General features: G+C 47.5%; 1 protein-coding gene across 2 annotated transcripts; it reads right to left on the bottom strand.

Annotated features, from left to right (window-relative positions):
- Window positions 1-5,797: 5,797 nt before the first annotated feature.
- On the bottom strand, window positions 5,798-56,263 carry LOC116628880 (urea transporter 2). Of its 2 annotated transcripts, XM_032399217.1 has the most exons (20): window positions 56,096-56,263; window positions 50,213-50,393; window positions 49,070-49,259; window positions 44,554-44,682; window positions 40,970-41,162; window positions 36,793-36,940; window positions 35,587-35,721; window positions 33,833-33,882; window positions 33,153-33,327; window positions 21,563-21,592; window positions 19,038-19,160; window positions 16,816-16,898; window positions 15,972-16,131; window positions 15,057-15,246; window positions 14,568-14,696; window positions 13,514-13,706; window positions 10,845-10,992; window positions 10,055-10,189; window positions 8,913-8,962; window positions 5,798-5,998 (listed from the first exon to the last, which is right to left on the bottom strand). In XM_032399217.1, the coding sequence occupies exons 1-20, from the start codon at window positions 56,243-56,245 to the stop codon at window positions 5,798-5,800; spliced, it is 2,793 nt and encodes a 930-aa protein (XP_032255108.1). In that variant the 5' UTR covers window positions 56,246-56,263. The 2 variants fall into 2 exon arrangements, with proteins under 2 accessions (XP_032255108.1, XP_032255109.1); XM_032399218.1 differs by lacking the exon at window positions 21,563-21,592.
- Between the last annotated feature and the right edge of the window lie 15,344 nt (window positions 56,264-71,607).

Consider the following 71,607-nt stretch of genomic DNA (forward strand, 5'->3'; position numbering starts at 1 on the left):
GGCCTGAACACCCACATTTTAAAGGAAACCTACAAGTTGATGTCCAGGCTTTCCTGGGCATTTCTGGTGACTGGGATTGCCTGGGAACTGGGGGTAAGAGTGTGAGACCCTCCCTCCCCCCAGCACCACACATGGATGGCTCCTGGTGTGGACCCGTTACATATCAGGGGTTCTTAGCGCTACATCAACACCGCGCTTAGGCGGGCATCATCCTCATTTATAGATGATGCGCTGCAGGCGAGAGATTAACCCCCAGCCAGTAAGGAACAGAGAAGGGCTGCGTTCAAAACCGGCTCTGCTTGACTTCAGAGCTGAGACCTTTCCACACCCAACCTGTGGACTCGTCAGCTAGGTTTGATGACTGTGGGAGGTGAATTTATTATCTCTGAGCTCCCCACTCTTTGTGAACCCAGCTGATAATCTCAACTCCACTGCTTTCATTCTCTACAACAACAAAATTTCCCTTTCTTTCCACATTTTATCTGAGATTCTAAAACATTTGAAAAGCGGAAATACATAACAACCTCATTACTGTTGTTACTCTCGGGATTACAATGTTCATCTAATTTGGAGGCAAAGCACAGAATTATTTTAATATATAAAATTATATTTAATATATAAAATACATATTTTAAATGTTATAGCCTGGCCAGAATGTTTCCAAATGTCGGTGCAGCAGCGTGGAGCACTAGGGGGCTTTGCGGATTGACCGTGCCCCAAGTCTGGGGCCACTGGGACACTGCCAGCCAGAGGCTCTGATGGGCTGAGGAGAGCACACTCTAAGCCCCACCCAGTTAAGATTTTTCTTTTTTTGTTGGCAGAGCTCAGTTACCCGTGTGCTTACTCTTTGCTTGTGATCTTCATCGGCCCAGGAAAGGCGCCTCTCTTGAATATCAAAGTGTGCATGTCTTTTCCTTTTTATACTCCACTACCTTTTCTCTATTTTGTTTGTAGGAGTAATTGCAAACCGTGCATTGTTGTTTGACGTGCATGCATTTTTAATTAATGCAAATGATATTGATCATAAATGTCACGTTCTGATTTTTAGTCCAGCACTAGGTTAAGATCTATCCACATTGCTCTGTGGTCCTGGGCAGCTACCGGCTGCGGGGGTTGCACGGCACGCCCCACTCCGCTTTGCCTCCGCCTTCTCCAGATCTCCCACTACGGTGAACGCTGGGACAAACAGCCTTCCTGGCGGCCCACCGTGGAAGCAGGGCATACTTTCCCTGAGCACCGGGCACACTTGGGAGGGGAATTTCTAGGTCACAGAGGGTGTGTCTACTTAACATGACTGAATACTGAGGACCTGCTCCCCAAGTGGCTGCTCCCCCCAACGTCCCACCAGCATTTTGTGATTTATGCTTTTTGTGCTTTATGGTGTGATGAAACATGGTCTATGTTGTTGATATTCTAGGGATGCTTGAGAAAAATGTGTGTTCCCTGCTTGGTTTTTTAGGACGGGGGATGTTGAGTGGGAGGGTTTAGAATCTTGTGTGTAAATAATAGCTCACACTTACTAATTCTATTGTTTGTATTTCCGATATCTCTGTTCACTTTTTGTTCTTTTGATATATCAGTTTCTGAGGTTTTGGTAAAAGCTACAATTATTGATTTGTTTATTTCTCCCTGAAGTTCAGCCAACTGTTGCCTGATGCATTCGAGGTTGTTTATGTGGTACATGTGTTTGTGATAATTAAGTACTCTTGTCCTATGTTCCTTTTACATCATTCTTTGTTCTTTTTTAAAAATTTATTTAAACTAAACAAAAACAAAAACAGTTCACTCATTTCTCCCACCCTCCACCTCTCACCTCTGGCAAACACCAGTTTGTTCTCTGTCTCTATGGACTTGCTTTTTTTTAAAATCATTTATTTATTTTTGGATTCCACATATAAGTAAGAACATATGGTATTTGTCTTTCTCAGTCTGACTTATTTCACTTAGCAGAATGTCCTTGAGGTCCATCCATGTTGTCACAAATGACCCTGTTGTATATTTATTCCACATTTTCATTATTCATTCATCTATCAATAGACACTTAGGTTGTTTCTATGTCTCAGCTTTGTATATAATGCTGAAATGAACACAGGGGCGCAGGTATCTTTTTGAATTAGTGCTTTTGTATTCTTTGGATAAATACCCAGAAGTGGGATTGCTGGGTCATAAGGTAGTTCTAGTTTTCATTTTTTGAGGAACCTCCACACTGTTTTCCACAGTGGCTGCACCAGTTTGCACTCCCACCAGTAGGGCACGAGGGTACCCTTTTCCCCACGTCCTTGCCAACACTTGTTGTTTCTTGGCTTTGATACTAGCCATTCTGACAGGCGAAATGATATCTCATTGTGGTTTTGATTTGCATTTTCCTGATGATTAATGACATAGATCATTCTTTGTTTTTTAACTTTTTTTTGCCTTAAATTTCACTTTTCTTCTTTTTAAAATTTTTAAGAAGATTTTATTTATTTATTTTGAGAGAGAGAGAGCACAAGCGAGCATGAGCAGAGGGGAGGGGCAGAGGGAGAGCGAGAAGCAGACTCCTCGCTGAGCGGGGATCTCCATGTGGGACTCGATCTCAGGACCCTGGGATCATGACCTGAGCCAAAGGCAGACGCTTCACTGACTGAGCCACCCAGATGCCCATTAAATTTCACTTTTCAAGGCCTTAAACTTTCTTTTGGTCCGTATTTATTTATTTATCTTATCGCATTTTTTTTGTATTTAAACATTTATGTCTTTCTGTTTTAAATGCTTTTCTTGTGAACAGCAAATTGTGTAGTCTTTTTTCAAAAGTGCAACCTGAGGGTCTCTGTCTTCCAGTGGCAAACTTAATAGTTAACATTTTTTTTCAGTCAATTAGTTATATTATGACCAGTTTCTACCTTCTGTTTATTTTTTTGTACTTACTATCTTTTTTTGGGGGGGAGGATGTTTCCCCCCCTCCTTTGCTGTTTTTAATTGGAAAGATGGAATTTTCTTCTCGTTTCAAAATTCTAATTCTAATTTTGTTCTCATGGTGATTGCTCTTATCACCCTTTTCTTCCTCCTTGTGGACTTTTTAAACTTACCAGTTTTTCTACAAGCCAAGTACTCTAACAGGCTCTTCCTGCCTCTTTTGTATTCCTCTCCCCACCCCCCCCATCATGTAATATTCCACTTTAGGTTGTTACAGGTACTTTCCTTCTATTTCTCCCCTCTTTGGTCCTAATGAACAACAAACATTACCAGTGTTCAATCTCCCTGCACTCCTTGTGTCCCTTGCAACATTTCCTGGATTTATTCTATTTGGATGCTTCCATCTGGTGTGTTTTCAGTGTCGGACTCGGTGGGTAAATCTTCTGAGTTTTTTTAATGCCTGAGAACATGTTTGCTGTCCTTGAAGATGCCTCCTGTGCGTGGAATGGCATCTACATGGCATTGCTGGATCAAGTACTTGGAGTACCTAGTTTCTGAGCCTCCGGTCTGGAGCCCTACAACAGTTCTCTTCTTCCCACCACACTGGCTTGGCAGTGGTGTGCTGGTAAGCCGGCTGTCTGGGGGGAAAAGCCCAGATTTGTAGTTTGTTGATTTCTGTGGTGGAAACACCACCCCTGCAGCTGATTTCAAGCTGTAGGTGTGACGGGAGAGAGGCACTCACTCGCACAGCCGACTCTTGGGAACTGGTGGGAGCTGGCTTCCTCTCTCCTCTGTTGGCGCCTAATTGAGGTGCTGACATAGACTTGAAATCCTGCGGCCTTCATACATTTTCTTGGGTTGAATTCTTTTATCCCATCTATTCCCACCTTGCTTGATATCCTGGGCCAACTCAATTTGCTTTATAGATGAGGATATTGAAATCCTTAGAACAGCTGAAGGGATTTGTTAGTGGTCACTAAGCAGAATGGTATGCATATGGAGGGTTTCCTGCTCTTCATAAACCCAGATTATACCACTTTGGTGGAAAACACACAGAAAAGTGCTATTTTAATGGTTCGATGTCATCACTTAAGAGTTCTGGGGCAGCTGAGTGAGCTGTGAACAGAAGCAGCCATCTGGGGAAATTCCTGGATGCCTGATCTTCAGAGAGCCACAACTCCATGGCCATTAAAATATAGCCTGAGACCTTCCTGGCCTCAAGGTGTGATCACAAACTCAGAGGTAGCCTCTGGAGTGTGATGCATTCCCCTTTCCCATGTGGGGGATTTTCCTCCAGCAGGAAGTGTTCCAATTTCCTGGAGAAGTCATAATGGCTGGATATGATGTGGTAGAGAAATAGGCAGCCCAGGGCTCCTGGGCTGGCGGAGATGGCTGGGATCTCAGGGCAGACAAGGAAAGAAAACATAAATATAGACACCAGCTTTTTCCAAATGATGGATTTTGGTCAAATGTAATTATTTCCTTAAAGCTGCATTTATAGAGGGTGTGTCTCCTGCCCCTTGCCTTCTTCCCCCATCTTATATCCTCACCCCATCACACTGAATTGGGAGTGTAAGATGGGGGTTGTCCCATGAGGTGCTGGGGAAGGTTTATCCCTGTCCTGTGGAGGAGGGGTGGGAGGGCTGAGCCACGTGGCTTCCCACAGAGGGGTCCTGAGGGTTAGGAGCTCTATGCTGTAACCAGAGCAACTAAATAACAAGAGTTACTGGCCATTCAAGAGGGGCTGGGTTTGTAATTTGGGGATGCAAGACTAAAAGACTATGCCCTTAAAAGTAAGGTGTGTTGTTAATAACCCGTGCTTCTACTCAAAAAACAATGACCGCGGTCATTTCTATATAATTCTCTTTGTAAGTGAATCAGACCTTCTTCTGATGATTTGTAACCCATCCTCACCTCAGCCAGACACTGGCTTGACCATGAAAAGCCCCTCAGATGGGCAATGTGTGAACAGGGTAGGTGAACCGCATTTCAAGAAAACCCTGATACCATCTTGTGAACTTAACCATTTAATAAGAGAATGCTTATGAATACTACCAAAGAAAATACATTGGTTTAAAATATGATTTGAATGTTGAAAAAGATCAGTTTTCATCTTATGACATTTTCCAGAAATATTTCTATTTTGTAAAGGAAGGCATGTTGGCATTTCCAGTGACTTTAGTTTCCTAACACCAAGTCTGGAGAGTATCTGCTCGTGACTCAAGAACAAATCTCAGAATATTAACGTTTTCCTGCCTCTTCTCCAGGGAAGCCCTCCATCTATTACTTACTCAAAGTAATTACTTGATGGTCATGCTGATTTCGTCAGTTTATGGGAGAGAGAGAGAAGAATCAACACTTCTGATGTGGGAGAACTGTAGAGTCTCTCCCTGTCATGAACCTAGGAAGTCAAGGCTGAGAGCAGGGATGTGCTCACTCAAGATGGCAGGAGCTCACTAGAGGCAGGGCTGGGGCAGAACCATCCCATCACCTTCCAGGTTGATGCATGTTCCGTGGTACTGTGCATGGCTCCATGACATGCCTGAGTTGGAGGCCCATGCTACCAATCTCTGTCTCCTTCTTGATGAGTTCTTTTTAGGGATGTGACTTATTTTGCAGAGGAGGGCAAATCACCTCAAAGGGAGCTCTTCCGGAGTGAGCTATGGGTATGAAGTCTAAACTAACTGTATCTTTGATAAGTGTTGTACATCTTAGAAATGAGAGGTCCCTAAATGGTGACTACACACGTATGTCCTTATGTGGGGGAATAACTAGGGTGTAGGCTTGCTTAAGGGGAAAATCACAGAACAGACAGAAAGGGAGGTTGCATGGTCTTCAGCCTGGAGACCTGGACAACCTGCTGAAGGCTGAATGTACAGTGACATGTTTTGGAAAAGGCAGTCTAGGAGACATCATAGGCCTGGTACTTTGTTATGGTTGATGCTCTTCTGTTTTTCTCCTGGGATAAGTAGTAGATGCGGTTGGCCTCTGGGTAGGTGACTTTGCTGAGCGGAAGCTTATAGATGGCAGGGTTGTTGGTCGTTAGGAGCAGGAAGGTGAGCGCCGAGAGGCAGAAGGGCCAGGTGCATGGTGGCAGTCCAAACTGAGCAAGGGGCAGGGGTGAGACACAAGAGAAGCCTTGGTTATATCACATGCTTGTGTTTGTTTCATCAGCCTTTACCAACCCTATACAGCCCCGGGTAGAGGACAGGATGCTTCATGGGCAATGATAGGAATAATACTTAATTCTTGGCCAATGTAATCCTGTCAGTGCTCTCTGCCTGCATTGTAACAGGTGGACACACATTCTTCATAATGCAGCCATTGAAACCCTATTACAATATGGCTTTATGTAGAAATCCTGTTTTGTCTTAGGCTGTCTGGCCAGGCTATACCTCCAACTCTAGGACCTATGACCATTGTCTGCCTTCTCCCATAGCCCCTGTTGAAGGAGCAGATTTGGCAGCCATTTTTTAGTTCACGATATTTCTCTGGTCACAGCCGATTGGACCAGAGCAAGGCGCTTGACTCAAATGCAACTTCCACAGGCAGATGGCCTGGGAATTGGATCCCTCTTTTGAGAATTTGAACTAAGAGAGACTGAGCTCTTGGTCTGAAAGGACTGGAGAGCCAACCAGTGCTGGGTGGCCACTGGGGGACTGTGTGCACTGCAGAGAGACACAGGGAGATAGAACAGACATTTGGAGAGGGGCAGAGACATGCTGTCCTAGTCCCAGGGCCTGGAAGTGGAGGGCAGCTACTTCTCTTCTTAAGGGCTCTCCCATTCCCAGCTGCCCTTCTCATGGTGTTGACCTATTTTTTATTCCTTAAGATGCCCTGAGCCTTTTTGATATGCCTCCCCACTCTTACTTGAGACCACTTGAGTGGAGAGCTTGCTGACAAGGAGCCTTCAGACTCAACTATGAGGCAGACCAAATCATGTCCTCCTCACCTCCAACCTCATTTCATTATAAGCAGTAAAGACCTCAGGTAATACCATGTGCCCGTAATGTGTGTGTTCAAAGATGGTGCTGCTGGATGGGACTTGGGGAAGAACAATGGCAGCCAGACCGTGGCCATAAGATACTCAAGCATAATGAATTCCACCCAATGAGTCTCCCCAAAGCCCTGCTCACACTACACAGTGTGTTTTGGGAAGCACCCCCTGGAGTCCCACAGTGGGAAAGGACGTAGGTCTAGAGTCCCACGGGCCCAGATCCACATCTCAGCTCCAACCACCTTGCTAAAGGCATTTCAATCGTCTGAGACCTATTTCCTCAGGAGTTAAGTAGGGATAACAGTGTTTACTCAGAGAGTTGGGGCCTCGTGCGTACTAAGGACCCCATAAATAGCCCTCAGCACGTGGTCATGACCGTGGAGTAGAGGGTGGCACTGTGGAAGACACAGGCCGTGATATGCATGCCGGTGAGAAAGCAGAGGAACGCAGCTCCTAAGTGCTCTCGTCTGTGGAGGGCTTGAAGGGGCTCATAAATGTCACTCGACATTTTTATATCCTGTGCCTCAAGGATATTAGAAATTCCTTCAGAGTGAGTAAATAGCCTGCACTTTTTCATATCCTTGAGAGTGATCAGCAGTGTCTTAAACATCATAGGCACACAGAAAATAACCTTGATTTAGGAAAGAAAAAAAAGCCTAAATTGAGTGGTATAACCTCTAACTTCTCTGTACACAGAAGAAAGGGTCAATCATCCTGTAAGTGCCTGGGATCCTGTTTGGCATCTCTTCTAGTCCTTGCCCAAGGAAAGCATGTGACACCCAGTCACTGCCTGGACAGTCAGCTGTAAGGGTACACGCAGGATGTGAAAGCCCGGAGCACAAGGAGCCACAGAGCCCATACTCCGTGCTCTTGCTACCCGTCCGTGTTTCTGATGGCTGACGCTTCAGCCCCAGCTCTTATGCCCCCCCATGGTGGCGGCTTGCTCCCCTAGAGTTTCAGTCATTTAGCATTTCTTGAGCACCTGTTATGTGCTGGGTACTGCAATAGGAACTAGAGATAAAGATTAGAATACGACCGGGCCCCGGTTCTGAAGGAGCACACGGGCTGACGGTGTTCGAGGAAGAATGTGTACGAGGCTCGTCACTACCGTACTCCAAGTGTTGCAGCAGAGGAACGTACACAGTTCGCTGGGGTCCAGGGGGAGATTAGTCCACTGGGGGACATAGGATGATATCAGGGAAGGCCAATTCTCTTGCCTAGAAAATTCTTTCCTAAGCTAAGTTCAACCTGCCCAATTTCACTAAGGGTGAAGAAGGGATTTAGGCAGGTGTGGGTAGAATGCCCACCTTCGTCCCCATTTTCAGGACCACTGGGACTTTTCCTGGATGCTTTTATAAAATGTGCCCTTGAAACCTTATCCAAAAGGGGGAGGCATTGACTGTGGGCTGAGCCCCTAGCCCTCTGTGCTGGGCCATGGGCCCTAACCCTCTGCTGGGGCTGGCCACGCGGCTCCTCCTGACTCCGACACCTCCTCCCACCAGCGCTCAGACAAAGACGGGGTTCTTGGATGGCTGCATGTGCTCATAGCCACCAGTTCAGCCTTCTCTCAGGTATGGCTGCAGCTTGGTTCCCTGTCTTCCCCGAAGGCTTCCCTCACGACCCCTCAGCACGGAGTTGCCAAGGGATGAACAAAGATGTACACCGGCCCATAAGCTAGTTGGGCAGTTGCTCTCTACACACACACACATTAAATAATAAAGATTTAAAACGGGATCTAGAGGATGAGGTGACAGAATTCAATTTACAAGATAATGCTTGTCAAATTGTCCTTCTATAAGAAGCTCCATGGGCCCAAGGCTAATGGGATCTGATTGGGCCAACAGTTGACACTGAAACTTTTGAGACCCAGCTCCTTCTGTCTGGCAGGTGCCAAGGCGGGCAGTGTGATGTGAGACGAGAGGGAAGAATTGGGGAAGGGTTCCCGGGGGAGAGGTTCCCACTGGCTTCGGGGAGCGGAAGGAACAGCAGGAAGGGAGTTGTGGCACGTTCTTAGACTCACCACGGAGAGCACGTTAGCCAGGGCGGCGCCCAGGTAGGCCGCAAACAGGGCTGCAAAGAGAACCAAGACACAGTCCAGTGACTACCGGTGCCTCAAGCTCAGCCTGCACGTTATCCCCCGAGACATTTAGGCCACAAATGCTATCTGGCCAATGAAATAAAACTTGAGTTATGTTTCTATTACTTGACAGCTTTGAAATGTGTTAAATTCCAGGCAAATGCCAGCACCCCTAAGGCGGAAGATGAACTTTGTTAAAAAGGGCCAGAATGGAGCCGTTATGGTTCTCTTGGGTCCCACCACCTTGCATTCTAGCAAAGGAACACTTAGCAGCATAAACCATACATGAAAATTTTACTACATGGCCAAGGCCAAGTGGATCCCAGGACTCCCTGCTGGAATATTTCATCCCAAGTTATTAACAGAATATGGGTTTCCAGTGAGGAGCAGCAACCTGTAAGCTTGAGGAAGACCACATAGGCCCACTGCCTCGTCTTCCAGGCTCTGCCCGCAGAGGGACGGCCAGGCTGGGCCACTGGGAAGAGCCAAGTGCCAGTAAGAGGTGAGGAGGCTCTGGGAAAATGAGCCAGTGGAATCGGGCTTTGCTTTTGAATCCTGTTTCTCAACTGAAAGCATCCTAATTGTCCCTAGGATATTAACAACAGCAAATCTTTATTAGAGAGTCACTGAGTACCCACACCCTTCAGCATTTCTACAACGTAAGCATTATTTGAAGGTCCTATGATTAGTGTTTGGGTGCTTAAGGTTAATTGCTGTAACTGATGTAAATCACCCAATTCTCTATATAAAGATTAATATGTGGAAGAGTTGCTCTGTCGGTTAGCTTCAATCACCAGCCAGGAGAGTGGCAATCACAGAGACAGCCCAGGAGCAACAACCAAACAACCACCAGCTCAAAATTCTGTCTTCATGTGGCTGAGCGCTTTGTGTTCCATGAAAATAATTTTTACTGCGTGAATCATTAAGCAACCATTCAAAAACAGTTTTAGATAAAAAGCCTTTTATGAAGCAAACAATCCTCCCATTTATCTGTGGAGGATCCACAGGGCTTTCAGTGCGGTTTTCCCTACAGGGACAGGCAAGGGGGCGTGCAAGGGGCAAAGGGACGTGGTGGCGGTCCTTACCGCAGGCGACGGCCAGGACATGCGTCTGCCAGGTCAGGACGTAGAACATGCCCCCTATGGCGATGCAGGCCAGCGTGCTGTTGAAGCCGCCCAGGCCGAAGTAGATGGAGTCCAAGGGCGTCGCGATGGTGAGGGCTACGAGAGAAGACAGGCAGCGGTGTTGAGTTTGGCGGGGGCGGTCTCGTGGGGCTCTCCTGCTGGCCCCCAAAACCACCATAGTGCTCAAAGCTCAGACCAGCCATTCTCTTAGGCATTTATAAAAAAGAACTTCTGATCTTATTCAGTGAAAAAAATAACTAAAGGGAAGAAATGGCCATAGAGCCACATGAGTGCTAGTGGTGTAGCTGTTATGGTAGAAGAGAGCTTTTGGAGTGAGGACTCTGCGGCCTTTTGAAGCAGTCCAGAGAACTTCCCTCCCCTGCCAAGAAAGAGGACTTCTCCTTCTTCATTGATATCTTAATGTTCTCTACTGGAGTATCATCTCTTGAGATAAGACGTAAAACACAAACATGCCTGTAATTAACCTCTCTCAGACTTTAAATTTATACTAAGGTGTAAACGGCTAACACCACAGCCTTTCTGGAGGGCAGCTTTTGCTCACAGAAGCAGGAGGGCACTCGCACCCGAAGTGGGGAAACGGGGTGTAATGGAAGGAGCGAAAGTTGGCGGGCATCAGCAGGGGTCGGGGGGCCACGGGTATTGAAGACACGTGTCACCATTTTCTTTGGAGCTGACTCCAGACACTAACATCCTTATGGCCCATTAGTAAGGGAGAAGTGATGAGACTAACCTGCTAACATCCCCACAGTGGAGCCGATCGCAGCGTGCAAGCAGATGAGAGGGGACGAGATGAACAGAGCTACGAGGAAAATGCCTCCGGTCCAGGGGTTGTTGCAGCCGTAGACCTGGCCGATTCCTACAGGGATGGCTCTCAGAAGCTGTGGGGGCAGAGGATCACGGGCGGTTACAGAGGGAGACCGGAGACAACTGGAACCTCGGCTGGAAAAGATTTGTGCCAAAGCCTCTACCCTAACATCCTGCAGCAGGTTTCCAAGATATTTGTATCCAAATAGATGAACTCTGAAAGGAACACAAGCTTTTCTGTTTTAATCTTGAGTTCTTAGAACAATAGTTTAAGATGTTAAGTTTCCTTTATTTAGAAACATGAGTGTAAGGCACTGAATCCCCACTGAAGAGAAACTAGAAACTTAAAATGAGGAGATGTCTGATCAAGGTTGGGGTTTAAAAACTCTCTTGTAATGTTTTTTAAAAAAACCCTAAAATTATGACTAGAAGCCTGAATATGCTATGAAAAAATGGTCTTTTGTGTTTCCAAGAATAAAGTGTCTGGGCTGTGGTCATGTTAGTCTGGTCTGGGTGAGCAGCTGGACTCACAGGAGAGTCTCCGGGGAGGTAGTATGGTCTCTGCTCTTTTGGTTGATAAGCCAATGAAATGGTGACCGACAGATGAGCGCCCAGCTTGCGTCAGGCCTCCACGTAGCTCAGGGAAGCGGGGCCTGTCTGCCAATGTGAGGGGCTTGAGGAGGCAGGATCCACTGCCTGTGGGCGCTTGCACACGTGCTCTGGAGTTCAAGAAAAGCATCCTGGGCATGCAGCCTTCCCCAGCGACTGGGGTTGGGTCCCATGGTTTGGAAGGTTGGCCAAAGGCCCTTGAGTTAGGAAAGTGCATAAGGGAGTGGCCATGCAGGGTACACTGGGGTTCGTCTCACCCCTTGGGCAGTGAGCTGAGAAGAAGCAGAGTCCTGGGCCAGGGTATCTATAGATTACAAGGAAGCAGCTCTTCTCTCAGCCCGTTGCCTTCCGAGAAGACTCTGCCCCTGGAGGTATGCGGAGACAGGAAGACATTGCAGGAGCCCGTGGGGTGGCTTAGTGGGCTAACCCTCCAGACTCAATCTCCTGTGACCCCAGGAACAGGGAACAGGGTGGGGGCTCTGGCATTACCATGTGGGTGCGGGTGCGGGCGGGAGAGCTCCATACTGAGGCAGCGGTGCTGGGCAGTGTAGTCCCAGCTGGTGACACCATCTAGGGGGCCCTCCGGGGACCAGAGGGCAGAGGAACCCATGGGGCTTCAACACTGTTGGGAGTTTTAGACCCTCCTTCTGACATTTACTTGTTTCCCCAACACTCAACGCTCTCATGAGTGGTCAAAAAGACAAAACATATTAGTCATTATCATAATCCATTTAATTGGCTAGAGTTACTTCTTAAAAGGCAACCACCAAAAACTGAATTTTTCTTTTCTGGAACTTTGGGGTTCTAAAATATTTGTACGGGATTCCCTAATTGTTTTTCATTTCTACAAAATTCCTAGGTATCTTTTCCAATGAAAATGTGGCATGGAGAATGCATAATATCTTCAACTTGCCCTTTCTAACACCATCTCCCCATAGCCAGCCGGTTAGAGCAACTGTGCCTTCAAAACTGATTGGTGGGGTACATACCATGAAAGGGAAGCCTAAGGAGTAAGTTACCAACCTCTTCTCACATCTGGTTCACAAAGGTCCTCACACACACACACACACACACACACACAAGGATGAGGCCAACACGAATATTTCTCTTCCTAAATAATGTATTATTATTATTATTATTTCTCATCCTAAATAATGTTTCTTAGTGCAAATGCAGGGCCTTTCTACCATGCTGCCGTATTCTATGAAATGCTACAGGAAATGAGTCATTGTTATTTCTGAAAGTTCTTTCAACAAGCCCAAGTGGTTTCGTGGTTAGATGATGACTCATCAATAGCAAAGTTCCAGAGCGAGCCCCAGACCATGGAGGGTAGTCTAGTGTAATGGAAAGCAGGAGAACCTCAGCTAAAACGTGTCTTATTAATTATCTTGGCAGACTTCCAGAGGCCAGCGTTATATACAAAATACTTGCAAAAAAATGTTAAAAGCTCTAATATCTAGACTTTCTTAATGGAGGAACACCTGTGCTTTATGGTGTGACCATGCCTCAGAGAGCGAATGCAATCCATTCTGGAGGTTGCAACAGAGACTTCGTTAGCCCACAGGTGGTCTTGTAATGTGTATGTCTTTAGTGATTCAGTGAGACTGATGGAAGAAAATATACAGTGTAAGCTGGAGGAAAATTGGAGAAAAGCATCAAAAAGATTTTTTTCCAAAAGGAAAAAGGAAAGAACCCAGGTGTAGCAGTAGGAGGTCGGAGTGCTAATCTCGACTCCGCTCTTCACTGATTAGGTGTGTGACCTCAGGCCTCAGTTTCTTCCTCTGTGCTAGGACAGCGTGGGACCAAAAATGGTCCTGTTAGCTCTTACGGAGAGGAAGGAAAAGGATGGTGGCTAAAGAGAGACTGCATGCCAAGTGCCTCACATTGTGCGGTTGTTAATAGGCATTACCCATGGAGGCTGCAGTAAATGCCACATTAACATGGCGTTTGGACAGACGCTGCCCTTCTGCCTTCCCAGACACTTACCAAGGGCACTTGGACCTCTGACCAGGTGATGTTGGGTGTGGAGGACGCAGGCTGCAGCAGCGTCGTGGGGAAGAAGAGGTTGTAGTGGCCGGTGGCCGCCAGGTAGAGGGTCACGGCTATGTTGAAGGGCAGCGTGAAGACCGGGAGGTCCCACTTGCTGAAGATGGTCCCCAGGGCACTGGAGAGGATGGGGCTGTGGCAGAAGCACAGGGGACTGTTCAAGAAGTTCAGGCCCTGATACTAGGCTGAACAGGAGCACTTTCCCAAGGAAAAGCAGCCTGCTGGGTATGTTCTCTGAGCCTGACTGGCCCCTGAGCACATCTTCCCATGGCCTCCTCCCTGGGCCTGGTGCGGTGATAGGGTAGACGCCCAAGCTCAGCTTTAGAAAGAGAGCTTTCTGGGGGAAGACCTAAGGCAAAGAGTCATAGAAGCTCCTTGAAAAGTCATGCAGCTCCATGCTCAGGCATGAGGAGAGTGGGGGAGTGACAGGAGCAGAATTGTAGTCCTTCCTTCCTTCCACAAATGTTTGTTGAGCAGCTGAGAGCACCAAGCCTCCTGCCCAGAATGCCCCATGGCTGATTTCTGGAGGGGAAGGGGAGCTGAGCCCTGACCCTCTAAGGGCTCTGCTCAGTGGCTGGTCCTTCAGCCTGCACTAGGAGGTTGTTCCAGGCTTGTCAGGGGTCCCGAGGATGGGGGAAAGCTGGGTGGGGGGCAGCAGGAGGATGAGAAGGTTTCTAGAAATGGATAGGATGCTGTGGTATGGCTCTTCAGCTATATATGGGCCTCAGTTCCTTTCTCTGTGCTCTGGCTGAGTAGGACCAGAAACCCTTTTAGATCTTACAAAAAGAAGAGTGGAGGCTGGTAGGTACTGAGATATTGTCCACAGATAACCTAGCATGGTTCTGTCACCGTATGACACTAATAATTATTTCCAGTGGATGCTTCTGATGTGCGAAGTCCATGCCCCCTTAAAGTTGAGTTTAGACAGACAGGGAGCTGGGGTGGAAAGGCTGGCAGCCCTTGACTGCACCCGCAGCCTCAGGAGAAAACTTACCACGACATGGACATCATGATGACGGGGAGCAGAAGCCACCAGTAATAGTTGCCTTTGTCTGAGAACACGGCCATCAGCAGCCCCACCAGCACCCCGTTGTAGCCGTGGAGTCCTGCCGCGATGGCCGACCTGGAGGGATGGAGGAGGGCTGGGGTAGCAGGGGCCCCCCAGGGCCTCGGGAGGGGCACTACCTTCTTGACTTCCCTTCTGACCCAGATTTTTCTCAGCTGGGGCCCGACTGCACACACCTTCCAGCAGATGGCCCCACTGGGAATGGGAAGGGAAGACATCAGCCCTTCGCGTTCCCCTGGGCGATGTGGAGCTGTTACCAAATAATGAAGGAGTGGCTGTTGTTAGTTATTAGTGTCCTTAGTCTGAACAGTGTCTGAGCTTGGAGGCCAGCAGCAAGGCGATGGGAAGGTGGCATAGGGTCCCTGCAGGAAGCGACCTCTGGCTTCATGCTTGGGCCCTGGGTCTCCTGGAATTTACCTGTCCTGGCTCAGGATGAGGGCTGTCAAAGTGGACACAACAGTGCCCAAGCAGCCCGAGATGGCCCACCAGGGGTTCTGGACGAAGAGGCCAAGCACAATGAGGATGCCGCTGAGGGGGTTGTTCACAAACATCACCTGCGACGTGCCCCGCAAGACCCAGTCGAGGAACTGGAACACTGGGGATTTGTCTGAAATGGAACCAGGGCAGGGAGTCAATGTTCAGGTGTGCCGGTCCTGCGTGGGACTCAGGTGGGTGGGTGGAAGGTGCGGGAAGCTCTGTGTCCAAAGTGGGTTCGCAGGGCCCTACCGTCACCTGCCACAGAGGGGGATAAACCAGGAACCCAAGAGGGCATTTGACGGTCCAGAAAACTCTTCAGACCCATCGCCAGCTGGTTGTGGTCTTTACATTGTTTTTCAAGCAGTGGGGATGAGGTACCCTGAGCTATCTGTCCCCCTGTGAGAGCGGCATGAATTTTCAAGAAGACACATCCAAAGAGAAAATTCTCTTGCTGCACTGAGGGTGTCAAAGCCACGGCCTGGGCTCTGGGAGGACTGCGAGAGAGAACTTACTGGACTAGGAGACATAGTTCTCCCAACAGTCATCCATAGGACAGGCTTTTTTTTTTTTTGGAATGGTGACTCTAGAATCCCAGGCCTAAATGCCCGATGGGACATGTGTGAGAGCACGGCTGCTCGGTTTGGAAATGAGGGCTCGCACACTGACACAGATCGTATTCACCTCCCAAGAGTCTGCATGTCTGCCGTCACAACAAAACTCCTATTCCTTCTGAGCGACCATAGAAACGGTACTCAGTCTAATCTACCAAGAACTGCGGCACATGGTGCCTGCTGGGGACGCTTGGAAGTGACACTCTAGGGGCAGGGTCAAGGGCTTCGCTCGCAGGACCTTTACCTTTAAGCCCCTCGCCGCACTCCTTCATCTCCCCTGTGATGTAACTGAGGGCTCTGCTGACCCTCTTCCCGTGGGCAGTCAGGTGACTCTGAATCCAGGAAGCCATGGAAGTGTTCGCTTCCGCTTTTATCTCAGCGCTGTCCTCCATGGTGTCCAGATCCTGTCCAGGGGCAAGACAAGGAGGTCCCACACCCTGCGCTTCCCACGCTGAGAAGCCACATTTGTGCTAGTTCGGGGACCAAGTTAACGTTTTTATTTGGTATTTAGAAATACCTTTTGTCTTGTCTGACGTGTTACCTCGTTGACTATGGGCAACAACCTTGCAGTACAAGACACCGTATTTATCCTCATCCTGGGGATGAGGGCTCCAGCATGGATGGGGCATTCTCACTGGCAAAGGTCAAGGTCAAACAGTAGAATTGATATTTAACCACAGATCTTTAGACTCTTTATTTCAACCATGACTACCTCTATACCGCACTCTTTCCAGAAGAAATTATTCCCCACCCCCAGCATGTCTCGTCTTTAAAATTTAACTGTCCATAAAATTAAACACGTAAATATTCTGTGTTTGAAAATTGGCACCAGCTTGTTTCCTAAATGCTTGAATGCCAGATTTAGAGGAAGACAGATAATAACTAATTCAAATAAAAGGAATATGAAATTTTACAAAGTAGACTATGAAAAATAGGCATTTTTATCCCAGGTAATTATGTTTCTGGATATATGAATTCAAGCAAAGTTTGCCTATATCAGAGGGCGTCTTTTCTGGACGTCCGCTCCCTAATCTGCTGCAGGCTCTGTGGCTCAGGACACTGCCTGATTCGGGCCACTTCTGACTCACCAGCAGCTCAACCGCAGGCTTCCGGTACTGATAGGGAGAAGGGTCTTTGGTTTGTCTCTCCTGGTGGTCGCCTTTTCCAAACACTGGAGTTGAAGGAGAGCACATCATCAATTAGGACAGCTCTACCCAGGCACGTTAGCAGCAAATTTCTTGCAGTTGAGTTGATATATTCAATATTTCCTATTCCACTTGAGGAAGCCCAGAACTGCAATGTCTTGCAGCTGGAAGGCACCTTTTAATTTTTATTGGTCAAGAACCCATTTGGACTCTCACTTTGGGTAAAAAATGTACATCCACATGTAAACAGGACATTTTACAGGAATTTAGGGAGTTCAGAGACTCGACTGACCTTTAGTGAAGAGCCTCTGATTTAGCTCAATCCCTGTATTTTTTAGATGAAGAAATAGTGCCTTGGCCGTGATCCCCAAATCTAGGGTTCTTTCTCTGCACAAACTTGTAAGTGTACAAGAAAGGAAAACTTGGACGTTATTTCTCCTAAAGTATTAAGCTGCCTGAGCCATGTAAGGTCTGGGTTTGAATTTGACTGTGACTTCAACTGGATGACTGCAGGCTGTTCTGGTCTCTTGTTTTGGACATATATCTGGGAATTTCAGGTATTTTAGCTGCAACTGCTGGGTGGATTAAGACGAGTGATGTCCACGTCATTCCTTGAAACAGATTTTGGCATGATCTTGTAATTCTAGAAAACTCTTGTAACGTTGCTGTAAACATATTTTTCTTATTACCAGATCATTTATTTTTAAAGATGACCAATTTTAGTAGGGTTTTATGCATCCTAAAAGAACTTTGGAAGTTCCGGTCTTGGTACTTTGGTTCCCTCTCGTGGTCAAGTTTGAGGATGGCAGGCTGGGCTCTGAACACCGGGTATTTGCAGACTGAATTGGCTCTTCCCACGGCATTCATGAGCTTGCAGGGTACTTAAGATGCATCAGTGGCAACAACGGCGCATGAATGGCACAAAAACGTCCATTTTTGAAGGGACGGGGCTGCAAATACCAGTATGGTTGGGAAGTTACACTATGCAGGAAAAATTAATTTTGGAAGATTTGAAAGAAAGAGTAGGAGCAAAGATTCCTCTAGATGTTGAGGCCAGTGTGCGTGGCGTCCTGATGGAGCCGTTTCCTGTGCGTGAAGCTGCCCCGGGTCTGCTGTTGAGCAGTTCCACTGATCCATGTCCCAGGCTCCTTTGCACTCCCTGAAAGGGCCTCCCTACCCCCAGCCCCCAACCCCTGGGACGAAGGACGTTTGGAAGGGGATTGTTAACCTTTTGAGGAAAGCCACACTTTCTTCTTGCCATGCTGGTGGCCTCTGTCAAATACAAACCCCTGGGCCAGATGTCTCAACGCCCTTTCCACCTCCACCTCCACTGTGTTTTCCCACAGCCCCCAGGCCCGTTTCTTTGGGTCGGCCACTTTTGGTGAGAAACGATGAAGCTTAGATGAACTGGAGCAAGAATGTCACGAACACATCTTCTGGGAAGCATGTGATGTTGTAAAAAGGACACTAACCAGTCCTCCCCCTGCCCCTTGTCCCTTGCCAGCTGTGTGACTCGGTTCCCCTCCCTGGGACTTGAGGGGCAGAATTAGATTACCCCTCTGCCCTGGCTCTTCACGTGGCTACTTTTGCATCTGATTGGGGAGGAAGGAGGACTCCTCTTGCGTCCCTCCCCGTGCCCCTGGCTCCTCCCTGGCTTCCCCACCTGCTCATTTTTGGCTGCCCCTCTTGGCCTGTGGGAGTCCCCTCCCTTCCATGGTTCTCCCGCTCTTTCCTTGGCCTTGACATCTTGACCACCACTGTAGGCGAGAACTTTCACCTCTCGACTTGTAAATGGACCGGTGGTTTGTGGCCTGGCAAAAATTAGAATCTCATGGGGAGCTTTGGAAGATCCTTATGCCCACCCAGGCTTCTCCCCAGATGAATTAGATTAGTGTCTCCAGGGATGGGATGCAGGTGATTCCAATATGCAGTCAAATTGGAGACCTCCTGAGTCGGCTGCCTGACCCAGCTCCAGCATCCCCCCACCCGCACCCCCCGGAGGGTCCAGACAACGGGGCCATGGCTGTGGTCAGAGGTTGGGTGTGATAAAAATGAGCCTGGCCCGCGTGGCTCTCCCTACTGCCCTATGAAGTAGGTTCTGCCACTGTCCCCATTCTAGAGATGAGTCAATTGAGGTCCCGAGAGTGAAGGGGAGCAGCACCCACCTTTGCTCCTCCTCCGAATGGATGACCACTCGATGTGGAACACGCTCCTGGGCTTGGGGGGCACGGCCTCCGAGCCCTCATCGGCCTTGGGGCTTGCTGTGGCTGGCTGCTCCCTACTGCCACCTAGGCCGGGGACAAAGCAAGACAGGTTAGTGTCCGCCCAGGTCTGCACCCGGTGAGAGCCAAGCGGGGGGGGGGGGGGGGTAATGTCACGCGCAGAAGCTGGAAAGGCAGGAACAGTGGCTCTGAAGCTGCAGGTAGGAATCACATCTGTGTCGCTGTCGAGCCTCCAGCTTCTCCATTCCCCCCGTTAAAACGCGCGCTTCCTTTCCCTGCAGAAACCGTGTCATAGACACGTAAACATGTCAAGAGACAGATGAGCCAGTCTGCCCTATTTCTCTAGTGGGGAACTACTCAAAGACCTGGAGGAGCCCCCTGATCCCGTGCTTCAGAGACACCTGGAACATCAGCCTGCCCTCGGACACCTTGGCAGACAGGTTTTGTGCGGGGGAACGAGGACTGAGGGGGTAGCATGCATCGTCCGACACAGCGGGGCATTCTGCCGGAACGCCAATCCCAAGTGCTCATCTGCCAGGCTGGAAGGGCACCGCTGCTGGCCCACTGCTTCTCGTTTCTCACATGCCGAGCGTCAGCTACCCCAGCCACCCCCCGCCGGGCACAGCAATATTCTGACCTTAGCCTCCTAGACTGAGAATTGCACGAAATTACAAGATCACAGTCTACCTCCTGTGTCCCGAAAAATCAACTGAGTCATACAGCTCATGAATCATGGCACAGCCCGGAGTTGCTCCCAGGTCTCCTGACATCCAATCAGAGGCTCTGGAACTGGTGGCAGGAGGCCTGGCCCACCTTCCATGCCCTGGCCCTTCACTGTTAGCACCCCAGATTCTGCTACCTGCTCAGGGCCCAGGAAAGTGGGGGCCGGGCCCATATTACTGTATGTTCCTGGGGTTGATGTCCCAGCCACAAAAAGCAAAAGCAAAAAGTATCTTTCTTTCCCTTGAACGCTGTTTTTGGTCTTTCTTTGGGGAGGTGGCACCAAATAGGGTCTGACACGGGGTTGGTCCCGGCTCTCCTGTGGGTATGACTGAAGTGGGGGGCACTACCTGGAGGGCAGCGGCCCCACCCGACGTGCCGGCCAATGGCTGAGAAGGTAAAGTGGGAGCAGATGCCACGAAGAACTGGAGATAAGGCCACAAATTTCCTGAGGCGGTGAAAATACTTAAAAGCTAAGATGAGAGCCGTTTACCGCTACCTTTGGGACAGATGCTCAAGACTTTCCTAATGGATAAAGGCGATTTCAAGAATATCCTGAACACATCTTTCAAATGTTCTAGAAATAAATGTTCCATCGGTGTGGTGGGGAAACAAGAAAGCAGCAGTAACTCTGGCCAAGAACCAGAGTCATTCATCTCCACATGCTGTTTTCACTGACGCTTCCCCACTGCATGCATGGCTCTCAGAAATACACAGACGCCCGTCGGCAGCCCTTGTGAACTCCATCTATAGAACGATGGCAGTTATTTTGGAGGGACACCCTCCGTTTCTTCCTCATGTTGTTATGAAGATGAGACAATGCTTGCAAGAGGCTCGGGAAAATAATTTTGCAGCGCTCACATGTCAGATCCCTTTCCGGTGAGGCCACTGCCCTCGGGCGGCTGCAGGCAGGAGGGCAGGAGGACTCCCTGTCCCGGTGCACACCTGGCATTTTACACCAGCCCGCACTGACTCTTACCTTGCCAAGTGTCAATTATGTGTTCTTGTCTGTCACCTCCACAGGATGGTGAAGCCCTCGGCAGCCCGGGTTACACCCGATTACCTTGGTTTCCCCAGCACCCGGCATAAGCCCGGTATTCTGTAGGCACTTGGAAGTATTTGCTGAATAAATTAATGAGGGATAATTATACTACACATTTTAGTTTCTGAATGCTATAAGGAACAATCATTGGCTATTGCAGGATTTGAGCTATTTTTAAGAATAATACATCTCATTGTCATTGTTAAATACTTGATAAATACTGAAATAAAGGTGAGAGCCTTTCATTGGTTGACCAAGGTAATGGCTGAGTCGAGTAGGGTTTTGCAGCTTACAGGATAAGAGCTGATTATTTTCAGTGGCACTTGGATAAAAGAAAGGAAGTTTACAGATGGTCATACAATGCTTGACCATCTGTGACCAACCAACCAGAAACCCAGGAATCCCGCGAGGGTGGCTGGGAGAACTCAGGTAAGGAGACAGGAGAACAGACCACTGAAGACAGAGATCATGCTCCATGGGCTATGGGAAACTATATATTACATAGTCCATTCTGGGGGGCCACAAATCCCTAAGCGCTTCAGAGGTGGGGCTGGGTGTTCTACAGCCCAAGAATAATTTTGTTCATAATAACTTACTTTTTGGGGTTCTTTCAACTTTTCTCCCCCTAACATCATGGCACACATGGAAAATAGTGTGTGGCATGGTGCAGTGAACAGATAATGCTGTTTATGGCCAGAGGGCCTGCCCCCATGGACTTGGGGCCCACCAGGCCCACCTGGGTCCTTAGAGGGCCAGTGGGGGCTCTGTGGGCCCAGCGTGGCATGAGCTGTGGCCCACGATCGGAAAGCTCAGTCCTTGATAGCCCATGGGTAAACCTTAGTGGCTCAGTAACTCCTTGGCCTGCCCACCTGGTGAAGGAGTCATGGCTCTCCTTCCCTGAAGAGCCTTATTAAGTGTCCCAATGCATGTGGCTTCCCACTGCCATTTCAGGGGTATGGCCCTTGCCCTCGAGGACTGCCACCATCCTGTGTTTTTATAGGCAGGGGTCCAGCAGCCCCTTCCTCCCGTTGACTCACAGAAAGAAAGCACAATTATGAGGCATGGTATCTGTTCAGAAACGCGGCTCCTGGAGGGTAGTGCCCCATAGTACTTCTGCCTTTACTGACGTTGAATGTCCAGAAAACATCAGCCATTCAAATACCAGGGTTAAAAGAGATTTTGTAGAGGACCCGACCTGTCAAATACAATTTTGAAACCTAGTGCATTTTCTTTGAGAGGAACTAAACAAACCCGAACCATGTATGACATCGTTCAGAAGAGGAAAACTGATCTAGTCCATCTTACTGAAAATCAATCTTTATTTGGACAGGCCCATGCCTAAATTCTTTCTATAAGTTTTCTTCCTCAGATTTTGAACAGATGTTACTGTCTCTTGCAGGTGGATCGATGCCATCCATACATTGCTTGCAATGTTCAACATATGGAGCATCTGGGACCCATCATTAAGACCCATTTGTCACCCCTCCCCAAAACAAGAGTTACCTCCCCCAAACCCCACTCCAAACCACCTGTGTATCATTACATCTGTGACACCCAATAAAAGGCCAAGGAAAGTTGTGGGCCATTGTACACCAGCTTCTTCTCTGGTAGCCATGTTTCCATATTCCTTTTCCTTACCTCCTCTTCCCCGCCCCCTTCCTCTCCATTATCTATGGCAAACATAGCTAATTAGTGATAGCACTCTCTCCCAGTAAGTTCCAAAACAGCCTCAGACTCCTTCTTAACACAATGCTCAGACAACCAATACTAATTAGAGTTGGCACTTGAAGGTAAACTTACTCCCCTCTCCCCCAGCCTTAAAGGAAGGTGTAGATACCGTACAAGCATCTATGTCTTGAGAGAAGGGGTGTGTCAAGGCCAGGGTGTTGCTACCCAGGAGATGCCTGGCCACAGGCCCTTTCAAGCCTCACAGGACAGCCTTCCCTCAGCAAATTCACCAAACCTCACATCCTTTGGTGCCAGTTTTGGAGGAGATCACATACCATACAAGGTTGTCCATTCTCTGATCAGATAACTTCAATATCCTGGAATATTCCAGAAACATCTACTCTCTGTAGCTACACAGAATATGTCTATAGTAATCTAAGATGGCTGTGTAAGAGAGGGGCACCAAAGAGATAGGTTGTTAAGCGGGGATGTTAAGAGGTTTGTAGATGCTGAGATGGTCTAGCTCTATTGGCACGTCTGAGGAAGGGGTACAGGACTTGAGCGGAAAGGCTAAGATGCCTGGACCAGGTACCTCCACCCTGGAAGCAGCAGGTAATGACTCCTAAGAAGAAAGTTTTCAAATTCAGTGCATTAGCCTCCCACAGTTCAACTCCATGTGGTGCTGCCCTGGGAACCATCCTATGTTAGAGTTGTGGGTCACAAAATTGTGGAAAGGATGACAAATAGTGTGAAGACTCACCCAGTGGGCAGCAAGTGCGGTAAGGAGATTTGAGGGCTGATGGATTAACTTGGTTCCATCACCAGGTGAGCAAGAAGAGCTCAGATCTGTGAGTTAGGACCCCTGGACTTGTGTCCAGGCTCTTTTATCACCTGGACAGGTCCTTGGAAAACCATGATTTCTTTATCTACAAGGTAAGGGCTTTGAAGCTTCCAGAATCTAAATTCTCTCTAGAGTTCTCTGTAATGTTCCCTGTTTTAGGACTAGCTTCCCCAGACACCATAGCTCAACAGATGAAAGGAACAGAAAAACATCAGCTTTTCTTTTTTTTCTCTTCCTTTGAAAAGTCAGATGGTCCTGTTGGCTGGGGGGGTTGGTCTATGGTTCAGTTCTCCCCCACAAGACCTCTTACCTGGGCTCTTTCTGGTTTCCTGCACAGGGCTGGAGGAATCTAGACCATCAGGATGTGCGAAGAAGTTTTTTTCCGATTGGGTGGCGTTTCTGGTCCTCAACTCCGGATGCTGGACTGATCCCTAAACCCAAAGCCCCTCACTTCCTGGAGCCCTCCTGCCCATCCTCTTGCTGACCCTCTGTAAGTTCACTTTGCATTCCCTGACCCTATGCCTGGCACACGTCTTCCAGTTGAGAAAGGGTATCATGGAAGAGGAGGGAGAGGAAAGACAAATGTTCTTTCTGCAGCTTACTCTCACTCTGGCCTTCCTGACAAAAGATTCTTTCTACATTCCCTGAGGAAGACTGGCTCTGGCTACCATGGTTCCCCCACCTGGTTTGATCAGGCAGGTTTCCTTTAAAGGGACAGAGCCAGAGATCGTGTAGTAGGAGCTTCCCTGTCCTCCCTCAGTTGCTCCTCTCATTAGAAATTTGCTCCAGTACTTGCCTTTAAAGCAATCATCTAAGTGTTGTCTCCTCAGGGGGCCAATTTGTCTTCCAATCTCAGTAAACTCCCTTAGTTCCCTGTACAGCCAGGGCACAGACTAGGGGACAATATTGCCATCTCGACAGAAGTTTCTGCACAGCCCAATACTAGATGCTATCTTTCTGGTTCTGTGGAAATCTTCAGACCTTTCCTCCTTCTGACTTATGCTGACAGGGGTCCTGAGGACTCACCACGGGACCCGCTCAGAGCAAGAAGGGCATGACCTAACCACTGCCTGCAGAAAGGACTTGAGGTCTATATATTAGGAAAGGTGACCCTCCCACATCCCGTGGGGCTGTGGGGTCTGGTGGGCTGGAGTTTGAGGAGGGGGGCCCAATCTAAACATGTTTTGTTTGGCTTTGTGGTATGATGGGTCAAGCATCACTCCCCCTCCCCCGCCCCCAGCCCGTCCCAGGTTTGTGTACCTTCCCCCCATAAACACACGAGTACACACACACACACACATATACACACTTATTGATGGGCTGTGAGGCAGCCTACCCAGGTTTAGAAACAAAACCCCACATTGAGGAAATTAGCTACACCTGAGTAGACAACCTCCCCACTGACGTCAAAGGCCCCCTTCCCACCATTCCAGGTGTTTCAGAACTGCCAAAGAGGGGACCTGATCACAGAGGTCCTTCTGAAAAAAGAAAGCAAACAGAGGGGGGAGGAGCTGGGGAGCCCCACATTCCAGGGACAGGTGTGGAGCTGACTAGAGATCAGTCCCCTGTACAGGGTCTTTACTTTGGTATTGCTAGTTCAGGGCCCATGGACGTCTGCCAACAACACTTTTCCTTGTTCCCCACCTGGCGGCTCTTGGCTCAGTTCTGCATGCCCTATCCCTTACCCTCTTGCTCTGGTCTTTCCTGAAGGTTCCTATACTTCTTGTGGTGTGCTCCCTTCAGCCCCCTAATCATCCATCTGCCCAAGAAGTGACAGGAAAAATGCCATCATTAACCAGCTTGAAAAGACTGGAAATAAGTCTCCCTGAGGAGCCATTCACAAGTTCATATGCAGCTCATGAGCCAAATTAGACGTGTAGAGTATCTGTGATACACACTAAGGGTGGGGCAATCAAGTGCTGTCCTGTAAGAAGATCAAGATGGAATCTTGTCCCAGACGATTCTTACTGAAGGCTGCAGTTCAGATACCAATGGCTCCCCAAAACATCTGTCTATGCCTACAGATTATTTCCTTGAAGGCTCAATCAGAATTCACTTCAGAACTAAGTTTTCTTCACAGTGCTCATGGCTCCCTTCAACTCCACATTTCCAATCTTGTAGAAGGAGGAGGGCTGCACTGACTGTGGGGGAGGTCAGATTTCTCCAGAATAGGCCGGAGTTCAGGTGGAATAAATGCATGCCGGGCTAGACGTTCTACAAAGAGCTACTTCCTTTACTTCATTCTGTTCCAGCAGCTTGTTCAGCTGTATGAGGGGGCTGGGGACTCCTAGTTATCAATTTACAGGGGGCAACAAACACTTTTCTAGCAATCCCTCATCTCCCTCCTTGGGGCCTTGCAATTCTAGTTTCACTAGGGACAGAAGTGTTCCCTATGGATTCTTCTATCTTCTCTGAATGGTAAGAGGTGTGAAAAGCCAGGCAAGTAAAAAAAAATCTCACATAAAAAGTGAATGCTTTTCAAGTTACCAAATGAGATTGTGGTTTTTTGAGTAGAACTCATACCCACACTGAAACTGCCAACTCCTAACTAGTTTAGATTACAGCTGTCCCCAGACCCTCACAACCTTTATGACCCAAGGAAACAAAGCTCAGATTCATATAAGAAGCACAAAGAAACTGGGGCACATGGGTTTGATGTGACCACAAATACAGGCCATGAAGATTTGAGTTTCCAAATGGGCAGATCTTGAAGACCAACCCAAAGAAGAACTCCCTGAGAGGGGAGAATGGTAGGAGAGAACAGTTCAAAGACAAGGCACAGTTGAATGATGTTGGCATCTCAGCTTGCATCCACACAAGCACGTTGAGTGTTTTGGTAAACTGTAGGAAAAGCTGTAAAGGCAACAGTGGTATGCTCTTGGTACATTTGATCTCCATGTTATTAACTTTTTGCCATTTCAGTGATGCCTCCTTCCCATTCCTCTGTAGAGATCCAGGGCCAGAGTACTGGAGAAACTAGTGTTGGAAGAGAGAGGCTACCTGGTCAGCTGGTCTACCCCCACCCAAAGCAAGCATTCCCAATAGGCCTCTAGCCCTTGTCCTTGCACTGCCAGAGCAGGGAACTCAGGGTCCCACAGGACTATTTCTCAACTTCCATTGTGAAAAACTGCTCTTCTCTACTGATTCAAAGTCTGCCTGCTTATCAATCCCACTGTTATCCTTGTTCTATCCTCTGAAGTAATGCTGAGTAAGTTGACTTTTTCCACATGCATTACTCCACACTGCAGACAGCCATGACCCTAGCCATTTCTTTTCTTCTCCAAGCCAAATATAACAGTGTCATCATCATTCCTGATGAAACAAGGGGGCTTCAGACCTCATTCATCCAGCTTGGCCTCACCTAGTATGTCCTCCATTGCCAAAGACTCTTTCAAAGTATGCTACCCATTTTTTTCTTTGTTTCTTTTCCATCTAACCTATTCTCAGAAATGACTCCTGCAACCTAAGATGCAAATGATTGATCATGCTTACCATGTTATCTTTCTAGGACTGTTTACATTTTAACAGGTTCAAAGCTTGAACTGAAGGGATGGCTGGGAATGTTTGGGCATCAGGTAATGGCAAGATAGAGGACAAGAGATGAGGCACAGAAATCTTCCTGGGACCCTTAACATCATGCTTGATACTTTTCCTGTACAGAAGACCAATCCAACCAGATAATTCACTCAAAATAATGAAACTGATACTGTGAACTTACATGGCTCAGGCAATCTGTGGTGTTACCCTCATCTTCACCTCAGGTGAGACTACTCACCTGGCCAGGCAAATTCCCATAAAATGAATTCCTTGAAGTCAGGAACTTGGCTGATTCTTTCCTGGTCAAGTAGGGTCCTGAGTAACATATTAACAGTTCTTCATACATGTCTTCTAGATGAATGAGTGAATGAGGTCAGACAATAAGGCAAAATTTCTAGGGGCTTGGCTCATGGAAGTTGGCAAGTGGCCTTGGGTACAACAAAAGAATAATATAAACATACATGGAGATTCAAGGTTCAAAATCCCTAAGATTTTCTGAAATGAAACACAGATTTTTGAACTAAAAATTCAACTATCTCTTGAATTGAAGGAAAGAAAGGTTACTGTTGGGATCTGAATTGGTGGCCTGGAAGATCAAAATGGAAGAAGTATCTCAAAGCAAAGCAAAAATACAAATGGTAAAAATTATGAAGGAAGCAAGCAACTTAGAGCAGAGCTCGAGGAGACTGAACACATGGATAATAGGCATTCCAGAGATAGAAGAAGGAAAAGATGGAGAAAGAGCAATAATCAGACAAATGTTAGAAGAAAAGCTGCTGAGCTGAAGAAAGACTTGAGTTTGCAGATTGAAAGGCAGGACTGATGAGACAAGACACACATTTAGGCTTGACTTAATAAAATTCCTGAAATCTACTGATAAGAAGAAAATCTTACGATGTTTTAGAAAGAAAGAACAGGTTATTTACAAAGGAAAACGAATGACATTGACATCAGATTTTTTGTTTGTAACACCTGGAAGCCAGAAAATGGAAGGACAATGGCTACAGACAGTTGAGGGAAGGGCTGTGGTCCAGGAACCCCCAGCCAAAATGCCATTCACTTGCAAGGGAAAGAAACTTTGTGGACATGCAGAGTCAGAGAACATGTCACCCATATTCTCTCATATAGTATTGAACAAAACACTCAATACTCAAACAAGAATTCTAAACAAGTAATACATGAATCGTAACAAAGATCATGAAACAAAAGAAGGTGAAGAATAAAGGGAACAGTGATAAAAGGTAACATGTCCGCTCTACACAGTGAACGCCAAATGAACAATGATAGAATTACTGGGAATGTGGGGCATAGGGGCCGAGTAAGGATTTTTGCAAAAATGCGAGGCAAGGGAAAAAAAAAAATTATAAATGATCTCAGCAAGATCCAGGGATGGTTGATACTGGAGAAATAAAAGTGTTGTAAAAGTAAAAGTGGGGGCTCCGGGGAGGAGAATAGTGAAAGTGGTATATAAGGGCTTTAGTTCCTCAGAGTGGGGAAGGAGCATCAGAGAAATGGGAACTCTTGCCAGGGTAAACTATTTGACATCTTGTTTTTATATAATAGAGACATATACTTTTGATCATGAGTGTTGGGAAAGAAGCAGAACAACTAGTGAAACGGAAAAGAATAGTAGACTTTCCAAATAAACAAAGGGAAGAAAGAAAAAGTAACATGATCATACTTGCAAAATGAGGAAAGTAAAAAGCAAAAGCAGTAATAACCAATAAATAGTAAAAAGTAAAGTAAGGTGGAAGAAGTAAAACAAGCATATTGATGGTTACACTAAACAGGAAGAGGTTATATTACCTACTAAATTACAGAAACACGAAGATTAGGTTAAATATAAAACATTGCTAAATGCTATTCTTAAGAAACACGGTTAAAAGAAAATGATAAAGGTTGAAGCAAAGGGATAAGAAAACACTAGGAAGAAAGTAGGTATGGCAACATTAAGACCAGATAAGTTGGAATGAGTTTAAAAGCATGAACAAGGATAAAATAGGTAGTATGTAATAGTAAAAGAACATTTATGAAAAATCAATGACAGTCATTGTCAATAGGCACCAAACAATGTAGCTGCTACATATATGAGACAAATGTTACAGAAATGCAAAGAGAGTTTCATGAAACTATACATTTATTGTTGACTTTTTTTTTGGTAAGCTCCATGCTGGGCTCAGTGTGGCGCTTGAACTCATGACCCTGAGATCAAGACCTGAGCTGAGATCAAGAGACACTTAACCAACTGAGTCACCCAGGTGCCCCATAGTTGAATTTTAATAAGCCCTTTTCAGAATTAAGATCCCATAGACAAAAAATAAATAAGCACATAGAAGAACTGAATGATGCAATTAATAAACCAATTTAATATGTATTTCCTTCAAATCAAAAATTTGCATTTGCATTTCCAAAATCAACTAAGTACTGGGCTACAAAGAAGAATTCATATAATTTTAAAATAGTTTCACAGGCCATCTTCTCTGCTCATAATAAAACTAGATATAGAAAGTTAAAAAAATATAAGAAGTCCCAAGTGCTAGAAATTAAGAAATCATTCTTAAATAATTTTTGGATCAAAGAGAAATCAAAACTAAAATTACAAACTATCTAAAACTGATCAAAGCAGAATACTTTATTCCCAAACCTATGGTACACAGCTATAGCTACACTCAGAGGAAAATTAATAGCCTTAAAATGCCTTTGTTGTTAAAGGAGAAAGATCTAAAATGAAGAAACTTTACATCAATTTTAAAACATTAGGAAAAAGGAACATTTAAATTTGAGAAAACATGAAAAAAACTAGAAAAAGAAATCAATAAAATAGAAAACACACCAAAACTGTAGGTAGGGCAAATAAATCTCAAATTGCTTCTTTGAGAAAGCCAATAAAATGGATGAACCCATCACAAACTTGATCAAGGAAAAGAGAGCAAAAGTCCATAAGATTGGGAAGAGAAAGGAGACGTAGCCATAGAAAGAAGAGAGATTGAAATTATTGTATGAGAACATTATGAGTAACAGTAGGGCAACAATGTTTTAAATCTAAAGAAAATGGATTATTCCCTAGCAAACAAACTCTGAAGTTTGACCAAGAAGAAGTAGAAAACTTGACTATGTCAGTTATCATAGAAGACATTGACAGATGAGTTGAGATTGATGATTTAAAAATACGGCAGGACAACATCACTTCATGGCTGACAGCAGAATTCGTCCATGGGGGAGAGCAGATGGAAATGTGGGGGGAGATGATGAGGTCAGAGGGAGGAGATGAGAAGATCTAGGGAGGGGACAGTGGAGAGAGGGAGAGGATGGTGTGATAGGGACAATTTCAGACAGCACCTCCTCTACCACCCCCTGCTGCCAGCATATTCCTACTCTTTTTAATGACTATGTTCAGCCATATTTATGTTCAACTACCATTTGTACATCCAAGAGCTGCTACCCGGAATCTGGGGGTGATCACAGCAAAACAGCCGGGATGTGGACCCAAAAGCTCTTCTCCCTTCTTTCTTGGCGGCTCACTCCTCTGCAGTCTCATGTTGGTGGTGTCTCTGTGGTTAAGTTTCCTGCCCCTACTCATCCATCCTACTCATCAGTGGGATGGGAAAGTGCTGGTGAAGGCAGGACAGGGTCACTCCAGGGAGCTCTCTAAACCTCCTACCACTATTTTGTCTACTTCAGAGGACATCTGGGCTTCTGTCCATGGCCCACGGGCAGGGTGACCTGCACGGGGCTGACTTTTCTTAGAGGGGTGGGGATTTTCATTTCTGCCCCACCCTTGTCCATGCCCACAAGAGAGATGTGGCATCTGCCTGCCAGACTGGCTTAATAAGATTTGTTCTGCTCCAGAAGGAGCTTGTTTGACCACATTTGGGAAATACCATCGATTTTCTGCCTCTTAGCCCCAAAAGATGTTTTTTAACAACATTTCATCACTCCTGGACATATCTTGGCAAACGAATTCAGTGATTAACAATACTTCATCCAGGCAATTCTTTCTTGTTTCAAATTAGTAGATGTTTTCCTATTTCTACATAAATATCTGGCCATCTTGATCATAATGTATTATAGAATTTCTAAGGCCCTGTGGTTTTTCCAGACTTGCTGGACATGCTTTTTCCTCTTTCTGAATCACTTAGCTTTTATCCATTTTTCCTCCCATGAATTTGGCAGCTGGCAATGCAGTTAACATTTAATTTCTACAGGGGTGGAAGTGGGAACTTGGGAGAAAAAAAGCAACCCAGACACCTGTGACCAAAGTGGGACCTTGTTAATGACAGAGACGTGGGTTGGGAAAGGAAGGGAGAAGAGAGAATCTTGTCCAAGTGAACTGGAAGGATTTTTTATAGCCAAATAATTTTCCTGTCCTGGAAATCCAATATAAAAGCATGGTTAAAACCCAGCTCCCCGGCACCTGGGTGGCTCAGTCAGTTAAACGTCTGCCTTCAGCTCATGTCACGATCCCAGGGTCCTGGGGAGCCTGCTTCTCCCCCACCCCACCCCCACTCATGCTCTCTCTCTCTCTCTCTCTCAAATAAATAAATAAAATCTTAAAAAACAAAACAAAAACAACAAAAACCCCAGTTCCTATCAGATCCAGTTCTTGGGGTGGAGAGTCTCACAGGCTTAAAGGAAAGGAAAGTAGATTTCTGGGCACAGTTTGTCCATAGTGAATGAATGGGGAATCTGGTTCTGTTATCCCTTGTTAGAATAGTTGGGGGGGCCTCCCCTCCCTTTTGGGTAATTGAGCCCTGTCTGGAAGCCTGGCAGGGAACTGACACCCCCATCCTCCGCAGACCGCCTGACCTTCACACTCCCTTCCACGCCTGCGATTCTAGGAGCCTCCGGGCTCTTCCCACTGGCAACGCCCGCACTAAAGGTCAGTTTTTCCTTACTCTTACGGTGGTGTGCCTGCTGGCAGAGGTGGAAGCAGAGCGAGGGGACAGAGGAGGGGTGGTTCCCAGACCTTGCTGGGGAAGGAGGGCCTGGATGAAAGTGGCAGCCTCTGGTGCACTGGGTCAAGGAGACTCAGAGCGGATCTTCCTGATTCCGGTCATGCTAATCTCACTTTCCTATAATCTTCTACTATCACCCAGCAGAGAAATGGCTATGGGGGTGTCTGTGGCGAAGAACTTGGCGGCGTCCTTTGGGCCTGCCCTCTGCCCACCAGCTCCGAACTGTCACTATGGCAAGCATCCGTCTCAGGCACTGGCAGACCTGGGTTGAATCTAGTTTCCTCGCTTGATGAAATCGTGGAACACAACCACGCTCAGGCATGTCTATGTTGTCTAAGGCTGTTTCATGCTACAATGACACAGATGAGTCTTTGCTAAAGACTCCAGGTCTCCAGAACCAAAGGTCTCCAGAACCAAAAACATTTACTGTTTGACCCTTTCCAGAAAAAGTTTGCTGAGCCCTGATATACATATAAATGGAGACTGAATGTAAGTTAATGACTGTAATCGGGAAGTCAAATTATGAACTTCATGGATAATTGTTTGTCCTTCTACTCAGGCTAACCATTTAAGTATCACAGACCTCATAAAGCTTCTAACACCCACAGGCAAATAGGAGAATGAGATAAGTTTCTTATCTTTTTTTTTTAATAATTAAAGTCATATATGGGATTCTAATTTTTATGAATTGCTTCCTGCTATGAGATAGCATCTTGCCCTTACTCTGACCACTGAATGTTCGAGACTTCCTATTTAGACACTCCCAGTGCTCTAATTGTCCCTGCTTTGACTTTAAAACTCTATCAATGTGAAATCCCTCCCTTTTATGTAATGCTGGGTGTGCTCATCAGCCACTAACTCAATGCACCTTCAACTCTTTGCGTGTATCCTCTGAATTTCCACCCACTCCGAGTCTGCCTGGGAACCACTCAGCAAGTTCAATTTTACAGCATCTATTATTCAGCTAAACATGCCATGAAGACCATCTTGTAATCATCTTCCTAAAAGACTAAAGAGAAATGTTTTTGTTTTAAGACAATGACATTGAAAGCACATGTCTTACTTCTAACTCTGCAAGCTCATACCAACTTCCTCTAAAGTCATATATGGATAGTTATGGCTATTTGGGCAGAGAGAGAAATGAGCACAGGGAAAGGGAGGTACAGGTGTGTTTGGTTCTAACAGGAGAGGCACAGAAGGGGAGTGCTGCAGCCGATTGACCCAGAGCTGAGACCACAGGGAGCAGACACCAGGTCCAGGCAAAGAGCATTTCTGCCTAGGAGTTGGCTAGTCACCGCTGGGGGACTTCTCTTCTTCACTGCTCTTCACTTTCAGGTAGTAGATGCGGTTGGCCTCTGGGTAGGTGACTTTGCTGAGTGGGAGCTTATAGATGGCAGGGTTGTTGGTTGTCAGGAGCAGGAAGATGAGGGTGGAGAGGCAGAAGGCCCAGGTGCCTGGTGGCACACCAACCTGGAAGAAGAAACACTGGGGTCTGAAAATGGTCCTAGGCTGCAGGGACCCTGGGGGAGAAGGATGTGGTAGGAGTTGAGGATGGGGATCCTTCTTCCCTAGTGATGACATTGGATTTTGGGTTCATAACATCAGAGGAGTTGGTCGAGGAATTTGAGATGTTGGTACTTTTGGATACAATCCGAATCTTTTAATGATGGAGCTGAAAATCAGCCTAGGGATGATTTCCCACATCCGGCCACACACCAATACCTCCATCTGTCCATCTAGGTTCTCCACTGCTGGTTGTATCTCCCTTTTGCGCACACACAGAGCCACCCCCAACATACCTCAGAGGCACATGCATGCAATTGCCAGTCCTTCTCTGGACAAACCCTGGATAAACGTTGACAAAGACGTTGTGTGGGTACTAGCTATCATAATGCACTCAGGATTCTTCCACAAACTGCAAATGTCCTAAAGCCCTGGCTGGGGGAGGGGCACGTTCAGGAGAATCCAAACTTACCACCGACATTATGTTGGAGAGGGCCGCTCCCATGTATGCACAGAACAGGGCTGTGGAAAAACAAGGCCCATGGAGTCAGCTTCCCAGGGTCTGCCCCCACCTTCCCCAAGGGCAGGGGGCCCATCCTGTCTCCAGCAGCCTCAGTGTCTGCAGCAGACCCTGACATCTGGCATATTTGCTTGACATTATTATGGTAGTTATCTTTGCCGGTAGGTGTGGCCAGTCTCCCACCAGACTATGGGTTCCCAGGGCAGAGATGAAAGCCTTCTATCCCTTCCCCACTTCCATGGGGAGTCCCCACTTGCATGCATAGAGTCAGGGGTCAGTAAGCATCTTTTGCTTGTCATACTGACCTTGGGGATGGTCTGGCACAGGCTGGGTCACTGGATTATTATCTGTCCAGGGGTTGAGGGGTCAGATTATATGAGCCCCCAGCAAGTCCCCTCCCGTCCAAGATTCTGAGCAGCTATGATAGACCTTGTTGGACCTGCACCAAGTCTCACAAGGGCTGGACCTTATTGGTCCATGAGCTTGTCTTTAGGAGCCAGGCATCTGAGTTCACCCTAGGACGTGGCCCTCAGGATAGGGTAGCTCATCAACACCCCTGTGCCTCTGGACAGGCTCCTTCTGCCCCTTCACTTTTGCTCTTTCTGTTCCTCTGTCCAGAACACTTTCTCTGTGCCCCCTGCCCCCCACCCAATTCCCATCCTGGCAATGTTGAGATAAACCCCATCCTCCTCCTGAAGCCTTCCCAGATGGTTCTAGCCACAAGAATCTGCCACTTCTCTGAAGGCCAAATGCAGTTACAGTCTTAGCCTCAAAATATCTGGCACTTTTGACTTGACAAATATTTATCGAGCCTACTGTCTCCCTGCTGGCTGCTGAGGGGACTATAAGGGACACGGAAGACATTTACAGTCGCCACACATGAGTGGGGAAAAAAACAAAAGTTCTCCTGGATGGTATTCTGCCCTTTACTTGTCTTTAGTTTTGCTTGTTAAGGTCCTGCTGTTTCCAGAGAATATAAGCAACTTCAGGGCAGGAAGACTGGTGGAAAGATGGGGCTGGGGTTTGAATCTTGCTTCTGCCCTTAATAGCTGCATTTGACGCCAAGTTCGTGAACCCTTCTGGGCTTCTTTCCCTCTCCCATAAAATGGGCCGACAATCTATGCCTGGACTGAGCTCCCATGTGGTGCTGGGGGCAGCCGTAATAAGGCCTGCAGCCCATTTCCCTCGGGACAGCACGCTGTTTACTCCATGGGAATCAAGCTCCCATGGTCCGATTTTCTGAGACCTCAGTGCTCCCAAGTACATCATCTCCCTGGGTCTTTCCAACAATCTTTTCAGACATCACAGCCTTAACAATTGTGTGATTACTTCTCTTCCACTAGATGTGGCTTCATGAGGATGTGGTCCCCATTGCATCTTCCGTGTCTAGCCTAGGGCCTGGCACTGAGTGGTGCTCTGTAATGGGTTGTGGGATGAAAAGTTATTACACCTGGACACTGCCACTAGCACGTGAGGAAATGCATGTGTGATCTCCTTGTAAACTTCCAACACTGTTGTAATAGCAGTAAGCGTGGTTGCGACTCCATTTGCCAGAAGAGGAACCTCAAGTCTCCCGGTGTTGGGACCCAAGCCACAGGTCCTTCTATCACTGTTGTGAGTTCTGACTAGTGGGCCCCATGAGTTTCACATAACCAAGCAGGGAGGGAAGGAAGAGCAGAGTGACATGGCTTTCCCCAAATACCTACCACAGACAAGGGCCAGCAGGTGGGTCTGCCAGGTGAGGGCGTAGAACATGCCCCCGATGGCGACACAGGAGAGGACACAGTTGTAGCTCCAGAGGCCCAAGTAGATCCTCCCAAAGGGCGTGGCCACCGTCAGGGCTGTGGGACGAGGTGTGTTGTTTCTGGCCAGTCCCGGGTTCCAGCACAAAGGCCACCCCGTGGCTGGTGCCAGGTCTCAGGGTGGCCTCAATCCTGGCATCCCCCCACCACCCTCCTCCCTCCTCCCATGAAAGGAGCTTCTACAAATGGCATCTGGTCTTCGGGAACCAGCAACAAGAAGAGAGCAGTGATTTCCAAACTGTGTTTTGGAGATTTCACACAGAGGTATGACTACTTCCAAGGTGAAGGGAGGTCAAGGTGTTGGGATTCTAGGCCTTCCCCACTCCTTTGGCCACAGCAACTGCATTTTTAGTAAGAAAGTTTTCAACTGAGAAAGGTCTGCTTCAAACGGATGAGGAAAAGTATGTATGTACACATATAGGAACACGGAGATAGAGAAATAATACAGTGAAACGGTAGGATGCGAACAACAGGTGAATCAGGTAAAGAATGTATGGAGTGCTTTGTGTACCGTTTTTATTTTTGTAATTTTTTGGTAAGTTCAAAGTTATTTTCAAAGAATTTTTTTAAGTTCTGTTTCCAAGATGTTTCTGACAAATATTGGAATGAGTCGACAGGATCTTAGTCCCATATGTCCAACTCCAATTTCTGGCTCTGCTGTCCACATATCCATATATACGTGCATGTACATACATACACATACATGTAGAAATATTAAATCACATTTGTCAAATAGCAACACAAATTTTGAGAAATTTTTTTCTTTTAGTTTCCTTGACATTTCGAAGTGCTGGGTCATTTATACCTCTTGGTGTGCTACTGCTCTCCTCCTCCCTGAGTTCCCCTCCCCTCCTCCCAGCCCTCAGCTCCCAGGGGCTCAGTTAGCAGGCTGATCAGGTCTTCAGTCCCTTGCGTCTCCCCACATATCCTGCTGAGGCAGTGTGCTCCCTTTGGAGACTCAAGAAAGGGAAAAATACATCCCTACTCCTGACAGTGTTAAAAAACGCTGGTGAAGATCATAGATCTAGAACATTTGCCACGTGCAGGGGTGAAATGACCTCAGGAAGATTATGCCCAAGCCCTCCTTGCAGAGATGGGACCGTGTCCTACCCGCCAGCATCCCCACGATGGAGCCAATGGCGGCATGCAGGCAGACGAGTGGCGAGGAGATGAACAGAGCCACCAGGAAGATGCCGCCTGTCCAGGGATTGTCGCAGCCATACACCTGGCCGACCCCGACGGGGATGGCTTGTAGCAGCTGCAAAGTCAACAGAATCCGGGTCACTGGAGTGTGGGCACATAACACAAAGACCAGGCCTTACGGTCGGGACTGAGCCATTCCTGGTGGGGGTAATGGGCTGGAACAGGGTGGGGTGGGAGGACGGTGGTACCCTCCAGTGTGTAAGAGACCTTGGGAGGAAGGACGCCAGCCGGAACAAATCGCTCTTCACTCCACCACCTAGCAGGCATCTGGTATCCCTCATGCAGAGCCGGGCAGAGCCCCCCAACACAGGTGCTTCTGAGGGACACATGGCTTCTGCTCTGAGAGGAGAAACTCTGAGGGGACCAGAGGGCACCCCCTCTCTAGACTGCCATTGGAGGTTTCGGGGCACTAAGGTATTTCCACTAGACCTTCCGAAATCCTACAACTATTCCAGGAATACTGGAAATATTTTAGGCCATTCTGACGATTGACTTAATCTAAGGTCACCCAACTTATTGGTGGCCAAGGCCAGGCTAAAGCCTCTGAACTTGACCCCTAGTCTACAGGTGGTTGCTGTAGATTCAGAGCTACCTAGGGTGTTGTGGGGCTCTGGGAAGGAGGTGGGACTTGCCCTGCTCGAGGAGCCTTTAGCATTGCAGAAGGGTAATGTGCACAACTTGGAAAACAGAACAAAGCCAACATCCCTGAGCTTAAGAGTCATTTGGTGGTGTTGTAATTGGAGATGGTTAGTTTGGCAGCCAGATGGCCTTTTTCTGCCCACGCTGAACCATCCCCATCTGACAGAGGAGGGGAAGAAGGAAAGGAGGGAGATTGGCAGGCTAGGGAGAGCACTGGCCTGGGAGCTGAGGGCTCCAGCCTTCAGAGGTCTCTGCGTGAGCTCATGGCTTGATGACGAGTATGTCACTTCTTCACTCTGGGCTCTGGTGTCCACCTCTGTAACAGGAGGAGCCTGCCTTATCAGATAATCTTTCAGCTTTAAAATTCTGCGGTCTTCACTCCATTACTAGGTGATGTGACCTCTTTGAGGACCAGGCTCCTTTATGGCTGGGTACATACTAGGTGCTTCATATATATGTATTGATTCGCTCAGCGGTTTCCAAACTTGGCTGTAATTGGAATCACCTGGAGATCTTTAAAAAAAAATTGATGCCTGGCTCCTCCCCAACATCATGATTTAACCAGTATGGGCCTGACCAGGGCCTCAGGAGATTATAATGTGCAACCGAGTTTGGGGACCACTGGGTTAGTTACACATGACCTACTGTAGTTGTTGGGAGTTCACTGCACGTCTCCCTTTGGGTGAATTTTTGGACATTTTAACAAACTGATTTAATTCTGGAGTCAGTCTGATTTCTTTAGAGAATAGTGTTTTGAGCTTTTAAGCTTTACCCATCCTTGTCTCTAGATGGGTGGCCTTTCAATCACCAAGACCCATTGGGCCAGAGCCTATAGCCCTGTGCCAGGAATGACATGGTGGGGTGCATCTTATTTAAAGGAACCCCGAGAAAGCTTTGTGCCAGTTCAGGGAACTCAGCTTCTGTTCGGGGAATGGGTTAGAAGTCTACTCAGTAAATATTCTATGACTTCCCGAAGTCTGAGGAATGCAGGCTGCTGAGGGGGTTCCAACTTCCCCCTTCCCCTCTAGGAACACAAGTTTGAAGCGCAAGCAGTCAAGAATGAGAGGAATGAGGGACAAGTAGCCTCGGAATGGAGCCTGGGTTCAGAAAGCTGCTTTCTCTGCTGGGATCCATATTTTAGCTTGGTGAACTGTGGCCCGGGGCTGCCTCCCTCCCCTCCACCTGCTTTCCAACACTCTGGGGTGAAGGTGTGAAGGGCAGTCAGGTGTGCATGGAAATTTACTGAGAACCGGCCTCCTTCCTACTCCCACCTCGGGACTATTCTCCAGTAACGACGACAGTCCTGATGGACAAAAAGGAAGTCACTCCCAACATTATTTTAAAGAGAAGGAGGGAAGGGGTGTTGGGATGTGGATGGTGTGGAAGAGAAGGAGCCGGGGCTCACAGTAGCGGTGTGATGGGGAGCTCGGACGGTGAGCTTGGGCTCATGTGGATTTGCGTCCTGCCACTTTCTGCTTATGGTGAAGACGAACAAGAGGCAGCTCTTGCCTGTGGCTGTCTCCCCTCAGCACTCCCCTCGGTGCCGGACGGCAGAGCCTCACAGTGTGGGGTGGGTGAGGGGGTTCCGGGGGCCCTTCCTTCTGGCAGCCCCACAGGCCCCAGTGGCTGGCACTTGGACCCCGCCGCACGGGCAGGGCTCCGGGGGCAGCAGGTCTGTGCCCCAGGGCAATGTGCCTTACTGCCGAGGAGGCTCCCTGACGATCCTATCAGAGGTAGGGTTTTGCCCCTGCTCCCACCCCTGCTGTTTTCCACTGGAGAGGGTGAGCTTTCCCTTCAAGGCAGGGCTCTGTCTTTTCCATTCTCTCCGATTTCCACCCTAACCCTGACTCCTCGTACTCCTGCCCCGGGCCCAGACAAGACTTTACAAAGATAAAACCTTTACAAAGGGTCCGCGTGGTTGGCAGCAGCGTCTGCGCTAGGGGCTCGGGAGCCTTTCCTTTTCCGAGAGGCTTCGGGGTCGGAGGGTGGCCGGCCCTGGAGGAGCCGCGCGGCCCACCCTGCCCTGGAGCCGTGGTCCTGGAGCTGAGCCCCCCGCAGCAGGGCTCGGCCGCGTGGTGAGGGCTCAGAAATCAGATTGTCTAAACAGTATTGAGGACATGGGTTATGTTTGCAAGCATTCAAAAGACGATCATGGAAACAATATTCTGAATTATTCCAAAAAGCCGAGGTAGAAGCAATGGGTGAAAGATGGAGGGGGATGGATTTCTGAGGAAGGTAAAGAACACTCCAGCACTCAGTAAAGGTACCCAGTGGGGGGCACACTGCACTGAGAAGCAGAGGGTTTCACCTCACTGTGGTTGTTCCGGCCGAGGGTGCCTGTCCTGCCTGGGACGAAGTGGGAGGCGGCTCAGAGTCTGGGCTCTGCAGCAGGCGTTTCATGCTCAGGCACTAGCTGCAGTTTGACCTTGGGCAGCTAACCCGCTCTGTGCCTCAGTTTTCTCATCTGGGAGTGGGGATGATGACAGTACTTACAGTATTGGGCTATTATGAGGGTTGATTAAATGAGCTCCCAAGTCCAGGGCTTGGAACAGTGTCTGGTACGTAATAAGCTTGCCCTATGAGGGGCTCTTAGCTTTCTCTATTGTTCATTAACAAGGCCAAATGTTACAATTCTGTATATTTAATCTTATGTTAGATTTTTATTATATCTCTTCATCCCCAGTGTCTAGACGTCAGTAGAATAAATGAATATGTACATTTATGATAGTTGGATGTAAAACAGAGTTTCTCAACTTCAGTATTATTGGCATTTGGGGCTGCATAATTCTTCGTTATGGGGAGGGCTGTCCTGTGCATAAGAGGATGTCATGCGGCATCCCTGGCTTCTACCTGCTCAATACCAGTAGCACCCCTCCCCCCCAGTTTAGACAATTTAAAAAGTATCTGCGGATATTTGCCCTGCTCAGGAGGACAAAATCACCCCTGCTTGAGAGCCACTGAGATGGAAAGTATATGCAAATTCATCCCCATCTTCTACTGCTAATATCTTTAAAATCCTAACTTTAAACATTCACTTTAGTGTCTTGCCCCTCCCCCCAGCCGTCCATCTTACTTAGTATTTCTCCCCGAACCCCACGGCTGTGTAGCAGCAACTTGGCACTCGTCTGTGCGCTTGTTTACTGTCTGTTTCCCTGGGTTGGGGGAGTGTACCCTGCAAAACGGCAGAGAGGTTGTTGTCCTCTTACTCCCCGTGTATTCCTCGTGTCTGATAAAGTGCCCAGCATGTATCAGGTCTTCAATAAGGGTTCGGTGAAAGAGCATACGAGCTGGCAGCATCCCTTCCCTGTCCTATCCTCACCCATGGCCATCATCTGGTGGAGCTGCGTCTGGAGAAGCAGAGAGCCTGGGTAATCCACAGGCTGGTTATGGAGAAGGTGTGTGACAGAAGCAGGGGTCCCAACTCCTCTGCCGCTGGGGAACTTACCAAGGACATCTCCATCTCTGTCCAGGTGATGTTGGGCACCGAAGACATGGGCTCCACCAGTGTCGTGGGGAAGAAGAGGTTGTAGTGGCCGGTGGCTGCCAGGTACAGGGTCATGGCCATGTTGAAGGGCAGCGTGAAGACCGGGAGGTCCCACCTGCTGAAGATGGAATTCAAGGCACTGGAAAGAAGTGGGCTGAAGATGAGAGAGACAAAAGGTTAATCTGTGTGCATCCTTAGGTCTACACCGTCTCATCGGCTCTGGCCACAATGCCACCCACTGTCTCCTCTCCTTGGCACGGCCATTCCTGACTCCTTTGGGACTCTAGTGGTCTGATTTATCTGGGACTGGGAATAAAGTGTTCAATTTAAGGTGAATCTTTGAGAAACAGATTTTTAAAGTATTATAATTTGTTTGGAATAGAAACCTTTAGAAATTAAATATTTCCTTGTTTCTTAAACCAAGAAAACAAAACAAAACGTCATCCTTAGAAAATATCACGTATTGCCTTTGGATTATCGAGATGTACAACAGCTTCTATCCTGGGCTGTGATAACATTTTAGAAGTCTGGCCTTGTGGGAGGCAGCTGATGAGAAATGACGAGATGGGAAATACTTCATTTTCCCAACCATGAGCTCCACACACTCCAACGGCCCTGCTCCCACATCCTCTTCCTCTCTGCCTTTGGCACATGATGAAAGTGTCCCTCCTTCTTTATTGGGCCAATTCTTTCCCTTGTATTTCGGGATCCATTCTGTCTCCAAGACTTCACTCCTACAATTCTCTCCCCTCTCTCCTGCAGCTTCAGTCTCTCCTTTTTCTCTAGATCATTCTCATAAGTCTACAACATGCTTTAGTATCTTCTACCTGTAAACATTCTCCTCCTCTAACCCAATGTCCCCTCCAGCTAGTTTGCCCCATTTCTCCGCTCCCCTTCATAGCAATTACTCCTCAAAAGATTGCTATGCCTCATCTTTCTACCCCCTTTCTTTCCTGGACCCACTTCAGTCACGAGTGCATTCTCCCCATGCCACAGAAGTGGCTCTGGTCCAGTTCACCAATGACATCTATCCTGCCAAATCCACGGCCATTCCCTGCTCCCTTCATTTGACACCTGGACACTCCAACGGGATTGAAACACCTTCTGTCTGGGCTACCACGACACTGCCCTTTCTTAGCTTGCTTCCTGCTTCTCCAGCAGCTCCTCATGACCTCTTCTTTGTGGTTATTCCCCTCCTCTGCCAGTTATCCAAATATTGGAAGATCCTATGGCTCTGCCTTGGGTCTTCTCTTTCTTCATTTTTTTCTGGGTGATATCCTTTAGTCCCATGGATAAAATATCTTCTGTATGCTTCTGCCCTCCAATCTTGACCGTATCACAAAGTTCTGGATTTGTACATCTAGTTACCTCATCAACATCTCTCCTTGGAAGTCTACAGCCTAATATGTCCAACAGAACTCTTGATTTGTGCCCTGTCTCCCACCACCAACCTGTTTTCCTCTTAGTTTTGTCCATCAACCCAGGTGCTCAGCCAAACTGTAGGAGTATACTGAATCTTCTTTTCTTTCTTACCCCCCGTACTCCATAGCTTCCCAGCGAGTCTTGTTGCCTAAACCTTCCTTAAAATACACTCCAAGCCCAACCGTTTCTCACCACCTTCCTGTATATGACCCTTGTCCAGACCATTCTCATCTCTATGTGGGTTCCTGATGATGCTTTCAGCATCCACTCTTGCTCCAGTTAAAATCCATTCTCCACATGGCAAGAGTGATTTGTTTAAATTTAAACTATATCCTATCACATCTCTGCTTAAAACCCTTTAACTGCTTCCCATCACAGTTGTAATAAAAATCAAAAAGCTTACTGGATCCTCAAAGCGAACGGGGTCTAGCTCTCACTTCCTTCTGCCCACTCCTTCTTGGTTCACTGGGCATAACCGCCCGCCATGGTCTTGCTTCCTGAACACAGGCACTCCTCCATTTGGGGTTTGCACCAGATCTTCAGAGGGCAGCTGCCTTTTATCATTTAGGGGAAAGCACCCTCATTCCCTCTACATAGTGGCCTTCCCTGACCACTCATGTCTGGAATCACTCTCTGTCCCGCTCACCCCTGTTTTGCTTTCCTCACAGCACTAATCAAATCTTGACAAGATCTTTTTAATTAACTAGTTGGGGACATTGTTTCTATCTTTGTCAAGAAGAACATAGGCTCCAAGAGGATGGAGACCGTCTCTTGTTCACAAGTATCCCCAGGATCTAGAATAGTGCCCGCACATAGCAGGCACTCAGCAAATATTCGTTGGATAGATCTGGAAAATGGCACTACTGATACCTACCTTATGGGTTGGATTCTGGGTTCTACGTGAATAGATTAGTGAACACACTGGAATAGCAGCACAGAGTTGGGTGCTCCATGATTTTTTGTCTGTTAAAGTGGGGAGTGGGCACTGTAGACAAAGTGCCACCCAGTGCCGAATGGCTGTGGAGCTTGCTGAGGGGCTTCATCTGTGTTGTTATAAGCAAATGTGTGCAAATGAAGACGAGGTCTGCTACTCCTGACATGGGGACAGGCGGGGACATTGAGAAAACCCCACAGAAATGACTGCTATAGCTTTTTGTCCCAATGGTTTCAGAAAGACAGAAACCCTAAGAAGAAACATAAATTGCCCAGAATGCTTAATGTAGTAATTTATTTACAAGCACTACTAAAAAGTAATAAAACAGTACTTAAACTAAATTAAACTAACTGGTTTTAGTAACTCCAGACACCAAAGAAAGACATGTACTTCTTAGAGATGTTAAAAATTCGTCAGCCTCTCTTGGAGCTGCGGGGCACAGAATGGACAACGCGGATCACCTCAGGCTCCTGCCCTCAGGTGCTGGTGGCCTCGGGCACCACAGACCTGCCTCAGACGCAGGTGAGCTAAGGCCTAGCATGAATATTTGTTTCCAAGACCCTTCCTCCTGACTTATTCCTTTGCAAAATGAGGTGATTGCACAGCAAGATCTTAACTTATGCTTCTTGTTCAAAGATTCTGTGCTTTCACTACAGATATCCTGCTCCAAGAGAGCTCTAATTCTGTCCCCAGTGAGTTTTTAGCTTTTCTGTCTATTCTCAGGCCACAGTTTAGATGATTCCCAGGGAGCCTGGAGACTCTGGGTTCATTATCAAAAACTTTGTAAAAGTGTGACCTGGGGCCAGTTACTTAACCTCTTCATGACTTGGTCTTCCCTTCTGTAAACTGGGGACAATAGTAACCCTACCTGGCTTTGCACTGTTCCTTGGCTTGTAGGATATCCGCAGTAAATGTTAGCTGTTATTATTAAAACTATCATTCAAGGAAGATTATTAGCACCATAAAAAACCTGTGCTCATTGCTGCTCTAAAGGGTCCTTGTTATTCCAAAATAAAAAAATGATCTGCTGTGTCGCAATCAGATTCACGGATCTTCACTGTGTCTTGTGGGACAAGCCAGCCTGATGATGAAGCACTGGGCTCCAGGGGGTCCATGTCCCTGTCCAGTGTAAGACGCAAGCACCCCGGGGTTCCGTGGGTCTGTGAGCAGAAGGAGTGAGGTGTCTCACCAGGTCATGGCTGTGAAGGTCACAGGAAACAGAAGCCACCAGTAATAGTCCCACTTCTCCGAGAACACGGCCATGAGCAGTCCCACCAGCATCCCGTTGTATCCATGGAGGCCGGAGGCGATGGCAGACCTGGGGGTGGGGGGAGAAGGGACAGCTACTTTGCATCTGAATTTGGTGGTGCTTGTAGGGCCCCCCTTGGTACTACCAGAAACAAATCAGCTTACTCCTGAATGTTGGGTAGTCACAGAGCTGCCAGCACCTTCCCAGATTACCACCCCTACCCAGCCCTGATTACCCTGCTGTTCTAGAATTAAGGCTTCTCACTGTCTCTGAGCTCTCCCCTCAGGTTCTCAGGGGTGGGTGTCTCTGACTGCTAAGTATAGTGGGAGATCTAACAGAAACCTGAGTATGACACTGGGGAAGGGGTGTGTGTGTGTGTGTAGGAGACAGGGAGGAGGGGAGGAAGGGAAAGAGGAGGAGAGAGTGCATTCTGACTGCATGGTGTGAAGCTGTAATTGTCACCTGTCTTCTCTCCGAGGACGACAGTGTGTCCCAGAGTGGACGAGCTGAGCCTGCTGGGGATGTGTATGTGCCTCTCCCCTCGGCAGGGCAGGGAGAGGCCCAGAGGTGGGGAGAATCCAAGCCCGAGTCTATCCTCTCTTCATTTCATCAGGGAAGTCTATGTGCACCTCAGCTTCTCTCCCGGATGCTAACAACACTGCCCTTGACCCTGGCCATAGCTCTGCTGGCTGGGGGGACGGGGAGCAGGGTAAGGGAGGGACTGGGCCAATCCCTGCAAGACCCCTGCCTGAGCTTGAGCTTTGTGTGCTGTGCTCTGTCCCTGTCCTTGACTGGAAGTTGCCCAGGGTTGCTCAGGCTGGAGCTCATCCGTCTGACATCAGTGTAACAACAGACAACGGCGTCCGTCTGGTGCACAGAGGGTTCCAGGCCTTGCCTAGCTGTCGAATGCCTGTGTGGGAATGCTAGAGCTCTTCACTGACTGACCGTTCGTGCCCAGCAGGGGCATCTAGAAGCACGAGTGCCCTGAGAGGGAGGCAGGGAGCTCTGGCTAGAGGAGGGCTCCTGCCTGGCAGAGGCCATGGCTTAGGTCCGGAAGGAGGGGAGCCTCAGCTCTGGAGGGGCCGGGAGAGCCGCTCAGCTAGTGCGGCAGGGGGTGGGGCAGCTGGAGGGCGGGAGGGGGAGTCTCTAGACGGTTGCCAACAAGAAAAGCTGAGCACATGGCCCTTGTGGGGGGACACTTGTATGGGACACGGGACAGTGGGTGGGCTGCTCCCGAGGCCATGAACATATGGGGCAGCTGGGGACAGGTCGGGGGGCTGGGAGGGAAGACCACTGGGGTTCACAATGTCCTCAGGACTAGGGTATCTATCTGAAAAGCAGAAACCCATGTTTGGGAAAATACTTAACTTTTAGGTGTGATTGCATTTTGTCTACACTTTCCCATTTCTGTTCAGTGTTAGAATTTAGGATTTTTTTGGTTTTAATACCAGTTGCTTCAGGCAAACTGGGCAAAGACGGCTGGCCCCTCGTGGGGGCCTGGCCAGTAGCCCCAGGGGCAGGGTGTAGGGGGAATAGTAGGAATCAAACAAGGGAGCCCAGGGGAGACAAGATTAGGGCCATATCTAAGGGCTGCCTCCATAGTTGCCCCTCCCTGGTGACGTCCCCTCCCAGGACACTTCTCTACCAAACCTTTGGTGGCTTTTGGGTTTAGTTGTCAAAATGAAACTCATTACCTTACGTCCCACTCTGACCATCAGAAATACAAAGGTAGGTTTAACCCTAATGCCAAAAAGGTCTTCATTAGGACCACGTTCCATTGGGACACTGCAGCATTAGAGTTGATGACCTGGAGTTCCTCTCTGTGAAGTACAGTCTCTGGGCTAGTGGGGGTAGGGTAGCAGGGATAAGGGGAGACACGGGGCTGATGGAGGAGGAGGTGGGGGGTAGGACTGGTGGACAGGAAGTAGGGGTGGTCAGGGGAATGGGGGTAGGGGAGTAGGGATGGTGGAGAGGGACGGTGGCGGTTATGATTAGAATATGGAGCATTCAAAATGACTTCCTGTCCTGAACATGCTTAGAACACTGCCAGGGAGAGAAGCCTCAGAAAGCAATTAGAGAACCATCCCATAGAGTTATTGGGGTATGTTCTGGGGTTGTCCAGTGAGAAAGGAGGGTTCGTTCAGAGAGCACTGAGGTAATCAGGGGTGGCTCCCTGTAGGAGGGGGATTTGAAAGGATAGTAGGATTAGATAGGCAGAAGCAAAAGTGCTTAACTGGGAATAGTGGGATACTGAGTGGGAATATGGTGCGGCCCATCAGAGAAGGCTTTGGAAGCCAAACTGGCATATACTTGTCTTAGTGAAGATGTTTGGGAGGATTAGGCAGGCGTGGTTGGTGTCTCCCCTGTAATACTGAGGTCCATGAAGCAGCTCTGTGAATGGCCTGGCAAGTTTACCAGTAGATTATGGTTGGGAAGAAAGTCGGAGAATCAGACTGTCAGCGCAGGAAGGGACTGGCTCCTCGAAGGTGAGCTAGTAAGTTGTAGCTCTCACAGACGAGGACAATGGGGCCAGGAGGGGAAGCACTGGCCCAAGGTCACATAGCTAAAGAGGCAGTGGGCTGGACAGAGTTCGGGTGAGTTTTACCAAACAGTGATGAAGCAGTGAGACCAGAGGTAATCCCGTCAGGGGCCCAATTCTAAGCCAGCTGGCCCCTGAGATGGTAAGGAGGAATAGGGAACCTACTGGTTGAAAGAGAGACACAAAATCCTGGCTGGAGCCTACTTTTTATGTCACACACAGACGTGCACCCCAAAGAATTCAGCTTCTCATTCATCCAATTTGGAATGGCCTCCTGGGGTCCCCCAGGGCCACCTGAGAGGTGCATGAATGGCTTCTCAGGGGAGACAAGTCGACTCACAAATTTGCCTTGGTGGCATCTGGAATGTCAGGTGCACCCGGAGGCAATGTGGTGTTGGTTACAACAGTCAACTCTGATTACTCCCCATCCTCTGGGTTCACCAGGGAGCCTCTGGCCTTGCTGTCTACGCAGTCTATGTGACAAGGAGAGCACTCACCTCAGCCTAGAAGATGTGGGCCATGTGTCACACCCCGAGCCCGGCCATCCACTCATTGTGGTACCTCCCTGTCTCCTTTCTCTTACTTGTGAAGTGTGGACCCTCTTACCTTCACTTTCTGCCTTGTGAAGTGGCCGTGAGAATCATGATAGTGCATGATAGTGCTTTTCAATCTTTTTGCAGTAACCCACGGTAAGGAGGGAATATACTTGGGAGCATGACCCGCTTCTCTCTCTCTGTCCCCCTGTGCATCTCCCCCACATATACAACACATCCCAACATTAATGAAACAAAAATTTCGCAAAATATTTACTACATATGAATGACTCTAATCTGTTTTATTCTATTATTTTAATTTTTAAAAATGCTGTTGACAATTAATTCATGATCCACAAATGGATGGGTGACCCCCAAATTGAAAAACACTAAAAATATGCACATTCCCAAACTTCTCTGATCATCAGAAGCACCCAGAAGGATCTTTTTAAAAAAAACACTCTCTCCCAGACCCATTGAATGGGACTATCTGAGGGAACAGAAGTGGTTGGGCTGAAGAAGACACATTTCTTAACAGTCAGCCCAGACGATTCTAGCCATCAGCAAAGTTTGGGAACACTGGGACAGCGTGGCGCAAAGTCTGAGGAAATGGTCCAGTTACATAAAATGCTACTTATTATTGTTCCTGGACTTTGTGGCCACCAGTGCGGGGGTGGGGGGGGTAATGCCTCCTGCCTCCACTCTGCCCTTCCTCTTCTCCCTCCCTTCTCTCTCCCAGGTCCCATGTTTCCAGCTCAAAGGCTGCCCTCTCTCATCCCCCCCAGCACTTAGAGATGTCTGTCTTTTCTTTTTCTTTTTTTTTTTTTTTTTAAGATTTTATTTATTTGACACAGAGGGAGACATACAGCAAGAGAGGGAACACAAGCACTGGGAGTGGGAGAGGGAGAAGCAGGCTTCCCACCGAGCAGGGAGCCCGATGTGGGGCTCGATCCCAGGACCCTGGGATCATGACCTGAGCCAAAGGCAGATGCTTAATGACTGAGCCACCCAGGCACCCCAGAGACGTCTGTCTTTTCTGAGCTCTCCAGTATATACTGTTTCTTATTATTCTGAGACATTTCTTGCCTCAAATAGACTGTAGGCTCCATGAGGGAAGAGCCACTTAAGTGTTCCTTTGCACCTGCCTCCCAGGGAGTGTTTCCAGAAGGATCTACAGTCAAAAGGAGCCTAGTGCTGTCACCTGCTGTGAGCACAGGAGTAGTTTAATTCTGTTTAATTCTATAGAGACCTCCAGTGACTGGTTCAAAGTCGATCTTCAGGAGACTTTGGGCTGGCCGGTAGGATAATGTTGGCTGATCAGTCTCGTAAACACTTCTCTACCTGTCCATCTCAAGACCCCACAACCAACCAGACAGGGACCTACCTGTCCTGGTTCAAGGCGAGGGCAGTTAAGGTTGAGACCACTGTCCCTAGACCCCCGGTAATCGTCCACCAGGGATTCTGGATCAGGAGTCCTATGAAGATGATGAGTCCGCTGACAGGGTTGTTGACAAACATCACCTGAGCAGCCCCCCTCAGAACCCAGTCCGAGAACTGGAAGGCCAGGGGCTTATCTGAAAGAGACAGAGCCGTGAGCAGGGGTCAGCTTGGGCCTCCCTGCTGGACCACTGGCTGGCGCGGCAACCAAGGCAAACAGGGATGCAGGGGCCAGGACATTTCCTCTCATTCAGCCTGGTACCCAGCCCAAGTCTCTGAGTGGCTAGGCAATCAGTCCACAGTGGGTGTTAGCTTTTGCCATACAGACTGAGGCACCATGCTGAGACCAATTTAACGCCGTTCCAGCCATCAGCTTGGTTGGCAAGGAAGCCTCGGGAGCATTCCAAGGGGAATTTATTGGTCCAAGGGAAGGGGTGAGGAGGGAAGGAAACTCTCTTTTTGTGTTGTGCCGTATGGCTCAGTTGAGAGCTGGTATCTGAGCAGTAAAGAAAGGAGTCTGGAGAAAAGGAGCTGAAAAAGAAATGGTTTCAGCTCAGCAGTGCAATCGTATTGAGTTAGGACCTGGGGGAAGCCAGGCCTAGAAGAGGGGACATATATTCTGCCTTGCTCTCTGGTTCGGTTTCTAGGACAGCCTCTACAGGTGTGGGTGAGGAGGATAGGGGTGTTTGTTGCAGTATTTAGTTGAGGGAAACTAGGAGAAGAAAGCCATTGAAAGGAGAGAAAGAATGTTGGAATATGGGGGAGGGGGATGTCAGTATTTTCTCGGCACATAGTAAATGGCTGTGGAACAAGGGAAGGAAAGATCACTGGGGAATGGCTTATATGTTGCTAAAGTGGTTGTCCTCTATTCCATGTAGGGGTGAAGAATTTGCAAAGAACTAAAATCAGTGAAGTGCATTTCATTCTGAACCCGTGGGAATCCCAAGTTAGTGGGGTACCTTAGACCCACCCACGGCCAACTCAGGGCGGGAGCACTCCACCTGGGGTTCCTCTCAATAGGTGAATGAGGGAGCAGCTTCCTCCACCCAGGCCAGAGGGGGCGCTGCTTCTTCCCTGGGCATTTGCTTACCTTTCAGCCAGCCCCTGCACTCCTTCATCTCCCCTGTGAGGTAGCCCACTGCTTGGAAGAAGCTGATGCCCCCCAAGCCTGCAGAGCCCCGATGGGCTGCCCCACTTTCTCTCCTTTTAGTCCTTTCGCTGGGTTTTTCCATTTTCACAATATGGCTGTCTTCATTGGATGAGCGGAGATCCTTTTAAGAGAAACCATGACAAACTATCATATAATACGTCTTTTTGAGAGCAGGGGCACTTGGGGATAGGGAAGCTTGTCAGCTGTTCTGATAAAGATAAACGATCATAAGACCCCTGTCCACTCTCTATTGCTGTCCAGGGTGCCACACGCAAGCCAGTCTTCCAGGACGACTACACATTCTTCACAGCAGGGTTTCATAAACTTTTGTGCTGTGGATCCCTTCTGTCAGTTTACAAGGCCATGGACTTCTTTCCAGAAGTGATGTTTGGAAGTGAATAAAATAAACAGGATTGCAAAGAAAACCAGTTATATTTAAAAATAAAAAAGTCTGTGATAGACATACAGGTGCGGCCAATCTAATACCTATTATAATTTCAAAGTAACAATGAGTGAGTATGTGGGGCCTCCTCACGCCAACTCAGGACAACTTTATAGGGCCACTTGAGATCCAGAGCTCACTATAGGGTCGCCTGGGGCCCTTACTGCCCAATTTCTCCTTCTGCCTAATCCTGCTGCATTTCCTCCTCTCCAAGTATTGACCCCAAAGGCACACCCCAGTAAACTTCTTACATGCAAATCTCCATCTCAAAGTCATCCTTCTAGGGGAACCCAGCCTGTGACAAGGGCAACAATCCTAGCACGGAGAGGGCTGTTGTTCATTACCTATGTTTATAATTCAAATAAGTGCTACAGTTCATTGGAAGCTAGTGAAATAAAGGTAAATTATTTTCCCCATCCAAGTTCATACCCCCTCAAGCCTATCCGTGGATCCCTTGGTCAGGACTGCTTGTTCTAAAACTACACTGTTCACTATCATAGCCAATAGGACACGTGGCTATTGAGCACTTAAAATGTGGTTAATTTGAATTGAGATAGGCTCCAAGTGGATTTTGAAGACTTAGTATGAGAAAAGAATGTGTAAAATATCTCAGTGATACTTTACACTGGTTAAATAATGAAATAACAATATTATATATATTCATATATATTAGGTTAAATAAAATACAGTATTAAAATTAATGTTACCTTCCTTTTACTGTTAAAAATATGGTTAATAGACATTTAAACATATATGTGTGGCTCACATTATATTTCTATTGTACACTGATGGTCTATAGATTTCTCTAACCTCCTCTGTACATCAAAACTTCAGTGTCTTGAGGATATCAGTGGAAGTGGTAGAGTAAGGACCTCCACAAGTTCTTTCATAAAGGCAATATACGTTCTTTTCTATTGCACATGGAACATTCTTAGTATAGACCATGTTAGGCCATAAGATAAGTAAAACATTTTTTTTTTTTTGCCCTAAGTAAAACATTTTTACTGATAAAAAAGTATCAGTAAATTTAAAGGCATTAAAATCATACAAAGGATGTTCTTTCTCTCTCTTTTTTTAAGATTTCATTTATTTGAGAGAGAGTGAGAGAGCACAAGCAGGGGGACCAGCAGAGGAAGAGGGAGAAGCAGGTTGCCCGCTGAGCAGGGAGCCTGACTTGGTCTCCATCCCACAACCCTGGGATCATGACCTGAGCCGAAGGCAGATGCTTAAATGACTGAGCCACCCAGGCACCCCTGTTCTCTCTTTTTAAAAAGATTTTACTTTTAAGTAATCTCTACACCCAACGTGGGGCTTGAACCCACAATCCCAAGATCAAGAGTTGTACACTCTACCAACTGAGCCAGCCAGGTGCCCCCAAAGTATGTTCTCTGACCATGATGGTGTGAATTTAGAAATCAAAAGCAAAAGGAAATTTGGGAAATAATGTGGCAATTAAACAACAGGCTCCTAAATAATCAATGGATCAAAGAGGAAATCAGAAGAGAAATTAGAAAAATACTTTGAGATGAATGAAAATAAAACACAACTTATCAAAACTTATGGGATGCAGCTAAATCAGTGTTTGAGGGAAATTGTAGGTGTAAAGACCTATGTGAAAAAAAGAAATATCCTGTATCAACAACCTAACCTTTCACTTTAGGAAACTAGAAAAATAACAGTGAACTAAACACAAAGCAAGTAGAAGGAAGGAAATAATAAACACTATCATGAAAATAAATGAAATAGAGAAGAAAAAATATAGAAAATCCATGAAACTAAAAGATAGTTCTTTGCAAGGATCAAAACTGACTAACCTTTAGCTAGACTGACCAAGTTAAAAAGAGAAGATTGAAATTACCAGAATCAGAAATGAGAGAGGAGACATTACTACCAACCCTCAAGAAATAAAAAGGGTTATGAGGAAATGGATTCTAAAGAAATGGATAATTGTATGCTAATAAATCAGATAACCTAGATGAACTGAATACATTTTTAGATAGGCACAAGCTATCAAAATGACTCAAGAAGAAACAGAAAATCTGAACGAACTCATAACAAAGTAAATGATTAAATTAGTAGAACAAAAACAAAAACAACAAACAAAACACTTCCCACAAAGAAAAACCCAAGTTCAGGGGCGCCTGGATGGCTCAGTCGTTAAGCGTCTGCTTTTGGCTCAGGTCAAGATCCCAGGGTCCTGGGATTGAGCCCTGCATGGGCTCCCTGCTCTGCAGGGGGCCTGCTTCTCCTTCTCCCACTCTCCCTGCTTGTGTTCCCTCTCTCGCTGTGTCTCTCTCTGTCATATGAATAAAAAATAAAAAAATAAAATAAATCTTTATTAAAAAAAAAGAAAAACCCAAGTTCAGATGGCTTCACTTGTACATTCTGCCAAATACTTAAAGAATTAGTAACAGTATTTCTCAAAAACTAGAAAAGGCAACACTTCCTAGCACATTCTATGAGGCTAGTATTACCCTAACACCAAAGCCAGACAAAGACATCACAAGAAAGAAAATTACAGATCAATCTGCTTTGTAAATATAGATGCAAAAATCCTTGACAAAATACTACCAAGCCAGATTCAGTAACATATAAAAATAATTATGGCCAAGTGGGATTTATTCTCAGAATTCAAAACTGTTTCAACATATAAAAATCAATCAATAATTATTAACAGAGTGAAAGAAAAAACCCACATGATTATCTCAATAGACACAGAAAAACCACTTGAAAAATTCAACAACCTTTCCTGATAAAAACACTTAGCAAACTAGGAATAGAAAGGAAATTCCTCAACTTAATAAAGGGTATCTACTAAAAACCCACAGCTAATATTATATGTATTATATGTAAAGATGGGATGCTTTCCCTTTAAGATCAGGAATGAGACAAGGATGTTGGTTCTCTTGTCACTTCTATTCAACATTGTACTGCAAGTTCTAGCCAGAGCAATTAGGTAAGAAAAAAACAAACAAAAGGGACCCAGATTGGAAAGAAATAATTTAAACTATCTCCATTTGCAGATGGCACATTCTGTTATACGGAATCTTCTTAAAAAATCTATTTAAAAGATTCTAAAAAACTATTAAAGTTAATGGACAAGTTCAGCAAGTTTGCTGGATAGAAGATCAATATACAAAAATCAATTTTATTTTTATACATGGGCAATGAACAATCCAAAAATATAATGAAGAAAACAATTCTATGATAGCATGAAAAAAATAAAATATTTTGGAATAAATTTAACAAAAAAGACGTATACTAAACTAAAGGTTTTGTACAAGTTTTTTTATACTAAAAACTACAAAACATCAAAAGGAATTAAAGACTTAAATAAATGGAAATATATCCTATGTCCTTGGATTGGAAGACTTGTTAAAATGTCAATACTCCTCAAGTTGATCTATAGATTTAATACAATCCCTATCAAAATCCCAGTTGCTTTTTTTTTCCTGCAGAAATTGAAAGTCAGATCCTAAAATTAATACAGAAATTCAAGGGTCTCAGAATAGATAAAACAGTCTTGAAAAGGAAAAACAAAGTTGGGAGACTCATTCTTGATTTCAAAAACTTACTACAAAGCTACAGTCATCAAGATGGTGTGGTCCTGGCGTAAGGACAGACATACAAATCAGTTAGAGCTGAGAGCCCAGAGATAAACCCACGCACTATGGTCAAGGGATTTCTGATGGTGGTGTCAAAACAGTTCAATGGGGAATGAATAGCTTTTTCAATATGGTGCTGGGACAACTGGATGTCTACTTGTAAAAGACTGAAGTTAGACCCCTGCTTGACACCATATACAAAAGTTAACTCAAAATGGATGAAAGACTTACACGTGAGTGCTAAAATATAAAACTGTTAGATAAAAGGTAAGACTAAATCTTTGTGACCTTGGATAAGAAAATGGTTTCTTAGATATGACACTAAATGCGTAAGCAATAGAAGTCAATAACAGATAAATCAGACTTAGAATCACAAACTGTGCTTCTGAGGACACTATCAAGACTGTGAAAAGCTTACAGAGTGGGAGAAATTATTTGTGAATCATATAATTGGCAAGGGTCTAATATCCAGAATATAGAAACAACTGTTACAACTCCACAACAAAAAGACAAATAACCCAATTGAAAAAATGGGCAAAGGACTTCAAGAGACATTTTTCCAAAGAAGATACACAACTGGCCAGCAAGCACAGGCAAAGATGCTCAATGTCAATTTGACATTAGGGAAATACTAATCAAAATCATAGTGAGATGTCAGTTCACATCCACCCACGCTATTAATAAAAAGACAGTAACAAGTTTTGACAAGGAGGCGGAGGGGCACGACGTGTACATCGCTCGTGAGAACGCTCCGTGACGCGGCGACTTTGGAAAACAGTTCGGCAGTGCCTGAAAATGTTAAACACACAGCTACCACGTGACCCAGGAATTCCACTTCTGGATATATACCCAAGAAAAAGAAAAACATGTGTCTGTACAATACCTTCTACACAAATGCTCATAGTAGCATTTTTTGTAACAGGCAAAAAGTGGAAACACCCAAATGTCCATCAACTGATGAATGGGTAAATAAACTATGTATGGTATACTCATACCATGAAATGTTGTTTGGCCATAAAACGTAATGATGTACTGATTAATGCTACGACAAGGATGCACCTGAAAACATTATGCTAAATGACAGAAGCATTTCACGGAAGCCCATATATTAGATGATTCCATTGACATGAAATGTACAGAATAGGCAAATCCACAGGGACAGAAGGTAGACGGGCGGGTGACAGGGTGGGGGAGGGGGAATGTGGAGGGACTGCTAATGAGTATTTTGCGTTTCTTTTTGAGGTGATGAACATATTCTGGAATTCACTGGTGGTGATGTGGGCAAACTTTGTAATTATGCTAAAAACCAGTGAAATGTACATTTTAAAGGGGTGGATTTTATGGTCTATAAATTATATCTCATTAACAAAAAGCAGCTTTAGTGGTCCTGGGTCCCTCTCCACTGTATCAGTTCAGGGAGCGTTAAAAGCTAAACTTGGAACACAGCCCTTACTTTGGGAGACGACGATAAGGTAAGCCAAGGGAGCAGGTCTAAGGGGGAAGGATTCGGGGGACTGGCTGGAAGACTGGTGTGTGAGTGTGTGCATTCCCTACTTGTCTTTAAAATCGTGTTGCACACAGAACCACATTTTCCATCGTAGGCCAAATAGGACCGACCAGGGGTGTGACCCTGTGCTGACGGGAGGCAGAACGTCCCCGGGCAGTGGCCCCTTCAGGCCGCTCTGCAATGCGTGTCCTGGGAAGCTGGGAAAGCAGCGTCTTTCATCCCCCTTCCTCCCTCTACCTGGGAGACGTGCTGGGAGGGACACTCCTCACCTTCTCTTCAGGCATCTCCAGGAGGGGCAGGGCCAGGTGTGTATCCTGGGGGCTGGAGGGCCAGCTCGGGTTGGTAAACTCTGACTCATAGAGTTTGCATCTGCTGGAAAGAGGCTCGGCCAGGAGAGGGCTGCTGTGAGGGTCAGACATTTTCCTCAGGGGCCGCTCGCTCAGAGGTCCTGCGACTGGAGAGGAAAGGGGGACAATGGTGAGTCAGGATGGGGCCCGGAGGGATGTGGCTGAGGCTGGATGGAGGCCTCCAGAGGTACAGGACCATCTGCTGCTGCCAGGGAGGCCTGGGGCCATCCTCCACCTGTGCTGTCTTGCATTTCAAAATCCCCCCATTCTTCCGCGTCTGCTGTGAAGAGTTCCCTGACCACCCAGTTGGAATAGATGCCTCTTTTTTTCTTCTGGTCACGGAAATAGATTTTCTCTACCTTTTTTATTATCCATTGTGCTATCTTACTGTAGTCGTTGCAAATATACTTTCTCTTTGATAACCACACATAGGCCTGAGTCTTCTAACGGAGTGGGGATCTAAGAGAAACTCATTTTCTTACTTGCTCTGGAGCTTGTATTGATTATGGGCTACCTCCAGTCCTCCCCCTCTCTTCCCTCTGCCCTCAGTGCCCTTTCCAGCACTTTCCCCCTCTTCCTTCCCCAGGAACAGTACTGAAGAAGCAGCTCTGGTATAATCTACTAGAAGCTGTGCGTGCCAGGCTGGAGGTCCCTCCGTGTGGGGCTCCCTTTCCCTTCACTACCCGGACTGGGGTTATGCCATGACTAGCTTGTGGAGCAACCTCTGGCCGCGGTCCTCAGTTTCCTGGTTCACTATGGCTGCCGCCTGGGAGAGCCTCCTTCTTCCTATTCGGCCACCGTAGCCGTTCTCTTTTTCAGCCTCCTCCGGCTCAGGGATGTCTTCATTTACTTTACCGTTTCTTTGACAGGCGGTTTGGACCTGCATGGTCCCCTCTCAGTATGACCTGGAGTTTTCCCTATTGTTCCACGCGGCCTCCCCGAGTTGCAAGACAGCATATCTTAGGACGGTGTTTGCAGATCCTTAGCATGGGTGCTAGCCCTCCTCACACTTACCTCTGCAGACACTGCTAAGGGACTGCAGGTTCTCTTCCAAAGCGGAGGAAGTCCCCTTCCTGTGCTTGCATTAGTGCCCCTTCCCAGGGCTATTTCCTACTCCCGTGACAGGAATTCCTGTTCTTCACCGTTGCTTCCAGACCCCTGCTCACCTTGCTGGTGCAGAAAGCCCTCTTCTTTGAGAAGTATACTATTCTCTCACTGCTCACTGCTGTGTTACCGACTTCCTGGTCGTTCACTCGTTCAGTGAAGACTTTAGGCGCTCCTATGAGTCCTCTTCATCTCCACTCCAATAATTTTCAGCAACTTCAATGGTCTGGACATTGACACTGACCTCACTGATGTTAACTCATCACTTCATTCTCTGACTTCACAGACCCTTGTCTTCCTCACTTGCAGGGACCTTCTCCACCTCTTCTTTTCAGCCTCTGATTCCCATGGTCACCACATGGACTTGATACCACACAAACTATGAAGTCTCAAAGGTCTGGTTCTCTCCTCTGGATTTCCAGCTCGCCTGCTCAAGTGCGCCCACCGGCCCAGTGCTTTCACTTGCAGGAGACCTCCAGTCCCTCAGCTCCACCCACTCCGTATCCTCCCTTGCCTCCTCAACCAACTCAGACTTCACAGCCCATCATTTCACTTCTCTCAACACCCTTGCTCTGCTCTCCCCGCTCCCTCTCTTACGCCTGTGTGGTGAAATCCTGGCCGGGCTAAACCCAACCCTCCGTCTCGTCCAGGCTTTCATCAAGCAACTGAACAGTGTGTGAGAAAAACTGCCTAAATGGGTAGGCTGCCATCACGTTAGGTTTATGCTTGCCATCCTCTTGGGTGGACTCTTGGCACTTCCCTTTCTGTCTTTGGCCAGCCCAGACTGGTTTCTGCTGCAGCTGCCCTTGCTGTAAGACCTCCATGTTGGTGAATCCAAAACATGGTTTGGTCTTCATCTCATTAGACTGCTCAGGGCATCCACACAGCTGACCATCCCTCCTTGACACACTTTCCTCTTTTTGGCATTTACATCGATCCTCTCTCTAGCTGTTCCTTCACACTGTCCTTGGCTGGCTCCTCCTGGAAATATGAGCATTCTGTTGAGCTCTGTTCTGGACCATTTTCTCTTCACTGATACTCCTACCCAGCTGACATCAGCTCTCACCATGGCTTTATCCTCCATCTGTATACCTATGACTCCCAAATCGAATATTTCCAACCCAGTTTTGAGCACTGTATTCACAGATTTAATTGTCTACTTTACACTTGCATGTGGATGTTCCAGAAATAGCATACAGTTAATGCACGGAAACAGCTCCTAATGTTTCCTTCTCAGATCCTGTCCTCCCTGAAAAGTGCCTGTCCCAGGACAAGTCTTCTCTCCATTCCAAGCTACTCCTTATAATACCTCTTCCTCCCTCCCCCAATCCAGTGATTCTACCTCTAAAATACACCTGGATGCTCACTGTCCCCATTTGGCTGCCATCACATCCTACCTCTGCTCCAATAACTCCCAATTGGACACCCCACTTCTCAGATTTCTCCTCCATGCCATACTCCCCAGGGTCATCAGTGTTGTCCTATCATTACTCCATGCCACTCATGTCTGTTCCTGCTTCAGTCCTTTCAATGGCTGCCGATGGAAAAATAGGTCTTAAGCATACACATAAGGCTCTGCACCACCATGTTCCTGTTATGCGTTAGCCCATCCTGGGTTTCTCCTGTGCCTCGTCTCTGAGTTCCACACTTGCCTCCTTTCAGTGCCTAGGTGCTGAGCACTTTCTACTTCAGGGTCTCTGCAAATGCTGGTCCTTCTGCCAGAAGGACTCTCCCTTGCTCTTCACCTGGGACCGCCTTCCCTCAGGCATGGTCTCCATTACCACTCGTTAGAGACGTCTGCCTGGATCGGCTCCTGACCACGTTCTCCTCGCATACTCTCAAGGCACCCAGTATCTTTCCTTACAGCCTTTTTTGCACCATGCAATGATTGATTTATTTGTATAGGGTCAATCTCCCCACCAGAATGTAAGATGCATGAGGATAGTAACCTTCTCGGTTCGGTTTACTACTTTATCCTTAGCTCTTAGCACAGGGTCTGGCACATAGCAGATGTTCAATAAATAAGTAGTTAAGCAAGGGAAGGGAGGAAGGGAGGAAGGAAGAAGAGAAGGCTACAGGTAATTGCTAGAGTGGGAAAACCTCCTTGCAGAACTTTATGAATCACTGTGGGTTTCATGAGTCTTGAATGGTTTAAGAAGGGCATGGGGCCACCCACCAGTCCTGCATTTTTGAGGCGGAACTGCTGTGTCCAACACCTGTCCTCATCCCAAGGAGTTGCTCATTTAAACCATAGCTGATTTTTAGTGTGAATTTGCAAACATCATTCAGATCCAACTCCTCTTTCTCACTGCCGTTGCTGGAAGAGGGACTTCTCCTCTCTTTTGACCCCACAGGTGGGAGTTTCAGACTGCCCTGGAGGGGGCATGCCAGAAAGGTTTAGGAGAAGGAAAACTAGCAAGCCTGAGAACCAATGCGCTCTCTCCCTCTGGTGGCCAAGAGGTGATACAGCATCCTGGTCTCCTGTTTCCAGATTCCAAGCCATCCTGATGAAAGGTGAGGGGAAATCAGGTATCTAGACACATGATCTGCGTGACACCATACATCTGGATGAACAGGAATGTTCTGGAAAGACCTTGTGTTAAATTCAGTGGCTGTGAATTTCCTTTAAAAGTCCAGTTGAAAAGTAAATTTTCCCCCCAAATGTATTTCTTTAAATCTAAGATGTTATCATCTGTAAGATGATCATTGTTTGGTGTACATGAAGAAGAAAATGCTGCCAATCAAAATGGTAAGATGCAGATTGACTTGAGAAATGTTAAAATATGAGAACAATGTATATAATATAGTCAAGGAAATATTTTTTAGTGATGGGGCTCAAGTATACAGGAGTTGGAAATGGGTATATTCAGGATTATTTTCTAGACATGAGACTTCACACATACATTTTTTTTTTTTTAAGCAAAAAGAGTTTATACACGATGAGTCCTTTAAGAACAGAGGTTTTATCTTGCTGATTTCTGTATTTGCGTTGCCCAGCAGAGAACCTGACACATCATAAGCCCTCAATATGTGTTTAATAATTATGGAAAGAATGAATGATTGTACAAGAGACATACTCTCCAGAGACATCGCCAAAAAGACACTTTCATCTCTACCTCTGAGTCTCTCTTGTATGCAGACAACATTTTACAATTACAGACGGGAGAAATTAATGCCCAGGAAAGCAAAACAAGAATTATTTCTCACATGGGTTTAACTCTCGGCACTTTCCAAAGCAAGCTTGTCGCCTTGCAATGGCAACGGGAAGCAGAGACCCAGGGAAAGCAGTTACTTGCTGCAAAGTCAAGATTAGACCTGGCTCCCCACCCTTCTGTTCCACCAACTGCCTTGTAGGGCACGGCTGGGGGCTGCAGGGGAGGGGTGGCTGCCCTGGAGCCTGGGTTCCGGCCCTCAGCCCAGTTCTATTTCATAAGCACACATAGCCTCGGCAGGAACAACGTGATTGCCTCTCCTCTGGGGAACACAGCGTTCCTTTGCCATGGGAATGTTTATCCTGTTTGACTGGGGGAATTTTGGCTTTGGGGTAGGACTGAGACGTGCAGCAGGAACGGCCTTGTAGAGAGAAGGTCGCTGTGTCTGGAAAGAGCACAGGCTGCGGAAGCTGAGATGCCCAGCTTCCCTCTCTCTCTGCAGCCAGGGGCTCCGTGGGCCTCTGTGTCTCCCTCTTCAAAGGGCAAAGGGGGACTCTTGGGGCAGTGAAATTGCTGACTTGGTTCTTGGCACGTAGTGGGTGCTCCGTGATTTCTAGTTGCCTTTCTTCTTGTGCTCCCACACTGAAGGAAAGATGGCTAGAGCAGCCAGATGAAGTACAAGCTGGCTGTCCTGAAACAGAACGCCTTTCAGAAGTTTCCATAAGGCGTTGGCCACTTGTTAAAACTGGACGGCAAAATCCTTGCCTGAGCCACGTCCCGTCTGAAGGCGGCAGGCCTCAGAGCCCATTCCCAGCTCAGAGCTGAGCCAGTGCATTAAACCAGCTTCCAAGAACACATAATTATCTGCTTGGCTGCCCACACCTCCTCTTCTCCCTCAGAAATCTGGATGGAAAGGGCTGTTGGATCAGCCTCATCTCCCTCCAAAAAGCCAGGTCTTGCATGTTCCAACAAGGGGGTCCCCAGACACGAAGTCCTCCGTCTCTCTGTTGAGTACCTACTGTGTGCCCTTGGACTCCCCCTGCACAGCACACTCACGTTCAGGCTTGGGCGTTGGAGGGCAGGAGAGGGGGAGCGAATGGACTTTCAGGACAGAGGGAAGGCCATGGCAGAGGGGATGCGGGGCCAGCTCCCAGGAGTGAAGAGACTGGGGCCCAGGCTTTCACGTCGGGACTTGGCTGAGCAAGCCAGAGGGAGGAGAACACTCTAGGCCAAGGAGATGCCTAAGAAAATACATACGTGGTTTGTGCCGGGAAACCCCGGTTGTAGAACCTGCTGGAACATGGGGAAGGGTGTCAGCAGGCAATAAAATGATGAAGGTAGGGGGTGAGACGCCAGACTGGGAAGGTTCTCAGTCCCTATATTTGGACCCCAATTCTTCTTCCAACATTTAGAAACCATGGCTCTGACTCTATTGTACTAACTTTGAAATGCTTGTCCTGGTTCTTTTCTCTGAAAGACTACCTGTCCCTGGTAGCAAAGCCAAAGCATGCCCATGCTCAATGGGGAGGGGCTGTGTCCTCTCTAGCACATTCCTGGTGTCAAGGGAGAGCAGAGACTTGTGACTAGAGGGGTTTCTTGAGTTGGTGTGAATTAATGCAGAGTCAAGGCCCCCCACCCCCGACCCCCGGCGGCCTACTGGGGGTAAGTATGCCAGTGAACGTGTCATCCAGGGCTGAATCTAGAATGGGCTCATTTATGTCATCATCTGTCCAGCTGAGTTACGGAGGTCACAGCAGCTCTACAGAAGAAAATGTGATTAGCAGGTTTTCCAAAACATTTGCTGAATTAATTGTGCTCAAGATTTTGCAATTGATACAATTATGGAAACCGTTTCCATATATTTCTACAACTTCAGGACCAAAAAGGATATTCTCCGCCTCTTTCAAACAATGAAGGACTCCACTTTTTAGTGCTTCTGACAGTTGGCTGGTGTCCCACGATCCCATGAGGTAGGCTGCTGTCATTGTGAATGTCTCTGTGTACTAGAAACCCTTCGATCTGTGGAGCTGACATCAGTGCCTGGGAGTTTTACCCAGTGCTGGTTCTAATTCCGTCCATCCTATCTGCACAGCATGCTGTACTCCCTTTCCTACATGAGAGCGCTTCCGAGAGTGACCCTAATCTTCCTTTCTCTGGGGCAGAACTCTTGGTTTTCCTTCAATTTGGCTCACCCACCAAGGCCCCCAGACTCTGCCATCTTGCTAGTGGATCTCAGCGACAGCAGGATCAGGGGCAGAGACATGACTCCGAAAGGACCTTGCTGAGTCAGGCTGGGTCCCTGGGCCAGGGCTCTGCTGATCCCTGAGCCGAGTGGACAGCTGCTGAAAGGGAGAAATCAGCTGCTCGGGGCCAAGTAGATGCTGGAATGGGGGCAGAACAGATCCAAGGATTGTAGCTCAGGGAGGCCAGGGAGGGGATGAAGCCAGGAGGGCCCTGGTCCCTCAACAGATAGGCCAGGGAACAAGGGAAGGGACCAGTTGGCAGCTAGGCTAAGGTGAGAGGTGCCTTTCTCGGAGCTGGATCGCGTAAGAGGTTGGCCAAGAGCTGCTTCTTGTTAGGGGGCTCAGAGTTTTTCTTGGCAGTTCCAGCCCAGGGAGTCTGATGTGGGCTGAGAGGAGCCTGACTCATTGGGGCCAGAGGTCAGGTTGGGCGGGAGGGGATCGGGAGGCAGCACGGTCTCAGCCGGGCCATCTGCAGACTGTCAGGGTGAGAGATGGCGGGTGGTCAGCGCCTCGGGGCCTCTATCTCTCTGGTTCTCCCGCAGGACCAGGGCTGGTGCCTGTAGCTGGGGACCTAATCAAGGCCTGGAATGGCGTGCGGGGAGGACACTGGACCTGCTTGGATCTCCTCCTTTGATCTTGGCTATCCTTGGGTTTGGAAGGACATTCTGAGGGGGTCACCATACCCTTCTCGGCTGACATTCTTTAAGTGGGATGACCCTTCCCCATGCTGTAGTGGTCCTGCCTCTCCACATCCCCAAAGCAGCAATCACGGAGCAGTCAAATTTCACGTCAAGGGCCTCTTCTGCGTGAATCTATTTTCTCCCTCTGGGCCAGGTCCTCTCCTGTCCAGGTCAGCTCCTAGCTGGTCTCCCTCACTTCAGCAACCCAGCTCCTCTCCACCTTGTCACGGGTGATGGATGAATTACCTTAAAACGTGACTTGGTCATGCTACTGCTCAGAAAGCTTCTGAGATGCTGCATGTCTGAGTGGCTTGCTACCGGAACTGGGTGCTTACTGCTTTTATGTTTTTGTTTTTGTTTATTTTTTTAAATTTTATTTTTAAGAATTAATTAATTAATTAATTTGAGAGAGAGAGAGAGAGAGAGCGTGCATGTGTGAGGGTTGGGGGAGGAGCAGAAGGGGAGGGGCAGAGGGAGAGGAAAAGAGAATCTCAAGCAGACTCCCAGCTGAGTGGAGAAGGATGCGGGGCTCAAGCTCACGACCCTGAGATCATGGCAGAACCAAAACCAAGAGTCAGATGCTTAACCGACTGAGCCACCCAACAAAAACATACGGGTGTCTGGGTGGCTCAGTCGGTTAAGCATCTGCCTTCGGCTCAGGTCATGATCTTGGGGTCCTGGGATTGAGCCCCGCATCGGGCTCCCTGCTCAGTGGGAGTCTGCTTCTCCCTCTCCTTCTGCTCCTCCACCTGCTTGTTCTCTCTCTCTAATAAACAAATAAAATCTTAAAAAAATAAAACAAAAAATTTCTAGGAAGACATTTTGACTCTGTAGGTGGCTGCTTCGGGCACGTCCCCGGAGCACCTGAGGGCGGCGGGTCCGGTCTCGGCACAGGCTGGGGCTACTTGGGGGAAAGGGGAAGCGGCACTGAAGGCAGCTGTGTTCTCGCTCTCCCACGGCTCTGCCTTGGGGTGACGGGGCTCCACCTGGGCTGGAACCACTCTCCAGCTTCTCTGTCACACGTGCCCCTGCTCTCAGCAGGAGCTCTCCTCTGGGCCTGGAGCTGCCTCAGGCTCCGTGTGTTTCCACGTGTGTTGTTCTCCATTACGACCTGACCCTGCCCACGCGCCCCAGCCCTGTCATTGCTGGGGCGCCTTCCTGACGCCAGGGCACCCTGGCCTCTCCTGTGGCCCAGGCGGTGCTTAGGGTCTGCTTCCCAGTGCAGTTGCCAGGCACACACACACACACACACACACACACTCCACAAACGCATGCTCGTACTCACACACATGCATGTATATGCACACACACACACACACGTGCACACACACACTCCACAAACGCATGCTCGTACTCACACACATGTATGTATGTGCACACACACTCCACAAATGCATGCTCGTACTCACACACATGTATGTATATGCACACACACATACACACGTGCACACACACACATTCCACAAACACATGCTCGTACTCACACACATGTATGTATATGCACACACACTCCACAAATGCATACTCGTACTCATACACAGGCATGTATATGCACACACACCACAAACACATGCTCATACTCACACATATGCATGTACAAGCACACACTCATACACATGTGCGCACACACTACACAAACTCATGCATGCTCATACACACATACACACACTCATGTATGTGCATGCATGTATACTCATACACATGAACACATACACATGGCACAAATTCATGTTCATACACACATGCACACACAGTCATGTATGTGCACACACACACTCATACACATGCATACACACACACTACACAAACTCTGACTCATATTCACACACATGCACACATACTCATGTATGCGCACGCATGCACACACTCATACACATGCACACACACTACTCAAACTCATGCTCGTACTCACATGCACACACATGCACACACTCCTACACACACACACACACACACACACACACACACACACACTATGAACTCTGAGGATTCTGCACTGCTCTAACTCTTCGCGCACACAGCTCTTCCGGACTTGACCTCTCCAAGGACTTAGTCTGGCATGTCCTTTAGTGTTCCCTACCTTACAAAGTACTCTCAGGTCAAGATCTGCATTTGTTTCCCCAAACGATCCATGATGGGGAGAGAGGCAGGGGGTGCGATTCTCATTTCATAGGCCCAGAGAAGTGAGGGCACCTCCCCACCCCCAGTGACACGGGGAGTTGACACAGTGGCTGGGACTGACCCTGCCTCCTAAAGCTCAGGCCTGGGCTCTGTCCACAACTGCATCACTGACTCCCTTGCTGCGGCCATGTCCGCCCCGAGGACGTCTCTCTCCTCTCATGCAGAGCCCCGGGGGCCAGCAGGTTCTCATTCTCCCTGGGGCCTGGCTTTACGTCATTGAGGTTTCTGGTGTTTGGCTTTAATGTGGACAGACACATGCCTCCTTTCAGGAACTGAACGGTGGTGTAAAGCTGGGACTTCATGCTGTAACCTGGGGCAGTATGCAGCCCCAGTCTTCCACTTGGCAAGGACACAGCTCTTCTGGACTTGACCTCTCCAAGGACTTAGTCTGGCATGTCCTTTAGGCCCTAGAGCTACACCCTTTCTTTTCAACAAAACCCTGACCATGTTTTCCCTGCACAGATGTTTATTTTCTGGAACTGACACCGATCAGAGCGGGGAAGCAGAGCTGTCCCTGGGAGGGTGCGGAAATTGGGACAGATCCCATCAGGCGCTGTGCCCGGAGCCTCTAATTCAGGTACAGCTCAGAGTCAGGTGACCTCGAAGGCCTTCCAGAGACAGAGTGGAGGCGTTCTGAAGGGGCTGAGGGGTGGTGTTGGGTGCAGGTAAAGGGGCAGTTAACGGGATGGTGCTGAATCTCAGGTCCTAAGCACTAGACTAAGGGGCCCCAGGGCTGGGTTCTCCTGGTGCAGATCCTGGGGCCCTGCCCTCCATCCCTTTGGACGGCACTTCTCAGCACGCTGTAATGTGCTTGGGAGCCATTCGAGGCATGGCTGCCCCCAGTCACCTCCAGTCTTCAAAACTGGCCTCATTTTCTGCACGTGATGAACCGGAGCCCCTGTTGCAATCTGGTTTGGTGGGAAAACAGTTGGGCAAGTAGGGGGCAATGTTGTTTTCAGAGTGCCTCCCCCTTCCCCTTCGGCCAGCTGTGAGCCCTCCATCCTTTTAAACCGCAGGGGCAGAGGTTCTCATCCCGGACAGCACACAGCTGTCCTTCGCCAGGGCTCCTCCTTCATAGAGTGTGACTTACGTGGTCTGGGGTGCGGCCTGGGCCCTGGGAGCCTGAGGGTCTCTCTAGGTGATGCTGATGTGCAGCCCGCACTGAGAGGCACTGACCTGGACCTTTGGGGATCTGTCTTTGCGGCACACATTTTACTGCCTTGCTACTCAAGGTACGTGTGGGCTGAGGATCAGCTGCCTTTCTAAATGCGGGCTCTGGGCCTGGGAACAATCTCCATTAGTTTTAGAACTTCGGCTGAAGTGTCCAAGCATTCAGTAAACAAGTGAAACCAGATTAGATTTAGCAACAGCAAAACCAAAATGAAACCAAAGCTAGATTTATGACTTTAATTAAATATCGTTTACATTCTCTATCTCCAGATGAAAGGAGGTGGCGAATGCCCCAGTCCTCTCCAGCATGTGTCTCGGCCTGTCGAAGCTAAATCCCTGCTTCCCACACAACCTGAGCAGGGTCCTAGCCACGGCATGCCCCCGAGGAAGCTGGCTTGTAAGGGGTGCACAATTTCAGAAATAAAAACGGGGCACCTATGGAAGTGGAAGCTCATCCCATTATTGAAAATACCTAAATCAAAAGCTCACCTTTGCCTTATAAGCTCCTACAAGACAATAAAGAGGAGACATAGATGGGTCGTGGCTGTGAATGGCCCCCAAAGAAGACAGAGCCTGGGCCCATGCTGGGGCAAGTCAAGGTTAGGGGGCTTTAGTTACGACATGTCACGCAGCCTCGCTGTGAACTCCAGTGGGGGTGCTGGGGTGGGGGAAGGGGGCTGCAGGAAGGAAGAGCACTAGTAAGAACATCAGTAATCACACAGTAAGTTTGTGCCACATCAAAGAAGACTGAATAGAGAAAGTGCTGCTTGGACTGGAAGGGGATATTTTGTGGAGGTAGTGAGAAAGGAACACAGCTGGGGTTGGCAGAAAGGAACAAGGGAATTTACAGGTAGACAAGGAGGGACGTGGCGGAGGAGGGGGGAGAATAAGGAGGAAGGGGGAGAGGAGAGAAGAGGAAAAGCAGAGTCACAGCACAGGGGGAGGGTTAAGTGCTGGCTGGAGAGGTGCTGAGAAGGGTTGGAGTTGGAGGGGAGATGGGGCTGGGAAGACAGATGGGTGCTCTGGAGCCATTTGTCCCTGCTCTGAAGGGGCCACAGCCTTCAAGCTGCCAGACTCTCTAGCGAGGCTTCTCCCTCCTCCTCCCTTCTTGCATGAATCCTGTGAAGGATGGAGCAACACTCTTTCCGGAGAAGAGGAGGCGAGGTGATCTGTCACACTGCCCTGTGCGTGGCTCCTGGCACATCATCTGGGCTTAGAGATAGCCAGCCCCTGGGACAGCTACTTAAGAAGGAGAACCAGAGGGAGGCTGGCGGGGAAACGGGGACTTAATTCCAGCTTCATCCCACCCTTTCTCCTCTTTCATGCCTAACCAGATTTACCAAATGAGCTTTCCTCAGAACCCTGAAGAAGCCACTTGGGGTTACACCAGTTGAGTGTTAAAGAATGTATGCATTTTGCAAGTGGCCGAAGACATTTGCCAAGATGCTTGTCCTCTGACCCCCTGCGGCTTGGCTGAGGTAATGGGAGAGATACGTTGGCTATATTTAAGCAGCCAAGACTCTGTAGAGATGGAATTTGTCTGGACATCACTGGAAAAGAAGTGGCGTTTGTTGTGAAATCTCTGAAGATGTGTTTTCTCGAGAGCATCTGAAAGGAGGGTGAGTGTTGATGAGCAAACCCCACTGGGATGGTCACAGTGAGTGGAACCAGAAGAGCATGGCCTCGGGAGTCCATCCAAATTCTAGCCCTGCCACCTACCATGGCGCCACGGGATGCACAGATTCCTTCTCATCTGGGAGGCAGGATGGTGGTTACTACCCGGAGAGGGCTGAGCAGCCCACCACCCCGCGTGCCGTAGATGTCAACAAATGTCACTTTCTGCCTACGTCCTCCCAGGTTTTCTGGGGCTGTTCATAAGCTTGAAAGCCTCCAACTACCAGGAATTTAATGAGAGAGAATTTGCTGATGTAAATACTTAGAAATGTTAATCTTCCTAAAACACTAATTTCTCCAGAGCAGGTCCTCTATCAGATATTGCTCATTCAGTCAAATGTGTTTGTTGAGTACCTACTATATGGGCCAGTCAGTAGTGATTCAACAGTGAGCAAGCAAAAACTCTTCTTGTCCTCACGGAAACCAGAAGGCACACTGTGAGTGTCCAGGGATGGGACTGCCCTGGTTCCCACTGCGGGGGTGGGTAGGAAATGAAGGTGGAAATGAGGGGAGCATCTTTTGGTTGTCTCAGTGACTGAGGGGTACCACCACTATTTATTGAGTGAAGGCCAGGGAGGCTAAATATGTTGCAATATGCAAGACAAGCCTATATGACAAGGGAATGTCCCCCACAAGATTCTCAGTGGGGAAACCTGGTAGGCCAAGGATGAAAGAAGTCATGAAAACCAAAAACTTGCCTGTTGGTAGAAAGATTTTTAATATCACCATTTTCCTAAGATCAATTTTTAAGAGATCTTTGAATTGAATGTGAAGGAGTCTTGTGTCCTGTTTCTTTCTGTTTTTTTTTTTCAGTGTTTATAGACACATCTCTTTTCCTCTCGGGCCCGTCCTTCCACATGATTGTATTGCCTTTTTGGTGATGCTCCTAATTCCTTCATGCCCAGGCCTGATAAAACTGTGAACTAAGAAGTAGGATTCAACCAGAACTCCCCGACTCGCAGTGCTTTGCCTTTAGAAGGGGTCCAGTTCTGGGTAGGGGTGCAGATGGGGATCACAGATCAGGGTGAAGACAAATGGCTCATCAAGAGGCAGGTAAAGTACACCTCTCAAAACCAATGACCCATCTATAACATTTTCAAGGGCTTCTGAGGTGCTAAGGCACAAACATTTTGGGGGATATGCCTTAAAATGAGATGACAATATCACCTGCCCAATAATCATATTCTTTTTATTTTAAGCCCTCATTGCCATGTTTATAAAATCATATATGATTGCCATGAAAATTTCAACTACTGAGGAGCATAGGAGGAATACAGAGGCTTACTGGCATTTCCCAAATGCGGAAATGGCCATCATAAACATTTGGGAGCTGTCCTCCCAGACTCCTCTCTGCTCATATACCCAAGCAGCAAGAGAAACAGACAGACAAAATTCTTTTCTAGACATAGGATTATGCCTTATGAGCTATTTGTTTTTGCTTTTGAGCTATTTTTAATGGAAAGTATCGTATTTAATTTTGTGTGACTTAAATAAAAGAAAAATGAATTAAAGTGAAACCAGAAAAGTGCTAAACTTCAGATAAATGTTTATTCATCACAGGAAATATTTTTAGTTTTTATAACCTTTTAAGGCTAAGAAAACAGAAAAACCATTAAAAAAATTAAGAACTTAGTATCTTTCAAAGAAACCCCCAGGTTTCATATTTAGGTAGTACTGAATGCCTCTTACTAGAAAAATAAGAAAATTGGTTTTCTATGCTTTTATCAATTTTTACTAATTTTATTACTATTATTATTTTTGCTTTGTCAAGGTTTATACCATTTTATTCTATTCTTTAATTATAATTTATAGTTGTCATACACTTCTATCCCTATCTATTGAAGAAAGAATATATATATACATATTCATTCTTATGTAGAGTATACATCTATATGTATATATAGGTATATATATATTTTATGTAGAGTATACATATATATGTATATATACATTTATATATATTTTATGTGTATATATTTATATGTATTTTTATTCTTCTACATAAAAAAGGAATTCAGTGATTATCACTAATTCTTTTATTATAGTTCATATGTTCCCAAGTTCTTATTGTGGGTGACATTTTATCACACACACATAATACATGATTCGTATACATCTATATTCACAAGAAAGCCTCCTAGGTGCTTTACCTCTTGAGCTGCTCCATTTTGGGGAATGCCTATATGTTGCTTAAAGGACAAATTTATTCATTCTTCACATATTTCCTGAGTGACGAATAAGTGCACTCCAGAGCTAAAATCGTACAAAGATTAAAGTATCTCTAAGGACATCTCACAAGGTTGCACTGAGACAGTCAAAGTCCTTTCCAAATCACAGTGACAGTACCCGGAAGAGCTCATCTACAGGGTGAGGCCATTAGGAGGTGTGGCAGCCTGCTGCTGCCAGAGTGGCCCTTGGTGGCCCTTGCCTCCCAGTGCTCACAGAGCTGACCTGTGTAACAGGCCAGACATTATGTAGAAATGAGGCTCTGTGGCTTCCGAGGCCAGGTTATAAAAGCCATGGCCCTTCGGCCTGGCGCTCCTGGGTCACTGGCTCTGGGCGCGTGGCTGCCATGTCATGATGGCACTGCAGCAGCCTTAGGAGCTCCTTGTGGAGAGGAACTGAGAGCTCCTGGCAACAAGCAGCATGAACTTGCTAGCTGCACGGGACAGTCATCTTGAGAGCAGATCCTCCCGCTCCAGGAAAGCCCTCAGACTACAGCAGCCCTGCCTGTCACCTTGACAGCCATCTCATGAGAGACCCTCAGCCAGAACCACCCAGCTATGCTGCTCCCAGATTCCTGGCCAAAGACATTTTTGCTGTTTTAAGTTGCTAAATTTTGGGCAATTTGTTACACATCGGTAGATAACTAATACACTAGCCATTAATACCTCTTCAGGGAGCTAATTAGCCAGTCTCTTAGCTTGAGCCCCAAAAGACATATTTTTTATGGAGGAAAAAGTTCTTGGGGAGAAGGAAGGAAATCGACACTTACTGAACACGTACTATGTGGTAGGTATTGTTCCTGTGTTATCCTACCTAATCCCCATAGCAACCAAGTAGAAAAGTGTAGAGGGCATCTGCTTACCCGCTTGGAGCTACCCTGCTGCCAAAACAAGATGATAGTTCAGATAAGAAAGATCGGTTGGCCTCACACTTTTGCAGGAAATCGGGTTCCTATTGGCCGAGCCTCATGGGGCAGAAATGTCTCTTGGGAAGAAAAACCAGCT

The sequence above is a fragment of the Phoca vitulina genome, unplaced genomic scaffold, assembly GCF_004348235.1.
Source record: "Phoca vitulina isolate PV1807 unplaced genomic scaffold, GSC_HSeal_1.0 scaffold141, whole genome shotgun sequence".
Taxonomy (NCBI): domain Eukaryota; kingdom Metazoa; phylum Chordata; class Mammalia; order Carnivora; family Phocidae; genus Phoca; species Phoca vitulina.

Excerpts from the sequence above, each read along its gene's own strand:
- LOC116628880 (XM_032399217.1), bottom strand. The coding sequence starts at position 56,245 with ATGTCTGACCCTCACAGCAGCCCTCTCCTGGCCGAGCCTCTTTCCAGC. Across the intron at positions 33,328-33,832 it reads TCTCCAACATAATGTCGGTG|GTTGGTGTGCCACCAGGCAC; the intron begins GTAAGTTTGGAT and ends TTCTTCTTCCAG. Across the intron at positions 14,697-15,056 it reads CTCATCCTGAGCCAGGACAG|GTCGGCCATCGCGGCAGGAC; the intron begins GTAAATTCCAGG and ends CCATCCCTCCAG.